This window comes from Rhinolophus hipposideros (genome assembly GCF_964194185.1).
Source record: "Rhinolophus hipposideros genome assembly, chromosome: 1".
In the NCBI taxonomy this organism is placed as follows: Eukaryota; Metazoa; Chordata; class Mammalia; order Chiroptera; family Rhinolophidae; genus Rhinolophus; species Rhinolophus hipposideros.
This window is the reverse complement of record NC_138047.1, coordinates 93,718,334-93,790,422: the sequence shown is the minus strand read 5'-3', so window position 1 is coordinate 93,790,422 and position 72,089 is coordinate 93,718,334. Positions and strand designations below refer to the sequence as shown.

At 44.7% G+C, this 72,089-nt stretch overlaps 1 protein-coding gene across 2 annotated transcripts; it reads left to right on the top strand.

Annotated features, from left to right (window-relative positions):
- The first annotated feature begins 36,012 nt into the window (after positions 1 to 36,012).
- Positions 36,013 to 49,651, top strand: SMIM20 (small integral membrane protein 20). Of its 2 annotated transcripts, XR_013993804.1 has the most exons (4): positions 36,013 to 36,545; positions 36,948 to 37,261; positions 46,247 to 46,303; positions 47,059 to 47,729. XR_013993804.1 is itself a non-coding variant. In XM_081056450.1 (3 exons), exons 1-3 carry the CDS (start codon positions 36,126 to 36,128, stop codon positions 47,094 to 47,096), a joined length of 204 nt encoding a protein of 67 aa, XP_080912576.1. In that variant the 5' UTR covers positions 36,013 to 36,125; the 3' UTR covers positions 47,097 to 49,651. The 2 variants fall into 2 exon arrangements, 1 of the variants encoding a protein (XP_080912576.1); XM_081056450.1 differs by lacking the exon at positions 36,948 to 37,261 and having other exon boundaries at positions 36,013 to 36,234; positions 47,059 to 49,651.
- Positions 49,652 to 72,089: the final 22,438 nt, after the last annotated feature.

The following is a 72,089-nucleotide window of genomic DNA, read 5'->3' as shown; positions in this document are numbered from 1 at the left end:
AGCTGAGCACCCCGGAGCAGGTGCCGTCAGGGGTCTAGAGCCTCCTCACTCAAACATAAATCTGCATCCTGCCCGGTGGGTATGGCTGCAAAAACTTCTCCTGCCGTCCTTGGGACCTGGGATGGGAGATGGGACATTTCAGGCTCAGTGAGCACAGAAAAACTATATACTGAGGGTCTGGGGAAGGAGGTTACCTGGTATGAAGGAGGTCAAGGGCATGTGTCCATAGGTGGAACGATATCTTTGGGTGAACGTGTTGAGAAGAACATGTGTGTGAAAAAGAAGTGGAGTGGAGAGAAGTTGGGTGTGAATGTGCAGATCCACATGGGGTGGAAAGTAAGAGCAAAGAGCACCAAGGGAGGGGATGTCAGTGTAAATAATTGAGGACAGACAGTGAGTGCACATGAGAGCTCTGGGAAGGCAGGTTGTGCCTGCAAGTCCTGACAATATGTTATAACTGTATCCTCAGCTGAAATCGTGGTGCTCAGGCGGGCATTAACATCAACGGAGGGCTTTTAGTCCATCAGTACTATATGATATCGAGTATAACAAAATGTAAAGATAGCTGTACCTGTATGGAGGCTTAGCAAGGCTCATGTAAAATTAAGAAAAGCATATAGAAGGGGAAGGCTCCTCTTAGTAGCTACCAGGGTCCTCTTAGTAGCTACTGATCTCTGCAGCTTTTCCTGAGATTTCTTTTTAAAGTTCTTACCAGGTATGTGGTGTATCAATTCATTTACTCCTCATGGCATCAGTAGCATTTTACAGATGAAGAAACTGAGTCGTTGGAAAGACCAGAGGTCCACGACCAGAAGGTGGCAGAGCCAGTTTGGACTCAGGCGTTTTGCTTAAGGACTGGAGCTCACACCACTACATTAAACTTGTGCTGTGAAGGGGTGGTGGAGACTCAAGCAGGTGTGCAGCATGTAGGGAAGGCACCCCTGGGTTTTAGACATATGTCTGTCAGTGCTTCGCCAGACACTGTGTGAGAACGTAGTTTGAGAACATAGATTGCCTGGGACACACCTGTCCAGGGCCCATTCCACCACTTTCTAGCTGGGTTACCTCGGGCAGGTCACTAATCCTTTTTGAAACTTAGTCTCCAGCTCTATAAAAATGGGGATAAGTTGCTGATCTTCCCATTTACATGGTGTCATGAAGGCCAGGTAAGGTAGCATAGGTAAGTGCATGGTAAATTATCAAGCCCTAGTCAAGAGTAAAGCATCATTTGTGTATTATTCACACTTGCTTGCTTACAAAAAAGGCCCACAAGGAAGGCTATATCCCTGATAAGACCACGAAAAATAGAAGGTTTATGAATACCCGCAGAAGCATATCTCCAAAGTAGAGCCCACCTATGAACCACATCTCCCATTATAACCCCAGGGGAGGCATTTCCTCTGGGGGAAGCCAGCTGCCGTGTGTGAACTGTGACCCAGCACTGTTGTGAAAGAGCCCAAGCTAGGCAGGTGCCAGACATGTGAATGAGCAAACCATCTTGAACATCTACCGTGTTTCCCCAAAAATAAGACCTAGTCGGACCATCAGCTCTAATGCGTCTTTTGGAGCAAAAATTAATATAAGACCCGGTCTTATTTTAATATAAGACCTGGTGTTTAATATAACATAATATAACATAATATAATACCGGGTCTAATATATAATATAATAAATATAACATAGTATAATACCGGGTATAATATAATATAATATAATATAATAAATACTGGATCTTATATTAATTTTTGCTCCAAAAGACGCATTAGAGCTGATTGTCTGGCTAGGTCTTATTTTCAGGGAAACATGGTAGCACAATTGAGCCTTCAGGTGATTCCATCCCCAGCCACCATCCAACTGAAGCTGCATGTGACTCCCCAAGCAAGACCTGCCCAGCTGAGTCCTGTTAGCTCATTGAACCATGAAAGATAAAAATAAATTGTTGTTTTGAGCCACTAAGTTTGGAGGTAGTTTGTTCACAGCAATAGATAACTAAAACAGTGCCCTAGGCTACTATTAACATTTTAACTCAACAATATAGTTAACTTTGAGCTTCCTAGCATCCAGAGTGAAAAGGGGAACAGGATGAATTATTTGCACTTATTTCCTTGAGGTACTATGGTTTACCTGAATGGATAGTTCATCTGACTCATCTCCTTGCAATTAAATCAGAGTGAAAATTAAACCATCTGCCTTCCATGAGAATTTCTCCTACCTTTACCAAAACTACAGTTGTGCAAATTCTACAACGTGGAATTTGCTGGAGCAAACCAAAGAATTGCCATTCTCACTAATGCCCCTTGTGTTTGCCCAAATCTTTCAGGCTGTGGCTCAAGCCCAATTTCTACTGTTTGGTTCTCAGGGCATCTTCTGCCTCCTGCCTCATTCCCATCCCAAATTATGTCACAAAAGGGCTTGGTGACTCTGGGGTCCTAAGCAGCCCAAACTAATGATTAAAATAGAAATGCTGAAAATAGTTGAAACTGAAGCAGATTGGATGATTTATTCAAACCTTCAGGAAAAATTACTATTCAGCCGAAATTGAAATTTAGACTTGCGGTTCCTAATCAAGTAGAATGCAATACTTCCCTGGCACTAACCCCTAAAAAGGGAAAGGAAAACAATACATAAAATATATGCATGGCTGTCCTTGCGTCCTTTAGAACCTGTGCCCTGGGAGATAAGGAACCATATCTGTCTTCTGAATAGTGCGATGTTTAACACCTTACTGGTGTTTATTAAAGCTTTTCTTCATTAAGTGACCTTCCAAGTCTACGATAATGAGACATAAACATGAGTGTGAACCAGTGATTTCCATTCTCTCCAGTGTGGCCTTGATGAATCAGTGTCACTTGCCTTCTGGTCCCATTCTAGGAGCTCTGCAATAGCACGTGGGTATCTGAGGTCACCTCCCTCACTTGGTACCTGAATTAGGTCCAGGCAACTCTGTGAAGGTAGTGAACTTTCACTTTTTGTGTCCTTGACCTCATTTTCTATACTCTTCCCCCTCATTTGTCTTCACACCCCTACATTGGGCTTCAGAGTCCTTGTGCTGAAATTCTGTAGGTAGCCTAATGGTTGGGAGAAAGGGACAGACTCAAATCCCAGCTGAGTTCCTTAGCCCTACATTTGCAGAAATACTTTCCAATCATCAAAACCTTTCACATCTGTGTTTCAGTTCATTGTCTCCACAGTTCTGTGGAGTAAGTTGTTATGGGTTGAATTGTATCCTAACTCCTGGCACCTGTGAATACGAGCTTATTTAAAGAGTCTTTGCTATGTAATCAAGTTAAGATGAGATCACAGGGTGGGTCCTAATCCAACCAATATGACTGGCGTTCTTATGAGAAGATGGAAATGTAAACATAGACATGCACCAAAGGGTGACAATGTGAAGACACAGAGGGCAGACAGCCATGTGAAGACTGAGCAGAGATTGGAGCTCTTCTGCCAAGAGCTAAGGAAAGCCTGGGGCTACTAGAAGCTGGAAGACACAAGGAGGAGTCCTTCTTTGTCAGTGCCTTACTGTTGGACTTCTATCTTCTAGAACTGTAAGACAATAAATTTCTGCTGTTTCAAACTACCCAGTTTAGAGAACTTTGTTCCAGCAGCCTTAGAAAACTAATAAATAGGTGTTGTCATTTTTCCTATACTTTAAAATCCAATGTTATTGGGTACCTACTGTGTACCAGCCTCTGTGCTGAATTCTGGAAATTGGACCCAAGGCTACAGGTTGATACAAAGCAGATCAAAGACCCTGAGCCTTCTGATGAATTTCCTTGCTCATTCCTTTGTGCCTCAGGCTCTCCCAGGCATCCCCCCACCTGTCACCACTGCCTGGTTTGTGCCCATTCCCACAGCTGTCTCACAGGTACACAATGCTGGCACTAGAAGTGACTTGGGAGGTCTCCTGATCCATCTCCCTGGTTTTCTAGGTGTGTGCCAGGTGAGGTTCAGAGGGGTCGTGCTACCAGTAGAAAGGCGGCAGTGAACTCCAACACTTCTCACTATGACTGTAATTAATTTATGTTATGAATAAATGCAACAAACAACAAATGTTTGTGGAATGAACACTAAATTATTAACGACTGGTAAAAAGAATGTGTTGTACCTCCCAGAGGTATTTGAACGTGAAACAATGCCTTAACCCAGAGAAGTAAGTTTCTGATAGTGAGATGGGGTGGGGGTGGGCAAAGCAAGGCAGGGAAATTTGGAGGTGAGGGCAGACTCTTTCCCTGACCCTTTATCTTACATCCCTGAAGCAACTCCTGTGTCTGCTCAGGATAGGACTGACTACCTTGGAAAATTCTGGAAGTGAGCCGAGGAAGAGCTGTCCTCTATACTTTGAGATGCCGTGCAGGGCTGGTGACCACTGCCTTTCTGGATTCAGAAGGAAGCACTGGCCTCATTATATGCGTGTACCACGACTGCTGTTTTAAACTCCAATACTGCTGAACAATTCAGAAATAGATCCATTATAGGTTTGCTTTAGCCCCAGGGCTTTAACAGAGGTCACTAGAAAACCCAAGATTGCACAGTAATTCAAATTCTTAAGAGAGAAAGAAAAAAATTCTCTTTGGCAACCCCTCTACCCACCCATCTCCCTTCCCCCAGCAGAACAGGGAGCGTCTCTTCATGTCTGTAGTGCTTTGGAATAAATAGCTCTTACACTGAACTTGAAATCTAAATTTTTCTTCAGCTATTAATTGATAAGAGCAGCTCATTTTCCTTCTCATGCTCTGAAGTAAGATTACAGTGTAAATAAACTGGGTCAGGTTTAGCAGGACGGACGTGAACTGTTCCCTAATTCCTCTTAATCTCTGGTAAAGGAATAACTAGCATTTGGATGTCAACATTCAATAAACAATGATGTCGCTTTTGCCAACGCCACCTACATTATTAGGCCATCTACATTTTGTTCCCTCAAAGACAGTTCACGGAAACTCCAAACCGTCTTGTTCAATTGCAGCCTTCTTATTTTGTTTTAGCCCACAAGTGAAGTCGAGGTGGTAGGAGGGATTTGATTTCATTTATATTAATTTTTACAGTAAAAGCATCTCTTGTTTGACTTGAAACAGAAGTCAGTTAACAAGGGTTTTCTCACCTACTGATCAGCCACAACGTGCACAGCATTTCATGAGCCGGGCTTCTCATTTTCACAGCGCACGAGAATCGTTATCTAATTATTAATCTCACCCTAGAGTTCTGAGGAGCTTAGGACGCCCGCTGAAGTTAATGACAGCTTTTACCTATAGATCTGGTGCTAAATCACTGTGTTTGATCCAGTGCCCACAATATGGTGGGCACTGATAGAAGTGACAGAAGGGAAAAAGAATTAAACAGAAGGAAATGAAGAAGAGGAAGGAGAAAGCACCAGAAAGGAGGAGGGGCGAGCAACCAAAACTAGATTGGAACTTCAAAACACCTCATTAGGAAAATGCGGCAGTTAAGAAAGAACTCACCAAGTAATCGGCTTCAACTTCAATTAATTATTCATTTACATATATTTATGTGGCACACTTTCTCTAGGGAACCCAATGCGCTCTACAAACATATTAAATAATTAATTCTCTCAAATCTGAGTGAAGTGGAGAGGCAGCAAATTGACTCCATAAAAGGCCAAGCAAGTTGGTAAGTGATGACTGAATGTCTCACTTTGGCGAGGTAATCCCATATGATATTCACCAGAGGCCACGTGGCAAAAGACCTCTTCCGTGGGCTAATAGGATACTATGGCAATCTATCCCGGCACCTTCCAGAGTAAGCAGTTTTTGTTTATATAGATAAGTGATGATAGGTGGATAAACAGACAGACAGGGAGACACATAAATAGATATGAATTACTATAGAAATCCAGTATATTTTGATGGAGGGTGTTATTAGAAGATAGTCGAATGGGGTACATTTTAAAAAAATACTGCCTTCAAGACAAAAATAAAAGTGAGGAAGTACTTCCAAGCAAGAACATCAATTACGGTATTAAATAAAATGAAACTACAAAGGTCAAACGCCAAGGACACCATGAAAAACAACCACCACAAGAACCTGTAACACAAATGGCTTAATATCTCTCCGGAAAGTATAAACGCATCCAAATCAGTGGCGGACAAAAACAAGCAAAGAACTTAAGAAATTTTAAACAAAGAAGTGAAAGTGGCAGCTGTTCAGATGCAGTGAAAATGGCTGCAGAGTAGGTAGGACAGCCTCATTGTCATCAGAAAATTCAAGCCGTCTTGGGCTAAGACTTCTTGGTCAATTATAGGAACAGACTTTTCTGTTCTCAGTGTATCTTAAAACGAGTGAATTGGAATCCACGCAGGTTTGGGGTGAGATCATGGTAATTAAAACCACATAATGCATTTGTTCTTGTACATATCGCCCGAAGACACATCACCAGCAACTAATGTTGAGATTTGGCCAACTTACCTACAGGAATTTTCAGTGTGGGAGAGGATGGTGATTAACAAGAAACCAGGTTTTCTTACCTTTTTAAAATGAAAGATAACCTTACCCCCAAGACCACTAGCAGGAAATTAAAATTAAAAAGGGCAGGGTGGTGAGTAGGAAGGTAAGAAACTTTTTTTAAAAAGCAAACAAAACCAGTCTATTGATTCCCAACTCCACCTGGAATCCTGACTGCTTTCAATTTTTATTTTTTATTTTTTTAAGAGAAGCAACTTGGTGTGTGGGATAGAATTGGTTCTCCACTAATTCCCAATCAAGGCTTTTGAGCAAGTTGTTTGATCCTACTGAGCTGCCTTATCCATTGAAAATGATGACAGCCACTCTCAGGATTGTTCTGAGGATTAAATGAAATTGTGGCTGGGGAAGTGCTTTGAGAACTACATAAATGTGGGGTTATTAGTGTCATTTTGGACAGGAATGAAAGCCCTACTGTTCTGGGCACCTACTTCTCAGTGTCAGGACTGAAAAACTCACAGGTCTCTTCCTCCCACCCTCTTTCATAAGACAAACATCCCATTCTCCTGCCACTGGAATGTTCTAAAATCATACTCCAGTTTCAAAGATGTTAGTCTCATGTTCTTACTTGCTTGCGCCCCTGGACTAACCCAAGTTTAGCTGGCTAATTTCAACATTAGTCAAGGATCATTCTTCAGTCTTACTATAAAAAGACCAATATTTTCCTGCCCAATCCTCCTGCTTCCAGCAGTACAGATGACAAAACAAAATACTCTATTCCTTCAGGGGCTGTAGATAAATTCTTCTTCCCCAAATTAAACATGCAAGCTCCCTGGGATGACTTCTGTTTAGAGCTTTCTGATATTCAGACCAACTAAGTTTTCTAACTCCAGTCACATTTTTAGTAGACATAAATTATACCTTCTAATCTAAAATATCAAAAGCTTTTTCAAATCATGTAAGCCACGGTATCATTAATATTTTAGGTGGTATTTTTATGATAATTTACATTATGAATCTGTCCCAGGATATTTGCTTATTCTAATATATATATATATTTCATATATATATATATATATATATATATATATATATATATATATACCGGGGGTGCCAAAAAAAACGTAAGCACATTTTAAGAAATGTTAACACTTTGGTCAACGTTGCTCAAGCAGTAGTTCGCCGTAATCAGAAGTATCTGGACGCTGCTGGAAACCACTTTGAGCACCTCTTGTAATTGCAGAAGTCAAACGTGACTTGTATTCGTCTTTTGTTATCGGTATATATTAATACAGTTTTTTCCTTTCTTAAAATGTGTATATATTTTTTTGGAGCTATGTATATATATATATATATATATATATATATAGTTTGAATCTATACATCACATAGAAAAACCAAACAACTATATATGTTAGAGTTTAAACTTATTTTGTATATATGTTAATATAATTTATATATTTTATATATACATAAGTTTAAACTTGTCTATTTCTAATCTCAACTCACCAGATTTCAGTTTAGGGTGACTAACAAGTACTTCCTTGACCTTTCTAAATCCTGCTTCTTCAATTATATGAAAGAAACATCTGCCTACCTAACCAATCTAACAATAAGAAATGGGCAAAACATTGGAAAAGCTCCAGTATCATCAAGGTGAGAAGTAACACTTCTCAAATGACAATGCTGGACCCCCCCAACTGTGATCTCATTAAGTCTCACAACTCTCAGACAGGGATTCAGTCACTGCTTTTATTTTTATTTTCAGAAAAAGAACAGTGGAGATGCAAGGAGATATTGCCAATTTTCAAGGTCACTCACGTACAGCATGGTAAGAGGCCAACAGCCAAACGTTGTCAGTCTTCTCTGTTGCAGCAGCCCCCACTGGATGGGAATGTCTGTCCCAGCAGAGGAGGTGAGGGGCATCTGATCCCTGTCAGAGAACTTCACTCTCTTGGGAAATATGACAAGGCTTTCCCGATTCCTTTAGATTGTGGTTGAGTATCCAAATGATTGTGTTTGGCTATTCATACCCTCCCTTTTCCCACCAAAGCTGAGATGGGGAGAAATATTTTAAATCTCCAAAGCACAGAAAGCTAACAACCAGTTCCTTCATTGTTCCTCTGCAAAGGAAGAAATGGTAACGCCACTTTTTCATTTCAAACTTAAAATTACAAAGTTGACTTGCAGAATCATAAGCTCAACTTTTCTCAATGAATAGAAAGGGAGTTGCCCCATAGTTGGGAGTTTCAAGGAAGGCTAGAGTGCAGTTATTTTCATATACATGCTGTGTGTCTAAATAGTTGGAAAAGTAAAACGGATCTTAGTTTGGAAAACCTCTAGTCACATTCTACAGAATATTTTTAAAAATTACATATAACAATCTTCCAATTATTGGCCATCCTTGTTTTTCTTTCGTAGAACCACCACTCCAGGTTTGTTAATTATGGATCAATTACAGTGGTTCCAAAGTGGGGGGAGGGATTTTGCCCCCCCCCCAGGGGACATTTGGCAATGTCTGGAGACATTTTTGGTTGTCACCACTGGTAGTGGGTGTGGTACTGGCATCTAATAGATAAAGGAGAGGAATGCTGACAAATATCATACACTGCACAGGAGAGTCCCCCAGAATAAAGAATGACCCGGCCCAAAATGTCACTAGCACCGAGACTGAGAAACCCTGCTCTACACAATCATAGCCAACATTCAGGAAACAGTGTCTTTCCCCTTCTTTCCTTCTCTCCCCTGTTTAGAATTCTGTCCCTCCAAGGATTATTGTGGTCTTAGTATGCTTGAATCAAAAATACTCTTTCAGATCTTTTGAATCTCTGAATGTTGAATATCCGGAGTACGAAAATCGCTAATACAAGGTAATGTATTATTAGCATTATAAATCGAGTCAAGAATGTTTATATTTTGAATGTGTCTACATTTAATCTTGGTTGTAAATTGATGCCCCAGCACACAGAGGCCACACGTTACCTTTCAGGGAAGAGATTATGTCAGTTGGTTGGGAGCCTTGTGTTCTATTAATGTTGAAACCAGGCTTCCTTGTCAGACTGTTACAGCTAAACACATTTGGATCCGCGAACAGCAAGCACCAGCTTCCTGCCCAAACGGCTCATTGTGCGCAGAGGAAACTGCGAATCTGGACCACTGGAGCGTGTCTCTCTGCCACCCCTGAGGACCCTCCCTATTATCCACTTAGGCCTGGGAGACCAGCCTGCCAGGCAGCTAACAGCTGTCGGGGGACACCTGTAATTGAGTCAAGCCGCCAACCAGGGGCTGGATAGAGGCAAGAACAAGAAATTCTAAAACTCTCTTCCTTTTATGTCTCTGAGTCCCACACCCATACTGCGAAATCGGATTCCTTCCTGTACTCCACCTCTTCTTCCCCTTGTATCAACTTTGCTCTTAAGATAAGGAGAAAGCTCCTGTAGGACCTATGAGGTCCTGCCCATACCCTTTGCTTTCCTTATTCCTGCCACATGCACCTTCATTTGCATCCATCCCCATGTAAGTCATACTGTCTCCCGCCACAGGGCCTTTGCACCAGCAGTTTTCATTTTCTTGACAGCATCTCTCCCCTCCCCCTACTTCACCTAGTTAACTCACCTGCTCATTTAACAGAGATCAGCCCAGTCTCATTTGCTCAAGAACACTTCCCAGATCTCCCTAAGTCAAATCCTTTTAATACACATTTCTATCATACCACGTTCTTCCTTCAGACCACTCACACTGATACAGTTTTACAATTTTTGTGTGTGATTATTTGAATGTCTGGCTAGGACACATCCTTGTACTCCAAGCACCAAGCATAACACTTGGCATGTCGTGGGTGCTGGGTTAGTATTTATTTCCTGATCATTTAATTAAACAAATGAACGAAAGAACAAGTGATTGAATAGATGAATGAATAAATTAAACTATCCTAATATCTAAAATCAGGAGCAAAGCCGTAGGTACAAAACTGTGTGTGTGCTTCAGTCCAGGTACCCATCTGGATTGTCAGCATTTGGTATTTAGATTATCAAAGGGAGCAGAAGAGAAAGCTTGCCTACAAAACATGCCACTGAGAAAAAACTGTATACCTCACTTAGAGCGTCATTAAGTTAGAGAACAACTCCCACACTCTGCTCTAAGACAAAACCAGCATCCAGATTCTCATTGCAAACTTGGCTGCACTAGAATTCTCTGTTCTTCTTTGCCCTGATCCTACCACGTCCTAATGTGCAATAACCACAGCTGTGCCATTTCTTTACTTTTTTTTTTTTTGCGAGGTTAACCTTCCTTCTTCTGTTGTATGTTGTGCTATACCCAAGAGGCCAACACTACCGTTTGAGATATTTAAATATGACTTTGAGCAATGAGTCTGCCTTAGATAAAAAAGCCTACAGTCACCACGATGAGCATGACTGCAATGTTTAAAATCCCTAAATAAAGAGATGTAGCACTTTCTGCATATTCATTGCTGAAATGAATATTATATATGATTCCTGATTTTGTAAGCATTCAAATAAGGCAGTAGAAGCTAATGTAGATTGACTTATTTTTATCAATGAAAACAACTTCCCTTGACCAAAGGAAGAATTGTTTCCTCTAGTAGAAACAGCAGTGTGTATGTACACAGAAGGTAGTCCTGTGTGTTGGTCTCTGAGCAAAGCTTTATCTTTATATATTATTGTGTCATTTTATGCACAGTCGCCAAGTGTCTTGTCAGTGACAGCCACTCATTAAATCACTTAAACTATCATATAAAAATAAAGATGGATTTTAAGCTACACTGAGCCAGTCAGTCGGTTAGCAAATACTCATTGCTCCCTGTGGGGGTCCCAAGAACTCTTGCAGGTGATCGAAGTGTATATTAAAGAAGTATATGGTCTGTTTCCTGGAAAGGGCTTAGAGAATAATCTAAGTGACAAATAGAGGAATGTGTAACCACAATAAGATTATTCAGAAAAATACTGTCTTGGCAAAATGGATTGAGGGTCAGCAGTGGATCCTCTGCACAGTCAGCCAAAATGACGCACGTGCTTTACCGGGCAGAGGAGAGGCGCTGTTCCATGAATATGAAATAGTTTGTTGAAAAGTTAGGTGGTCATGATTCTGCGTGAAGAACCTCTGAGAGATCAGCTTGGTTGATATACGGCTGAGCTACCCCAACTTGGGACACGTGATGTCACCGGACAAACTTGGTGAATCTTCCAGAAGCCTCATTTCCCCCTTTTGGCAAAAAAAAAAAAATGTGGGTAAACTCCACATTGATAAACATGGCTTGTGATTTATTTGTGCCAATAAAAATGTTTAACAGGACAGGAATATGTTGGAGTCTTGCAGGAACTGTTTGAGTTTTTCCCCAGATTGGTGTCCGCTCATGAATCCGTACATTCTGGGGGCCATTGCTCGACCATCAACACAACCAACTAATCAGTTCTGCCCTACCCATAAGGACATGGTGAGAGGTTCTGGAACTCTTGCAATCAATATACATGATATGTCCGTAGCAGTCTGCTGATCTCATAGTGGGGGGACTCTTGCAGAGAAAAAATGGAGTGTTGAGTCTGGTCAAACACTGGGGCTTGCCTGGTTCTTGGTGCTCACTGTCTTGATGCCTCCTTTCGATGTGATTCTCCACGCTGCTTCCCACTACTGGCTTGAAAGGTGCAATTGAATTTGGTTACTTAATAAAGGAAGAGGTGAGCAGTACAAAGTGTAATGAGGCCACTCTTCAAGGTTACCTGCGAAGTTTCTGGTTTTAATGGGAAAGACGGCAATGACTTTGGAGAACCAAAGAGTACGCTTTTTCTGTAAAGCAGCAAATCCTAAATAGTTTACTCCTTGAGGTTCATACAGTCTGTGTTGCATCTACTCAACTCTGCTTTGAAATCAACCAGCGTGGGAAAGCAGCCATAGGCAACACTGAGTGGAATGAGGTAGTGGTGCTCCAATAAAACTTTATTTACAAAAACAGGTGGCTGGCCCAATATGGCCCATGAACTGTAGTTTACAGGCCCCTGTTCTAGGGTACAGATACTGCCTGAGACTAAGCAAAGAACTTTAGGAAATGGATTAGTTTCCTGAGTCAGTGAGAAAAACCACAGCAACACCGTGTATCACACTTAACGTAAATCTCACTGAGAGGCTCTGCTCTGCAGATCAGAGACCATCAGAAGAGAATCCATCAAAAACACCAATCTGCTTGTGTCTTTCTCAGCCTGAAAATCTTTGGGTCTCAGATTCACACTGAGTCTGGCCCTGTCACCCTGCCTTCTTTCCCAGATCCAGCCTTTGTCACTGTCACGTACACCGCTCTGTCCAGCCATGCAGAGCTCTTTGCTGTTCCCTTATTAGCGATGCAGAGTCATGTCTCCAAACTTTTGCTCATGCTATTGCCCGGCTGAGAAGACTCCCCTTGCCGCTTTCCAACTCTGATTTATCCTTCAAGACACGGTTCAAATGTCTCTGCCTTGACATTTCCCCTGCACCCTTGAGTTAATTTCCCCTCTTCTCTGTTCCCATCACACTCTGTACCAAGACCAACATGTCATCAATACAACTTGAGAGCAATCCCTTCTAATTGATCTCTACTGGTTTAACCTTACCTTGTATAGTATTTTTAAAATCTGTTGGCTCCTTCCTCACTGGGTTGCTAACTCCTTTTAGACCAGGTTATGCTTTATGAACCTTCCTTCATCCTGGGGTTCGCCGCACTGAATCTGCCATGGACAGAATGCTGAGCACGTTTGCACAACTGTTTACCTCAGTGCAGAATCTCGTTGTGCTAGGGCCACTGGGGTTCTGTGGCATGATTCACAGTTTAGATTGCCTGCTATTTTTATAAGACACTTCCCGTGGCTTAGTAAGCACCTCTTCCTGACAAGGCACTTGGGAACTGTTCATAAAGGATGATATTAAAATCAAATCAGGTCCAGAGGTAAATATACCAGTCTCTCCTCCACCTACATTATATGCTCCCTTCAAGTCAGGAAAGATAATTGTTCTAGTTTATACAGCTGTTGTGTATTTATGACATGCACTTTCTCTTCGAAAGACATCTCATGAAAATCTCATTCTCGTAATAGATATGGGACCAAGTTGCATCATTTTTTATTTATTTATTTTTTTGTGCTTTGAATGGATTTCCTAGATCTTGTTGATTTGATCTCCAGTTCCATTTAGAACAACAAAGTGATCATTTATTCAGTGGAACCCTAGCAGCTCAAAGGGTGGCTGCAATTTTTCAAAATACCTCCTGGATGACCCCTCATAGGGTTAAATGCGGGAGAGAATAGGGCTAAAGAAATGACAGATGCCCCAAAGCCTATTGCTACATTGTTTGTCCAAGGAAAAGGAGTCAATGTTTGAGACAGAAGCACCATAAGCTGTTAGCTGAACCCTGCCATGTCATCAGGTTTTCCGCAGCACCCACTTTCCAGATGCTGCTCGCTCTGCAAATGAATGAGTAGGACACACAGGAGTGGGGTGAAGGGACAGGTGAGCAGTTGTACTCTGCCTCAGACTCCCTCACCCTGCCATGAGTCCTAGACCCAGGCTTTCCTGGAGTGGGCGGCCAGAGGCAGTGGGGTTATCTTTTTTTTTTTTTTTTAAAGATTTTATTGGGGAAGGGGAACAGGACTTTATTGGGGAACAGTGTGTACTTCCAGGACTTTTCCAGGTCAAGTTGTTGTCCTTTCAATCTTAATTGTGGAGGCCGCAGCTCAGCTCCAGGTCCAGTTGCCATTGCTAGTTGCAGGGAGCACAGCCCATCACCCCTTGCGGGAGTCGAACTGTCAACCTTGTGGTTGAGGTTGAAAGGATGCGCTCCAACCAACTGAGCCATCGGGAAGTCAGCGGCAGCTCAGCTCAAGGTGCCATGTTCAATCTTAGTTGCAGGGGATGGAGCCCACCATCCCTTGCGGGACTCGAGGAATTGAACCAGCAACCTTGTGGTTGAGAGCCCACTGGCCCATGTGGGAATCGAATTGGCAGCCTTCGGAGTTAGGAGCATGGAGCTCCAACCACCTGAGCCACCGGGCCGCCCGGGGTTATCTTTTTATAACTTGTGCTTTACAGACAAAGACGGGCCCCAAGGAAACCCAAAGCAAACATTCCAAAGACTGGGCACACCCAAAACCTCGATAAACCCTTTACCCCTCTAAAACTTCAGGCTCATGTTTTTCTCCTTATTTGCCCTAAGAATTCTTGAGAAAACATGAGGTCCACAGGAAGCTGCGCTGCTGTACAGGCTGACTCAGTCCTGCCCCCAATTAGGCAGCTGCATAGTCCCCACTGTGCGTTCATCGCGTCTCTTCTTCTCTGGCAGGGCTGCTCCTCGCTGAGAATCTGCCAACGATGTGTATCTCCTGGATCTCCACGTCAGCCCGACATGTACGCAGACCAGCTCCTCAAGGCTGGGGAGGCCGGGGTGCAGGAAAGCAGAAAAGGAAAAGTGGTAGGAAGTAATTTCTTTTAGGCTTGTCTGATTTCCTCTGGGCCCTGAGCATGTTAGGGCCTAAATAGCTAATCGAAGATTTTTACTTTCCCAGGTAGGTAGTAGGTAACGAGAGGCTGCTGCTTCCTTTGTTATTTTGAAACTTAGTTGGGAGAAATTTCTCTGTGCGTTCTCAGTTACGCTGAGCATTTTCCCTCTGCTTTTATGTCGAACTCTTCATGCTCAAGGCGACAGCCAGTGAACCTAATCAGATAATTCTGTGTACATTAATGTACATACTGGAGTTTTAGAAATACATATCCTTTAAGCTCCTTTGGAGTGTGTGTGTATGTAAATGTATATGTGTAAAGATATATTAGGTTGGTGCAAAAATAATTGCAGTTTAAAAATAATTGCGAAAACCACAATTACTTTTGCACCAACCTAATAGCATATGATGACAGAGATAACCCATTTCAAAAATAGCCTTGTTTCCTTTTCCCCGGACCCAGTAAACCTCCTGCGCCCTTCTACCCCAGAGCTTCAAAGATGCAAAAGGGCTCTGTTCCCACCCCTGTTCAGAGAAGGTAAACTTTTCAACTCCTCTTAGCAGAGGGAATCATTTATTCCCTAAGGGTAGGGCTGACTTCTGACTCCCCAAGGCTTCCGCCCCCATTGCTAATGACTCCCAACTCTACTCTTAGCTCCTGAGCCCAGACCCTGTTATCTGCCCTCCGCCTGGACGTCTTCACATATTTATTCACCAGGCATCTCCAATTCTACTTCTCCAAGCTGAGTCTCCCCTCTGTCCTACCCTCAGTCCACCATACCTGCTCTTCCTGCAGCACTGTGAATATGCCCAGTCATCTGAGCGAGAAATCCATTATCTCTGATCAGGAATTATTCTCTGGGAAAGGAGGCTTACCCCCAAGGTGCCCAGGCTTCAATGCAACACACATCAGCCAAGGAAGACTCCCCCTTGCTTGTCTGCACATCTGGGCAGTTTGTCCCCTCCATTCGCTCTCCCCTTGTCTTCATTCAGGCCCTCAGCTTCTTTTCCAGACCTCCCCAAATGCTGGGTGGAAGTGTGGTGCAGAGCGTGGGCCCAGGACAAGACTGCCTGGGTTCAAATCCTACCTCCAGCCTGGTTTAGCTCTGCGACCAGAGTCACGCCAGTTCATCATCTTTCTGTGCCTTGGTCTCCTTATCCTTAAATAAGAATGATAAGTTGTGGGCATTTAGAAAGAACAGGGATTGACAGGCTTGTCTTATAAAGGATGAGGTAGTAAATATTTCAGGTTTTATAGGTCAAGATGCAACATTAAGGCTCTTATAGAGGTAGTTCCATGACTAGAGAGAGAATACATTTCCACAAAATATTGCACTGACAAAGTTCAAAATATAATAATAATTGAGGATCTTCTTTTTTTTTTTTAACACAGATCTGCTAATGAGAACAATGGAATTCTCTTTTGGGGAAAGATAACATTTTGCTTAATTAAGGTTCAAAGTTAGTGTTCCTATCATCCAAATCTATTGCAAATGCTCATCTGTAAAAACCGTTCTTAGCTCATGGGCTGAAAATAAGAACAGGTGAAGCGGTGGGCTGGATTTGACTCACAGGCTGTAGTTTGTCCAGTCCAGGGAAAGAATACAAGAGATAGTACAAAGTGCTTAACACAGTAGGACTATTCAGAGGATGTTGGTGATTATAAATACTTCTTACCATCCTACCTACCTTCACCATTGGCTTCAGCCACATAAATATTTAGGGTTTCCTTAACCTGTCATCCCTCTGAGCTTTGCTCATGCTGTACTGTAAGCCTGCACCTCCGTAAGAATTCTTATCTTCCCTTCTCCCTTCTTCCATATCTTCCCATCCCCGAGAGAGTGACCCTTTATAGAGCCCCCATCTTTCTGCTGTAACATTTGATCATTAATTTCTTCCTCTTTAACTTATGAGTAGAAACTATGCATTACAATATCTAGTGCTGTGCCTGATCATGTTATGTGCTCAGTAAACATCAGCTGAATAAATAAATGAATCTTCTACATGCAAATGGCAGACTCAGCAGAAACCTTCCTTGATTGCCTTGGTTCCCTGGGAGCGCTTCCTTTTCTGAGTACCCAAAGCATTTGGTTTTCATTGATTTTCTTATAAGAGACACATTCTAGAATAATGGCTACGTGCCTTGGCTCTGAGTACGAATCCCCGCCCCATCACTTCCTAGCTTTGTGGCTATATACAAGTTATTTAATTCTGTGAGCCTCTGCTTCCTTGTTGGTAAATTGAGGATAATGATGGTACCCACCTCATACGTTGTTTGCGGATTTTAGATGAAATAAAGCTTATAAAGCACTCATCACAGTGAATACTCTGTGTTTGTGCCTTTGCTCACATTTATTGAGTAATGACTATGGTTTAATCCCTTTCATTAATGTGCTTATTCCCAAAATGACCCTGTGAGGTAGGTAGTATTGTTATCCCTATCTGACAGATGAAAAAACTGAGGCACCGAGAGATTCTATAACTTGCCTAAGGTCACTCAGCCAATGTGGCAGAGCCAAGATTCAAACCCAAGTAAGATTTCAGGCTCTGTGAGGGTCAGGCATGTGTTACAGAATTCTTTGTATCCTTCCTAGTTGCCAGCATAGCACTGCTCATGGTGATGCTCAGTACACATCTGCTAATTCATTTGCTCATCTCTCCTGCACCTTGATCCAGAGGAGGGATCCAAAGAATGTTTTAGAGAGATTTCCTCCTGTTCAGGCCTAATAGACCACTGTGTCTTAGAGAAGGGGACAGGAAAAGAAGCAGTAAAGGAGAGTAATGTAAGAAAGGAGTACAGGTGGCGTGTCTGGGGAGAATTTCACCTAATCAGAAGGCAACCGTGAATTTGAGTCTATCTTGGAGAACTTCTATTCCCAGCTGAGGACATCAACCCCACCATCAGTGAGCAGCTCTGAGGACACCAACCACCGCAGGCCAATTCCACTGATTGTCTGTAATGTGACTGCCCCTCTTAATCAATGTGATGTCATCCACTGATTTTGGAAAGTGAAGGATAGCAAAATTAATGATGGCTCAAGTGGGCTTCTAATGGCTACAGGCAGCTGAGGGCTGCAGGGCTGCAGAGCTGGCTGCATTTCAACAACGGGTGTGCAGGCATTTCTTTGCTAACAAGGATGCCTTAAGTCTTAATTACCCAGAACCAAAGCCTCACCTTACTGCTTGTCCCCTGGGAGCTCCCTGTGAAGTCAGAGAGAGCTTTGCCTGCAGTTCAGCCCAGTGAAAACTTGCCTGCAAATGTTTGCAAATTACTTTGAGAGCCTCTGATGGAAACCGGAGAGAATTATTTATTTTTAGAATGTTGCCATAGCCCTGTCCCTGCCTTGCCTGACACATACCTCCGTGTTCCTCAAATTCCACTCTCTTTAGCTCTGATTAATTCTGAATTGTGCACCTTTTTTTTCATGGTTGATGATTGCACCTCTTAGGTCTTGCCCTCAGCCTAACCGCTGGTTATGTCCTGTTGTTCTCACCCTTTACTTAGCAGCTCTCTCTACAAAGCCTAATGCATTTTCCATTAGAAGAACTGATCTGCCCTTTCCTTTCCAGCAGCGTTAATGCCCAATCTCCCTCATGTGGAGCGTGTGGAAAGCCCCCTACACTGCTCTTCCTTCCCTCTGCAAGTTGATGCTCTTGTTGCCCTGCCCAGGTCCCCCCTGACTGGCCACTGCTAACACTCATGGCTGCTCTCTTTCGGAGATTTGCCCTGGGAGAAAAGCATCAGGCATTTTCCCTGGAAGTGCCTGGTAGGTTTGCTTCCCCTCTTGGGCCAGTCCACAGTCAGGACTGCAATATAATGAAGCACAAGGCTGCCTTCCGCCCTCACCCCTATCCCCATGATCCAGAGCTCCCCAGGGGATTAGGCTGAAGCTAGACCACATCTCTACCTGCTTCCCTCACACCTTTACAGGTTTCACTTGAAAGCACTCCCTCATGACACTGCTTGCCCAAGAAGCCAGTCTCAGGCTCAGCTTCTTGGCAACCCAACCTAAGGCATCTGTAGGCCACATTCCCACTGCAAGCAGAATAGTCTTTAAAACCTCAGCCTGATCCTGTCACTTCCTGTCTTAAAGAATTCCATGCCTCCCATTGGCCAAACTCCATGGCATGGGTCTGAATCCCACAGACCTGGTGCTGCCTATCTCTCCTGCCTTACCTCTCATCATACCTTCCACTTCACCTCAGAGGTTCTTCCTCTACAGGCCCATCCAGACACCCTTCTATTGGGCCTGGGGCATCTGTAAGTACCCACAGCCCTCCGCACAGACTCCTACCATAAGTTTCATCATATGGGAACTGCCTGTCTCCTTGTCTTTGTTCCCCTCTGGACTGCAAACTCCTCTGGTATTCCCAAAGCCCAGCCATGCATCTGGTCCATACGAGACCTTCAATAATTATTTGTTGACTGCGATTAAATGAACCAGTGAGTTATTGAACTAGATATTTCATAAGTGTTTAATAATGGCAGCCAACTTCAAGTTAATATAACATACCAACCTTTGCCTATTTGTGGTTTATCAGAAGTTTCCCTTGATAGAATTCCCAGGAAATATGTTAAAAGAATGAAATGTTTTTAATATGCTATATCTATATGCAGTCTGGTTAGGGCATGTCTCACATCGATATATGAATGGGCCCCAGTGTCTCAGAAGGTTTCCATTTCTTTTGGACCCTTATCTTGGCAATCAAAGACTTGTCCCAGCCCCACAAGTCTCTGACTCTTGGCAATCCCCTGCTGAATTTTAAATCCCCTTGCCTCCCCCATGCCTGCTCCCAACAACATAATAAACAAATATGCAAAAAACAAAACAAAACAAAACCCCAAAACTGTGTGACTCCAAGTGCCAGAATAGCTCTGCTCACCTGAGGAAGAAACTCTTGACCAGCAATGAACCGTGCTTTAAAATCTGCCATTTTATTGCCGACTTTTCAGAAAAGCATCAGCCTGCGAAGAAGTTGCTCTTGAATGCAAACCTTGTGACTGCCAGAATCATCCAGTGTTCTAACTTGCCTAGTTCTCACGTTGGAATCGGGTGTGCTACTCAGGAGACGTGCATTAATTCTCGGCGTGAACACAGACTGAAACAGCAGCATTAACAAATTACCAGTGATGGATATGCAAATGGAGCAAGAACAAATATTAAAACAGCCCTATCTGTCTTTGCCCGCTACCTCGTCGTGTCCAAATTCATAGAAATATTAATCCTCCTGGCACGTTTAGCAATGGACTATGTAGTAAAACTAGCATATATGGTAACATTGTGAGGAGTCTAATAATTATCTCTTGTTAGCAAGATCAACTTACTGCAGTCTTTCACGGCAGGGACAGAAAAATATTTTGACTTGCTAGGCTAAGTGAAACATGGTGGCAGGATAAATTAGGGCATTTAAACTAATAATAATAAAGACACACAGCTATATTTCCCTTCTAAATATAATTGACAAAATTGACAGAAAACAGACACGATGGTAATAGAAGAATGCATTATGAATGGTTGGTGGAGACACAAAGGGCCAAACTTTCTTCCATTGCTTATGTTATTATAGCTAATATCTATTAGGCACCGACTGTGCATGGCACGACTCTTATCAGGGACAAGGATAATCATAAATTACTACCTGTCAGCCACGAGCGCAGTAACTTCATTATGTGACTAGGCAGCACTCTTATTAAGTCTTTGGAATCTATTAAAAGTCTCATTTTGAAACAATGAACCAAGAGGAACAAATTTATGAATTGTGGATCCCTGGTATTAACCCAAAGACTCAGTCTTGGAGAGAGAGAAAAAATTCTTAAGAAAAAAATTAATTTCTGCCAAGGAAAATCTAAGAACATACGTTCGCAGACCCAACCAGATGCCTCTGGCTGTGCTGTAACAGAAATGAGGCAAATATCTAATTTCACAGGAAAAAATTTATAGACTAGACTTTGAATCAGGCAGAGTGCAAAAACCTTCTCTGCTTGGTTCTCAATCAAACAACACAATAAATGACACTGTCCTCACACGTCCAAGATGCTCCTCTGATTTCTGGCTCTGATCAGCGTCCTATTGTGACCTTTACTGATGTATCCAGACATAACTCACCCTTTGCGTTTAGTTTAATTTGCTTAGTGAACCCACTAGATTGTTTGCAAAGTTGGCCATAATAAATCCTCACATCGTATATGCACATCTCTTTGCAATGCTACTTTGCACTACCTCCTGTCAAGTGATGGAGTCTACTCCTCCTTGCCTTGGATATAGGAAGGCTTTGTAACATGCCTTGGCCAAAGGAATGCGATGGAAGTGATGCTTTGGCAGCTTCTGAGCCTAGGCCTTAAAGGACCTTGCAGCTTCCACCTTCAACTTCTTAGAACACAGGGCCACCAGGTAAGGAATCCTGGGCTAGCCATCTTGAAGATGAGAACTTGAATGGAGAGAGAAGCCCAGCCAACCGCTAGTACCAATTGCAGGATGTGTGCGTGAGGCCATCTTGGACCATCTAGTTCCAATGCTATGAACTGAATGTTTGTGTTCCCCTGAAATTCACATGAAACTCTAAGGCCCCATGTGATGGTATTTGGAGGTGGGACTTTGGGAGGTAATTAGGTGATGAGTATGGAGCCCTCATGAATGAGACTCATGCCCTTATAAGAAGAGACACGAGAGAGATGATCTCTAACTAGGCTACGAGGAGACACGAGGAGAAGGTGTCCCTCTACCAACCAGGAAGAAGAGTCCTCACTGGAAGTCCAAGATTAAGCACCTTAATCGTGATTAAGATTAAAGTGCTTAATCTTGGACTTCCCAGCTTTCAGACTCGTGAGGAATAAGTTTATTTTGTTGAAGCAAAAGTCTATGGTATCTTTGTCATAGCAGCCTGAACTGAGTAAGACACACCGTCATATACCAGGTGACTCCGGAAGAGATCTATCAGAAGAACCATCCTGTTGAGCCCAGCACGAACTGCTGACCTTCAGGGTCATGAACAGATCAAATAGTTACAGTTTCAAGCCACTAAATTTCGAAGCAGTTTGTTACACAGCGATAGGTAACTACACAATAACAATGTGACAGACTTTAAAATTCTGTGCATTCTTTTAAAAGAGTGATTCTGCTGTAACTCATTGTTCAGAACAGCAGCTCCCAGGATTGTGTTCATTTGTAAAGCTAAGGAATTTCTTCTTAGTTCTTTCCCATCATCTCTTAAAGAAATTTGCACTGTTCAACCTTTCTTTGCCAAGGGAATAATGAAAATTGAATGCTCAGAAATGCTTGTTCAATGGTTGACTGGTAGTTTGTTTACAGTGCGGTGGATTGAAAGGCAGTTCCAGGCATTCTCTTCTGTCTGGGTGAGGCACTGCCAACCCTGCCACAACTGCAGCTCTGTTGCCAAGACTCTGAGGCCTAAGGGAGCGCCTCTGGTGACAGGGACCCTTGGATGGCACATTTGTCGTGGCCCTCCAGAGAAATAGAACCAATAAAGAACCAACTCTCTTTCTCTCTCTATATATATATACACATACACATATAGATAAATCTATCTATGTACAGATTCATATGTATGCCTATATATGTGTATATTGACAGATATACAGACAATAGATATAGATATATGGAAATAGAATATAGGTATAGAATAGCTATATCTGTCTATATACACATATATAGACATATATGTACCTACATATACATATAGAGAGATTTACATAGATATCTATCTCCTATCTATCTATCTATCTATCTATCTATCTATCTATCTATCTATCTATCATCTATCTTCTACTAACTATCTATCTAGAGAGAGAGAGAGGAGGGGAGAGAAAAACAAAATTTATTTTAAGGAATTGGCTCGCATGATCGTGGAGGCCTGAAATCCAGTCCAAAATCCTTCAGGAGAGGCTGGCAGATTCAGGGAAGGATTTCAGTTTCAGTCCAAAGGTAGTTTGCAGGCAGAATACCCTCTTTTTCTAGGGATGTCAGTCACCATTTAATGATAACATCTTTCTTTTTATTCAATGCTGAGTACTTCAGGTACATTTATCTCATCGACTCATTCTAACAACTCCTCTTACAGATAAGAGCCTGAGCTCAGAGAGGTTAACTGACCTTCCCAAAGTCACACAGCCAACTAGCATTCTAATCCAGGAAGTCTGACTCCAAAGCCCCAAATTCCAAATTCTTAACTATCCTACCTGATAAAAACATTCTAGGGACACCATGGCCCAAATTAAATCTCTGTACTTAAGCCAAACAGCAGGTCAGAAGCACCCACTCTGTTAGATGTTCTTAAAGGTACCTAAAAAGAGGTAAGATTGGGACCTTGGCCTTGAGGTGTTGTTGATGGTCTAGTTGACAGGAAGACACCCACTGGAGAATGATATAACTCACATTGTCCCCTTCTTTGGGAGTATGGGAAGTTTATCCACAGGGGAAGCTTTAGCTACTAGGAGCTTCACCATTTTTAATGAGTTGGCATTTTGTTCTTCAAACACATCAGCAGGTGGATGCATTTTATTAGACGAGTTCTGTCAGTGTTGAGAGAGAGTTGAAAACTAAAGAAGTTGAGCCAATGCTTAAAATGCTAGGCAGCGGGTCCAAATGGTAGCTAATCACTACCCTAGGCAAATCGCTGAATAATTCAGACTTTATTTCCTCTCATCTTGAGTCTTCTCCCACATCTGCTGCCTACCTGATTCGCAGGAACGGGTGGGGGTGAGGGCTGGTCAAATAAAAGTGCCGTCACATTTGGCAACAAGGGCCTTCACCATGTTATTAAGATAGTACATCAAGAAATGGCTTCAACATTAATCACAAAGAAGCAATCATGAGACCTGCATCCTGGAAACAGAACAGCCTTGGAATATAAAGGAAGGGAAACGCCCTGGTATTAGCTGTCTGCTGCCTTCAGGCACTTGCTTGTCCAAAGCAAATAGTGGGGCCCCAGGCAGCCACTGGGGCCAGAGTGTGTTCAGAGGGCAGGAAAAGGGAAAGTTGTCATATCGGATGGGTCCCGGTGCTGGCACGACAGAACCGTGGTCACTTCACACAGCTGCGGTGATGAAGGCAGGGAGCTGTGGCTAAGAGGAGCCCACCTGCGAGATGTGATGGATGGAGAAGGTGCGACTCTAGAGAGGTTTGTCCCAGGAGGACAGCTGGATGGGCCACAGGCAGAGCAATCCTAGGCAAGATTCAGATAAACATAGGTTCCCAGAAGCGGAACCCTAGACGACGCGATTCATTTCCTAGGGCTGCCATACCAAAGTACTAAAAACTCAAAACCAAGTGGCTCAAAATAACAGATATTTCTTGCCTCACAGTTCTGGAGTCTAGAAGTCCTAAATCAAGGTGTCAGCAGGGTTGGTTTCTTCTGGCAGCTCATAGGGAGAATCTGTTCCAGGCCTCTCTCCCAGCTGCTGGTGACAGCGGGCAATCCTTGTTGTTCCTTGGTTTATAGATGCACCACTCCAATCTCTGCTTCCATCTTTACACGGCATTTTCCCCTGTGTGTCTCTGGGTCTAAATTTCCTTCTTATGAGGACATCAGTCATATGGGATTGGGACCTAATGATCACGTCTTAATTTGATTACATCTGCAGAAACCCTAGTCCCAAAGAAGGTCACATCCACAGATACCAGGGGTGAGGGCTTCAAGATATCTTTTGGGGAATACAATTCAACCCACAGTAATGAATCTCATGGGGTCTCCCCCTCTGGACTGTGAAGAATGGGCACTGCCTTATCCATTTTGTATTGCCACTGCCTAGCACCACGCCAGGCAAAAAGCTCATGTCCAATCAGTGCTGGTGAATGCGTAAGTGATGGCCTTAGCCAGATCGGTGTGATAAGGGTTATTTGGCCCAAAATCTGAGTGCAAAATCCTGGCTGCATTCCTACCTGGGTGGTCTTTGGCAAGCCTTTTAGTTCCTCTAAGCCTCAATGTTCTCCTCTCTAAAATGGATATAATCAACATGCAGGATGGTGGCAAGAAGCCAAGAAGGCAGAGTATATAAAATGCCTAGGTGTTTAAAATAGTAGGTATATAAAATCGTAGGTATATAAAATCGTAGGTGTTCAGTAAATGGGTGGCATTACTTTTAAAGGCAATTCCTGACTTAATCCTATATTCTTCTCTCCATTACACATTTCTTTACATCACCTTCATTCCATCATATCAATTCTTTGGGACTTTCAGAAACCTAACACACCAGCTAATATAGCTGTGCTGGTCACAATGCTTTCAGTTGGCGGTGACAGAAACCCCATTCAAAATTCATTCATAAAAAGCAGGGTGGAGGGTGTTAGCTCATATAACACCCTATTGTAGGGGCTTTAGGCAGGGCTTAATCCAGAGGGCAAACAGTGCTATCAGGGATCATCTGTGTCGCAAGCAGGCCATTGGCCAGTAGCTACTAGCAGCCTGACTGAAATCCTCCTAGCCTAACAACCCCAGCGAAAAGACATGGCCTTTTCTGGTTGCAGCATCAGAAAAGATCCAAAGAAGACCCTACTTTGCTTCGTTTGGATCATGTCATCCGTACCAGTCACAATGGCCAAGAGCGTAGGCTACGGGGATTGGCCAGTTCTGGGTCATATGAATGGGGAAGGGCCGAGTGAGCCTCCTGTGGAATGGGTTCCCTACGGAAAAGAAGGTTCTGTTTCAGAAAGAGGTACTGGAGAGATTTAAGTGAGAAATGCCCCTGACCCTTGAAATTGCCCGTTGGCCAGAAAGACCAACGATAAGGCTAAAAAACGATCAGTTTTCTGCGAAAGTACTCAGTGAAATTTTTGAAAAAATAAAAACAGAAACCATAGTTACATAGACTAACATGTTGTTTCAACATAGTGGCATCAATTACTGCCAGGGATGAGGAGGGCTGGCGGGGGAGACACAGACTGAGAGGCCTACCAGCATTATCAGCTGTTAACAGGGGGATGTCTGCCTGCAAGAGAGACTGGAACATGGCCGGGTGAGGTAACTCGTTACGGCTCTAACCAGGTCCCACCAGGCCACGGAAATGGAGCAGGGTGGGGCACAGAGGAAGTTCTGTGGCAGCAGTGATGGTGAGCCCACATGTCCCGGTGCTAAGGACAACCCTGTCTAAATCCACTTAGGTTCACCTCACAGTGTGTGTCTGGACTTTTTTTTTTTTTTTTTAACTTATTGGTTTTATACTAGACTCTTCTGGCTTTATGAAAAATACCCCATAACTCAGGTTTAATTTCCCCGGGGAAGACAAATTTGAAATAACCATCAGATCCTTTTTTCACCTCTTTTTTGCTACCCTAAGCAAACTGGGAACTATTTCCCCCTGAGGGACGATAGTTCGGTCATTCACAGAATAATCATTTTAATGCTCTCTGCCTCTTTTTTTTAATTCTTTTTTTTAAAACTGTCCAACAGTGTTTGCATACAGCTCTCCTCATTCTATGTCTACATTTTTTTAATGAGTAAAAGAGATGACATGTCCATGTTTAGGGTTACGGTGAGGAGTAGATGCAAATGAAATGACTCACTGATGAAATTAGCAGGCACTTGTACAGTGCTTGACAATTTCTTTTACAATCTCATTTTACCATCACTCAACCACAAGAGGCATTATCCCCATTTTATAGATGAGGAAACTGAGGCCCAGTGAGGTGAATTCGCTCAGTAAGGTGCTACACATAGACCTGAACCCAAATAATAACAGCTGACGTTTCCCATTCTAAACACTTTGCATGCAGTGTCTCATCTAATCCTCTCAAAAAGTTTGTCAGGTAGGTTATGTTTATCATCCCCATTTCCAGATAGAGAAATGGAGGCTTAGAAGGTTAAATACACTGGTAAAGATTCAAACCCAGATCTATCTGACTGCAAAGCTGCATCTAAACGCAGAACTTGCCCCAGGCCTCACTTGGCTGTGAAAGTGCCAGATCAGGTGGGAAGATGAGAAGTGAGGGCTGGACCTTGGGCCACTGAGTGCAAAGGCCTTCGCCTGCCAAGCCAGCTCTGTGGATGAACTATTTCCAGATCTTGGGCATGCAGAAGTGCTGAGGCAACCTGGACAGAAGCCCACATGCTGAGAAGAAGGTGCCCAAATGACAAAATACCAGAATGAACGGCTGTCTGCTGGCCTCACCCACTGAAAACTTGGGAACCCCTATGACCACAAAGATGCTGTCGACAGAAAGAAATGTCTGGTAAGCAGAGACGTCCCAGCAGGTCCCACTGCAGCCAACAATGGTGGTGCGTGCCCATTCTCCCACACGGGGTGTGGACCAACGCAGATATGGGGGCAGGCAGCTGGCACACAGCTGATTCCCTCCCCAGAAGCAAAGGGCCACGCTGGCATCTCTCACCAGCTCTAAGCACCCTCCTTCAACCTCCTCTAAAAGACAAAGTGCTCACTTTTACATGTTAATCAACACCTTGACCATGGATGAGAAAGAAAAAAAAAAAAACTCCATTAATTAAAACCTCAAAAGATGCCAAAGGTAATAGCCTGCAGATGTTTTCTTGCTATGCTTATTCTATCGGGAGACCAGACACCAGCGACCGGTACAAGAGTCAAAGGTGCTATGATTAGGCCTGAGAGCATGGAGCTGGGATAAGTGGAATAAGGAAGATTTTTAATTTTCCTGAAATCCCAAGCTTTGAAGGAAATTAAATAATTAATGAGAAGTAAGGCTTTCCCTGCCTTCCCGAGAGAGGTTAATTTCCAAGTATCTTCCCTGTGCAATAGTGTCTTTTAAATGCCAGGAGAACAAAAGAAAAGAAAATCTCCAGTCATTCAACAAATACCTACCATGTGCCAAGTGCAGAGGGCGCCAAAAAAATGTATACACATTTGAAGAAAGGAAAAAACTATATTAAAATTGTAATATTCAACATCTATTGATAACAGAAGATGAATACAAGTCATATTTGACTTCTGCAATTACAAGAGGTGCTCAGAGTGGTTACCATCAGTGTCCAGACACTTCTGATTATGGCGAATTACTGCTTGAGCAACATTGACCAAAGTGTCCACTTGTATACATTTTTTGGCACCCCCAGTATTTTGGAAGGTGCTGGAGACACAGCGCAGAGGTAGATACATTTCCTGCGCTCATGATGCTTACAGTCCAGAGTGAGGGACCGTGATTAACATGTGAACAGGTAAGTTGAGGTACTGTAGAAAAGCAAGGGGATGGATGGAGAGTGAGGGGTGGGTGAGGGCTACCTTAGACTGTGTGGTCACCTGAGGCAGTGCCTCTTGAACAGATACCCGAATAACAAAGCCAGGCCAAGAACTAGACCCAGGGTATTTCAGGCAGAGGACACTGCAAGTGCAAAGGCCCAGAGGCCAGACCAGAGCTGACATGTTCAAGAACAAACAGGAAACTTGTATGGTGGGATCCATTAATGTGGGAGAACGGAGGACGAAGAGGTGGAAGAGGTAGGCAGGACAAATGATCTAGAACCTACTAAGAACATGGTAAGATGTTTGGATCTTATTCTAAGTGTTTGGGAAGATTTGGGAGTGTTTTAGCAACGGGTCATACTATCTGACTTCAATTTCTGAAAATTAGCCCTGGCTGCTGTATGGAGAATGGTTCTGGGGATGGGTAGCAGGGAGGAGAAGGGACAGAAATATTCAGTAGGACCAAGAGACCATATTAGATACTATTGCCTCTGATGTAGCCCAATGACATTTTTGATTGACCTTCCTACATAAGGACAGCAGTCAGTATTTTCAGAATGGATTTCTCTATTATTTGGCAGAGTTCTATCATTTTAGACTTTTTAGGGTCTTGAGGCAGTATTTTTATTAGCTGATCTACCCTTTTATCCTTCTAGGGGCTCAGAAGTGGACCTGAAACAAGGAGAAATAACTGTAAAGAATTAAGAATGTCAGCAGACCAGGCTGACCAATGAAATACTTTTGTCACCCCCCAAGGCACATATCGGCTGCATAATTGTGCCCTTGAAGCACTGAAGACACGTCTGCTCTGTAACGCCCTAAAATGTGGCTGCCACGCCAAGGGGATGTCCTTCGGGAATGGTGAGCATGTGGGCAGGGTATTGTCAGCCCTGGGATGTGGGGACTATAGGGAAGAAAGGCTAAAAACAAATCTGTGTCTCCATTTTTTGCCCCAACTGTTCCCTTTCTCATTGAGGAACTACTATGGTCTGAATGTTTGTATCCCCCTCAAATTCATTTGTTAAAATCCTACCCCTCAAAGTGATGGCATGAGGTGGTGGGGTTTTTGGGAGGTGCTTAAGTCATGAAGGTGGAGCCTTCACGACTGGCATCGGTACCTTTAGAAAAGGGCTCCAGAGAGATTCCTTTTCTACCATGTGAGGACACAGTGAGAAGGCACCAGCTGTAAACCAGAAAGAGGGCTCACACCCGACTATCCTGGCACCATACTCTTGGACTTCCCAGCTTCCAGAACTGAGAGAAATAAATGTTTGTTGTTTATAAACTACCCAGTAGTCTGTAGTATTTTGTTCTAGTAGCTTGAATTGACTAAGATAGGAATTGAGGCTGTTTTTCAGATGTTAGACTAGGATCTCACTGAGCCTTGACTTGGTCTTGTTCATAATGGGAAGTAAATCTAGATTCACTTCTAGCCGGGAGGAAGCAGGCAGAAATTCCAAGTTGTAGGTCCCTGGCCTGGGCGTATGGACTAGAACGGGAACCATAAATCTCCATCACTTCTCTTGGCAGATAGAAAATTGGAATTTTGGAGGAAAGTTTCACATCAGGCACACAGACTCAATAAATAGTCCCACTCCTTGCTGAGCTCCCGAATGCTCTGTGTTCCACCGGCCAGGCTGCAAAGGACGCTCAACACTGAACCTCTGGACCATGTGTCCCATGGAGCCATGTGGAGCACCAAGGACAACTTCGTGCCAGGATGGTGACAAGAGGCTCTCGGGGGAAAGTCATTCCAGAGAGAAGGAAAACTCAGCATGAGGACCCAGAGGCAAGCCAAGGCAGGCTGCATTTAGCACCTGGTAAACAGATCAGGGCTGCTGGAATGGAGCACTGGGAGAAATGGGATAAGAGGAAGAAAGCAAAGCTGACAGAGTTGCTCAGGGTCAAATTGTGGTGACTTTCGGGACAGGCTCACCTTGTTGCCAGGAAGGAAAATTCATTTCTGCTCTTCTGAGTTAATGGCTTTATGGGAAACAATGGGGCTCCATGGGTAAGGAAGATAGGAATCTGTGGAGAGAATGGAAGCCATGGAGTAGCTGGACTTTCAGGAGACACTGGAATTGGAAGATTGGTCAGGATTCTACAATGGCCCCCCAGCACACACACAGTAACATCCTAAGTCCTTCGTGGCCTGTGAGATGCTTTTGCCCCTGCTACCTCTCTACTTAATTTCCACTTATTCTCTCCTCCGCTTACTCCTGTCAGGCCACATCGAATGCTGTTCCTTGAAGAGCAAGAACGTTGTGGGGTCAGCACTTTTGCACTGTATCTGTGAGCTTGGCTTATTTTTTAAATCTGTTTATTATAAACTCCTCCCCCCCAACTAGAATGTAAGTTCCATGAGGCTAAGGACTTTGTTTAATGCTGAGACTAGCACCTGAAATATAGTGGGTGCTCAAGAAAAATGGTAGAAAACAACGCATGAATAAATGAGTCCCCAGAAGTCCTAGGCCTTAAGATATCTTGTTATTTCACAGCAGTAGAGATGTGGATCTTCATTTCAATTCTCCTCCATCATTCTCTGTTTCCTGTTATTCCCAGGCAGTTCTTTCCCCATCTACTCGCCGAGCTTTTCTCTCTCAGCTTCACTGACTCATCGCCATGGTTTACTCACAACTCCCTGCTTACTCATTGCCTCACCCTGTGCATCTGCCCAACTTCTGCTCCCCGTGCCAACCTCCCGACTCTCCCTGACTTTCCAGCAGAGATTCCAGAGGCAGAGACTCTTCCTGGGTCAGCCCATTCCCCATTGAGGCAGAGTTTGGACCTTTGCCTTTGTGCTGGGTCAGACGTCCATGCTGATCCCATCGGCGATGGCATGGGCACAGAGCGTGGCAATCTAGATGTAGAGATCTGTTCTTTCACTCAGCAGAGGCACACAGATGCAGCAAATGGCCTTCAAAGTCCTGCTGACTGAAGTCTGAGGTCAAGGTTGAGTTAATTCATACTTTAGGGAGACACGGAAGCTTCTGAGAAGAGTAGTGGTTGATTAGCTCTGTTTTCAGAAGACCACTTGGTCACCCCATGAATGAGACAGGTGATGATGGAAGAAGATGGCATGTGCAAGACAAGTTGGGAAGCAAGGCAGGGAGAGCTGAGGAAGCCTCCAACCGAGCCAGTGGCAGGAGCATGAAGAGGAGGAAGTAGGAGCAAGTGGGCCTTGTCCCTGAGATTTCTACCAGGGACCTGAGGCTGGAAATGCAGCAAAAAGGCTGGGCCTAGACCCCTAGCTGGAAGCCATACAGATGCTAGTTTAAACTGTGGGATACATAGTAGTATGGCAAGAGATAAGCCAAGACAGACATCTGGGGAACTCGCTTAGATGTAAAGAACATATCGAAGGAACAAAACTTGACAAATGTTCTAAATTGGAAATTCTTATACTAGGTACAAGAATAAGTGCTCTGACTAGGTACTCAGAGAGTCAGAGCACTCGGTAAAAACAAGGAATGATTTCCCCTATTTGTCTCTTATTCTCAAAAGTACAGGTTCAAAGGGTCCTGCATTAGATCCTGCTCTATTCCAAACCCCAAGTTTCTAGTGGGGCTGTTTTCCCACAGAAAGTACTGACACATCTTGGGAATACACAATATTCTAAAAATACATCAGCTGGGCTGCAGTGCCACAATTAGTGGAGCTGCTGTCCCATGAAACCCTCGTCACCATTTTGCTTAGATCAGAGAGTGGATTAACTTTGATGTCTGTCTGAAACCCGTGCAAGACACCACTGGTGGTCTGCTCCCTGCAAACATTCAATCTTCACATCCAAGGGAAGAAAGAGAAAGTGCGGGACAGGAGCCCAAACCAATTTTTTTCTCAGTGATTGAGATGAAAATATGCACCCTAGGACTCCTGACATATTTGATTTGCATCCTGTCTCCCCACCTCCCTGAGCTCTTTCTCCCTTTGCACAAATACCTTCCCCTAGACCCAAGCTTCCTTTGGATTTCACAAACATTAGCACAGCTATGAAGCCCCAAGCCCTTTGTCTATGCCATGTGGAAATTTCTGTATCTGGTGCATGCAACTAAAACTGACTCTAACTTCAGTCCACAGGGAGTTTACTGGAAGCTTATCGGTAGCTTGCAAGAATACAACTACTCGAGAATCAGACTGTAAGGGGGAACGATGGAAGCTCCAGGGTTATGGGCCAGTGGGAGATATGCAAAAATCTCATCAGAACATTAGCAATGAAAGAAATCTGCTGCACCTGTGTTGTCTGTCCTTATGTCACCATCTTTTCATTCTTATTTCTTGGACAAAGAGAACAACCGGACCTGGTTGGAATTGTACCCACACTCAGACAACATGAGCTCACCGACTCTGCAAGGCACTGTAGACTGACAGAAAGAGTAGGTCTCTGGAGCCAAACAGCCTGGATTTGAATCCTGGCTCTGCTACTTACTAGCCATGTGACCTTGAGCTACTCATTCTAGCCATGCCCTAACTTCCTCTACAAATGGAGAGATCCATTCATGGGTGTTCGTGAGTACTGAATGGGTAAACCCGTGATACTGGTTAGCACAGGGGATGCGTTCTACGGCCTTGATATTAATATTGATAGGAATACACAGGGCCCCTCGATTTACAGTCGAACCAAGAATGCCAAGATGAGAGGTCATTCTCTGAAAGGAATGAGGAGCTATTATCAGGGGAAGCTGAGTGGCCAAAAAACAATTATGATCTGTTGCCTCATCTTATCCTTCCACCAGACTGTAGATGCCTGAGGACAGCAGACTCGCCTGTTAATTCACTGCTGTATCCACCAGCACCTGAGAAATGACTGGCACATGGTACCTGGCTCAGGGAACCTTTGTTGCATAATGAATAAACGTCGACTGCTTCTTTTTTGTGTTCCCAATCAACAAGTCCAGTAACTTGCCCAGAGTAGGCACACAATAAGGATTTGCTGATTGAATTTATACATCAGTGGGATTCTCAGAAATGGGGAGAACACTGGGATCAAAATGATACACTTGTATTTGATAGGACTCAGTGGCAAGCAAGTGATAAGTAACCAGTTTTTGGTGTGACGATGCTAATAAGCTATGCAAATGGCATAGCTGGCCTTTGCCACTTGTATAGATTACTGGAATTGTCCAGATGATAGCCTAGCTGAAACATTTAGATCAGCATGAGGGAACAGGGAAACTACCAGTTCCTTGCCACATCATCTTGAAGAGGGTGGGTGGCTCATGTGCCCCACACTACCACTGCTGGTACCTTACTAGGACATTCCATTCCCTGGCACAATCCATACTGGCTTTCAGAGGCTCTGTGGGTGGGCTCAGCCAGCCATCCTGCCAATCTTGCTCATGGAGACAGCAAGATGTCATAGAGGAGCTCATTAGATTAGGAATCATGACAGCTAAACCCTGGTTCTGGCTCAGTGAATGGTGTGTGACCTTAAGAAAGTTCAGGTCTCTAGCTCTCAGTAATATGGTCTATAAAACAGGGTAATCCTTGGCTGGCAGCTCATGAAAGTGTTAAGCAAATGAAATTACACCCATGGTGATTTCACCTGGAACTTCGTCTGTTGTAAAAGACAGAACCCAACTCAAACTGGCCTCAGGGAAGAGGGCACTTTATTGGCTCATGATACTGAGAAGTCCAGGGTAGAACCCATTTTAGGCACACCTGGCTTTTCAGGGACTCAAACGTAATGTCATCATCTGATTTTCTCTCTTTCTCAGCTCTCCTTCTGCTGTCCTCATTCTCAGTCTCTACATGGTGGTCTCCAACAGCTTCAGAGTTTTATCCCCTCAAGTTCAAAACCATCTTTCCAGCAGCTGGGACAGATTATGGTTCGTTCAATGTGGGCCATGTGGCCAGAAGGGTACAGCTGTATTGGATGATCAAGTTTGGGCCCCGTGCTAATCACCCTCTGTGGTAAAGGAGTTAGGTCAGGGTTGGTTATGTTTAATTCTCGAAAATGGAAAAAAGTAAGGATTGGGGTGTGGGGAGAAGCCTCCACTTATCTCATGGATTGAGAATGAGAGAGGAGTGGTTTGCTAAAAGATATTTGGGGTACTATTAACAGAAAGAGAAAAGGATGCTGCTAAAATGACTAATGTGCATTACACCTGGGGATTTTTCTATCCCGTGACACAAAGCATGCATGATTTCATTCCCTCTTTGCTATGAAGTCTTCTGTCCTCACCTAACAAGCTCCTGCACGAGCCTGAGGCAGCTGCCTCACCCTACAATCATCTATCTTCCTCCTCTAAACTTCTGTAGCCTGCAGGACCACATCACTCACCGGCAGCATGGGGCCATTTGTTATCGTTTTATGTCTATGTCCTGTCTCATCACCCACGTGGCAGGATCCTGGAGAGCAAGGGTCAAGTCTTACTTATCTTTGTGTCCCCTGTAGCATTTTGCCTGGCGTTTGGGGCACGGCTGATAGTTCATAAATCTGCTGACAGATCGAACACCTGATTTATATGCTTCTGGAAGCACAGAGGTAGCTAAGCAGCTTGATTCAACTACAAAACTCCAATGAAAGAGGAAACCTGTGCTCTCCACACAATTCCTGAAAGATCGTAGATCTCTTCTGGACTAAATAATGCTGCTGGGGTCAAAATGAATATCTCCTCTGCTTCCCAGACTCCCGTTGCTGGTATCATTCTTACCTGTAAAGGATTGAGTGACGGCCCGAAGAATGTTAGTCTCAGTGGCCCACTACACCCTTGGCAGGTCCTATGTGGGCACAGGCCACCTGGAAGGATGGAGGATGTCAGTTATAGGAAGAGGAAGCAGGTGTCTGTCCTCAGTGGCCTCCGACCCCAGGCAATAAGGTGGAGCCCAAAAGGTCCCATCAGTGGGATTGGCCATTGGCTCTCTGCCCTGCGCTGATACTATTTTCTCCCCCATCCTCATTTACAACCCTGATATCCAGTAAAGAGAACAGGGAGAGAGGAGGGATGGAAAAACAGAGTCAGAAAAGGTCTTGTCACGCGGGGTCTCTGGTACCGCTCCCTACATAAGAACACAGGATATGGTGAAGCCAAAAAGGGACACCCACGGAGCCATAGATAGGGGAGTCATACCACTATATTCTCACTAGCGGCTGGGCAAGACGCATAAAGTAGAATCCACATGATCCGCAATCTGCCGTCCACTTCTCTGCCTGCCAACTGACCAACCAACGCAAACAGGGCAGTTAAATCACTGACTAATTGGCTAACTGGTTACAGCTGATGGCCAACCAGTCACAGCTGATGGCCACCTACTACCCCAGCCAGCACCTTTCCATGGGAGGCCGAGAGCCTAGAAACTGCCCTCCTGGCTCTGTCCCCACAGTCTTCTTGTAGCTTGGATGTTAAAACAGCACTCCTTGTAGACTAGTCTTGGTCCAGAAGACCCGGTGGCTCGGGATTCAAAATCCCCCTGCAGGCCACCCTGGGCCAGGAGATTTGCCCCTTTGTCTCTAATCCCCTCAAACCACCCTGGGGGAGGCCAAGTGACTTGTGCAAAGCCGGGCATCCAAGCCGGGGTCCCCTCACCTGTAAAATGGGCCGACTAGTAGGGGGATTAAATCTGCGAGCCACAGAGGATCCTGCTCGTGGTAGACCTTCGCTAAAATCAAATCAGTAGGGGAAGAACAGGAAAGGGTGGTTGCTAAAAGAGGGAATGGCAAAAGAGGTCAGAGAAGTGATGGATGTTGCAGCTGAGGTAGGAGCCAGAGGGCAGGGCAGCGGGCAGAACACCGTCCGCAGAATCCAGCGCAACCACAGCTCCACTCTCACACCACCTCTCGCACGCTCGGCGGTCACGACGCCCGGCGAGGGACAGCAGGGGAGGCGGTGCCCGGGCGCCAAGGCCCCGCCCCCACCCGGCCCCAGCTCCACCCAGTGCCCAATCCCCGCCTCTGGCTCCACCCCCCGCACATCGCCCCGCCCCGCTCCCGAGCCCAGCCCCCCAGGCCCGGAAGCGAAAGCTGCTCCGCCTCCTCCCCGCGGGGTCACGGCCTGGCCGGCGCGAGGCGGGATTCCGGGAGCGGGGCTCTCGGCGGGTCAGGCCGGTGCCCGGCGGGCGCCATGTCCCGGAACCTGCGGACCGCGCTCATTTTCGGCGGCTTCGTCTCCCTGGTCGGCGCCGCCTTCTACCCCATCTACTTCCGGCCCCTGATGCGGCCGGAGGAGTACCGTGAGTTACCTCTGACCCAGCGTGGCGATCCAGTCCTAGCAACTCACCCCGCGCCCCCGGTCATTCCCACGTGGGGACGTGGAAGGAGCTTGGCTCGGGAGTCAGGCTGCCCTGGGTTCGAATTCTGCTGTGTGCGGTTTTGTGTCCCAGGACAAGGGACTCAGCTTCTCGGACCCTCAGCATCCTCCCCCATGTGCATAACTTTCTGTATCTGAAAATAAAACCGCCCCGCCTCCCGGGAGACTCAGAAGTTGTAAGGAAAGCGGTCTGCACAGAGTGGGTCAGCCCTAAATACAGGTTCATAGTTGGAGGTAAAAACGTTCACTGAACGCCTGCCGTGTGTCACGTTAGGCATACCCCATGGGATCCTTTAGTGTCCACAACCTCACCTCGAGGGAGGCGCTACTGCCTGTTTTACAGGCGAGGAAACAGGCTCAGAGAGGTTGTGTAACATGCCCAAGGTCACACAGCCCGTGAGCGGCAAGGTAACTAGTACCACCCCGGAGTCTGCCTCCGGAGCTTTCGCGCACCGACACGGAATGGTGATGTTGGGGGGAGGCAGGTGGAACCCTAATCATCCGTGAGCTTCAAGTTCTTCTATTGGCAGCTTCGTTTCCACTCCCGGAGATGTCTTTCCGGCCAAAAATGTTTCAACGCTAAACTGTTCACCTGGGTTTTGAGTTTTTCCTCTCTTTTCTCTAATCTTTTTTCAGATTCCGCTGTCTTCATTTTAAGCTGGTTGCTCACATGACAATGGTGCATATCCTGGGAGTGATTTTCCTCCTTAATCGTTCAAGTCCTGTCATTCTAAAAGCCACACTCTCCTTCCTGGAGACTTACACCTCAGCAAGGATTAGCACTTTGATACATCTGAAGCCATCTGTCAGGGAGAAAATATTAGGCATTAGAGACTCATTTTGTTCTCCAGGAAACCTGAATCATCTTGAAGATGGAAGAGGGCCAACCCTGCCCCTTGAGAATATTAGCAGAGGCTGAAAGCTTGGTAATTTGAAGGCGAAAGCTCCGTGTAAGTGCTCTGCCCATTACAAATGCTACAACATTTGGTTTCTTGAGGCAGAGCATTTTAAATACACTCACATTTCCTTGTAGCTTCCTTTCAGTCAGCCAGGATTTAAATGGCCTCTGTGCATTCTGCCTTCCAGCCTATGCACTATGCATGGGGGGTAAACAAGGCTGGGTGAAGCCCTGCATAATCTTATCTCCAGCCTCTTTCCTTATTGGATCCCTGCGCCAGGCTCTTTTATGGTGGCCTCTAGAATTGCACTTGGGACAAGGAGGTCTGCTTTGGATACCACTAGAAAAGTTTCAGTTCTGAAGACTAGTGGAGTGGCTCTCAGCTGGTGGTGATTTTTGTGCCCCAGGGGACATTTGGTTCTATCTGGAGACATTCTTGCTTGTCACCACTGGGGGTAGGGTGGGGTGGTGTGAGTGTGCTACTGGCATGTAGAGGCTAGAGGTCAGGGATTCCGCTAGACTTTCTGCAATGCACAGGACAGACGACCCAGCCCAAAATGTGAATGATGGCAAAGTTGAGAGATCCTGGTCTAGATGAGATGATCAAGGTATGGGTTTCTGCCTTGTATCCCAACAATGACTTATAGGGATTCTCTAGAATCTATGGTTGTCTGAGTCGCTTGAGACAAATCAGGCCTTTTAAGCGAACATTTAGTGAGTGTGACCACAATGTCTGCATTTTAACTGGAAGACAGTCTACACCTGTCCACTTTCTGGGTTCAATTTTAATTAATTTGGCCAACTCTTATCTGAGAGTCATAACTGATTCTTTAAAAAGATAAGTAATACTAAACAGCTAGTATTTATTTAAAGTTTACTATATGTCTGGCACTTTTCCAAGCACTTCATACATATTAACCAATTTAGTTCTCATAGCAACCCTTTGGGCTAGCTACTGTGTGAGTATCACCCCGTTTTATGTATGGACACACCGGGGTATGGAACAGTGAAGTAAGTTGCACAAGGACCCACAGCCGATGAGCCACAGATCTGGGATTTGGACCAGTGCCGTTGTTCACTACACCATGGCACCCTACTGCCGCTCAAAGGGAGTGAGAAAAGGGAATAAAGCAGATGAGGGTCTAGATTAGGACCTTAAGTACTTCTCTGAGCTCAGCCTGTTTCCTCATCTGTAGCAGTGGAGTTTATAGGACTGAATTTACAGATTTTGGGGTGTATTTACTGAGATTACAGGTGTGGAAACACCTAGTATTGTCTTATTAGGCATCCCATAAAAAAACATTTTAAAAAACAAGGAGCCACAAGGGCAGGGATGTGAGACGAGGAGTTTTAAGCAGGTGGACAGACCCAGGGCTGGCTGGCCTGGCAGTAAAGTGGGGTGCAGGCAGGTGAGGTGTTCGTGACTGTGCTGGGAGGACGGGGTTGCAGTTCATTTCAGCACATCCAACTAGCGTTTATCGAGCTTTTCATATTTTTTTAAATTTTGAATTTTAGTAATTCCTGTGTACCTAACACTGTTAGGTGCCGGTGTACATGACCGACCAAGCAAGACAGCACTTTGCTCCGTCTCACTTCACCTTCGTCCAAACCACTTCCCCTGCCCACCCCTTGGACACTGAGCTGGTCTCCCTGTTTCCACCAGGCCCCACCTACTACCCATTCTCTACCAGCAGCCACAGTGGTCTTTCTGGTTATTTTGCTGATTTCTACCTTATTTGTATCTGTAGTCAAAGAATGTGGACTATATGATTTTGATTCTTTGATATTGGTGAAGCTTTGCTTTGTGGCTTAGTATAGGAAGCAGTTTTGGCGGTAAAAGGACAAACGAGTTCAATTTTTGCAAATGTTTTCTATGTGCTTGGAATGATTTACACAAGTTCTCTGGTTGTTGGGTACAGGGTCTATATATGTTGATCACAGATCAAGCTTCTTAATTCTGTTATTTAGATACCGTGTTTCCCCGAAAATAAGACCTAGCCAGACAATCAGCTCTAATGTGTCTTTGGGAGCAAACATTAATATAAGACCTGGTCTTATTTTACTATAAGACCTGGTCTATTATAATATGATACGATATAATACTGGGTCTTATATTAATTTTTGCTCCAAAAGATGCATTAGAGCTGATTGTCCGGGTAGGTCTTATTTTCAGGGAAACATGGTATGTTGAGGCCATGTTATTAGGTATGCACAATCTAGAATATTCTAGAGAATTGTTTCTAATTATCATTATAGAGGGGTCTTCTTTATCCCAAATATTCCTTCCCCTCTTTATTTTATCTGATATTATAGTTACCAGCTCTCTTTTGGTTAGTATTTTCCTGGTATATCTATCCTCTTATAGTCAGGCTTTCTTTGCCCTTACGCCTTATAACCACCCTCAGCTGGATTTTTAAATCCAATCTGATCATCTAACTATTGGATTGAGTTCATTTTCATTTATTATGTTTACTGATATATTTACATTTGTTTTCTCCATTTTATTTTTTGTTTTCTATTAGTTTATTTCTATACTTCGTTTTTGCTCCTTTTCTGCCTTCAAGCCTTCTTTATTTTTCTCCCTCTACTACGTAGTTTGAAAGTTTTACATTCTATGTTTGCTATTTTATGATGATTGTTTCAAGTTAGTCAATAGCTTTCCCCTCCTGTGAAACATACGCAGAGCCTAGAATGCCTTAGCCCGCCCCACACGTCTCCGGTATCACTTCAGTCCTGCTTGGTGTTTATTACTCCCTCAACCACCGTATTTTATACAGTCATTGGTGGTTTCTCTTTACTCACATTCTTCACTCAGCAGTCCTTGCATCTAACTCCTTTCTAGTTTCAGTTTTCTTCATTCTGAAATACATCTGTTACTATTTCTTTGGTGAGAATCTGTAACTGGGAGAATTCATTGTTTTTGTCAGAAAAAATATAGAACTCCGGGTCTTCTGCTGTGGCTGTTGAAAAGGTTATTGTCATGCCCTTTGTTCTTTGAATTTGATTATCTCACTTGATTAAAATACTTCAGTAACTCCCTGCTGTCCTCAGAGCCCAGCCAGTGGAGGGTCACTGACTTATTTCAATCTGGAGAATGAGGTGATGAGATTCACTCTCCAGACGTCACTGTCATATGAAGGAGGGGCTGGAAAGGTCAAGGCTGGAGGCAAGGCCAGGTGCAGGAAGGCTGTACTTCCTGTGGCCTCTGGAGGGTGGGGAGAGGTGACTAACCTGGACCGGAGTGATTGGTATGTGACTGGAAGAAGTACTGAATTTGGGAGCTGAATTTGGGGGTTGTGACTGATGAGTCAGATGGTAAGAGAGTGAGCGAGGGAGGAGAATGGCACTCAATTATCTGGCTCCAGCAGCTGAGGAGGTGAATGGTGGTCTTTGTCATTTCCTAAGAGACAAGAAGGAAGCAGTTTGGGGGGTGAGGGGACGAACTAGTTCACTTGGGGATGTACTGAGTTTTAGGTGTGGGGTTGTTCCCGGGGAGGTTTCCCATAGGCCGTGGGATACGCCAGTCTGGAGCTGCGATCCTGGATCTGAGCTGGAGCTGGACATGCAGTGTCATCAGCACTGGATGGGAATCAGAGTCAAGGGAGGTCAGGGCTCCCGGGCAGCATCGGGTTGGAAGAGACAAGTTGGCGGTGAACACTGTTTGAAGAGCAAGCAGTCAGGGGAAGGGGGGCCCTCAGGGGAGACCAAGAAGGGCAACCAGAGGGAGAGGATCAAAACAAGTCCCATGAAGACAACTCTTCATGGAAAAAAGCAGGGTTAGGTTTCTTGGAGGCAGGAAGATAAGAATGAAAATATCCATTACATTTATCAAACAAGGGTAAAGGTCATAGGTCGTTTTGTTAAGAACGCTTTCAGCGGTTTGGTAGTGGGCAGAAAGCAGATTGCAGTGGATTGAAGAGTAAATAGTGTATTAAATTGACCAAAGCTATACGGGGAGGAGAAGGACAAAGTATTCGCAGCACATCACGAAGTGTAGGGGGAGTCTCGTTTTAATTTTGGCCTAGAGAGCTGGGAGAGCCAGGAGAGTCTGTAGGCAAAGAAAGACGCTGGAGAGAGACCATCCGTCGAGTGGGAGGTGGCGTGAGATCTTGAGATCAGGTGGAGAAGAGAGGCTTGGACACAAGGCAGGACACCTGTTCCGCCAGCTCAGGAGGACGGGCAGGTATGGCTGCAGCTACAGTAGGTCTGATGTTGGGACGTTGTGGTGGTTCCAGGTGATGACTTCTGTTCTCTTTCTAGTGTAGAAGCCCTGTCGTCTGTGAGTGAGAGGCACAACCACTGGCCAGCCCTCCCTCCTTGAAACCCTCTTTTCCCTGGTCTTCTGTGACCAGCCCCTTCTCCAGTCTTCCTGGCTTTGCTCTTTGGCTCCTGCCTTTCAGCCACTCCCCTTAGCCTCTCTTGTTGGGACTTCCTCTTCTGACCATCCCTCACACATTTGTATTCCCCAGGATTCTGGGAAGACCTAGAAGCCCACAGTTCTCGGAAGAGCAGGGCAAACACTCAGGCCTTGAGAAGTGGCTGGCAAGGGAGGAGCCAAGGCCACGCAGGGCTCGAGCGCCACGTCAGTGGGCCATTCAGCTGGGCCAGCCTGACTCATGCTGGCCAGTCTGGGTGTCGGGACAGGTAGGTTCCAGGGCCTCTCTGGAATAAGCCACAAGTCAGCAGAAAAGAGGAAGGCTGCTTAGGTAAAATAAAGCCAAAGGGATCGTCCCTGCTTTAAAACCAGGTGAGCCCCTCTCACGAGATTCCTCATTGGCTTTCATGTTGACATACAGTGTGATCCTCAGCTCTTGTCCTAACTCAGCCAGATTCAACTCAGCGCTGCATAAAGTACAAGGTCAGTTCTACACGTGCTGTCTCGGTACCGAAATGGGCACTCACTGGGGAGATGGCAGTTGGCATTGGTGGTCAGTGATCCCAGACCGGAAGTGTGGAGACCACTGTGCTTTTGGAAGGAATCCTCGATGCTGCTTTTAGCTCTCACCCTGTTGGCACAGCAGGGCTTATCTGAAGAGCCCACGTGCAGGGATGAGTACAGGTGCTGTACTTGAAGCCTAATCTGGTTTTGTATCGGAAAACTAGACAGTGGTCCTGACTATGGCCTTTTAAAAACAACATGCGTTTTAGGCCAATCTGTGAAATGAGACCGAATAAGATCATTTTCTGTGATCCTGTTCATTTTTAACTTTAATTAGATGTTCAGACGCATAAAAATCATAGTTTTGCCAGAAATCCTGTGCTCCTTTAAGTCCTCATTTAGGTGACTTGTCCGAGGTCCTTTAGCATATTAATTGTTGGATGGACACTAGACCCCGAGCTCCCCAACTTTATCTGTTGCTTAATCTTACCTGACAGCAAGGAGTGTTTAATGGCAAAACGAAAGGTTCTGTGGAAGAGCGGTGAGGACCTCTCCTACGTCTCGGTTTTGTGTTTTGCTGCTCCTTGCTGCTCCCAACTAAGTATATTGTAGAGTCTGGATAGGGTTACAAGAAATCGCTTGATATGGAAATGATTCTTATCAGAAGGGCATTTTCCCCGTTCCATGCCAGGTGCTTAGAATATGCTTTTTATTCCTTTCACCATAGAGTCCAATAAGATGCACAGACAGACTAATGTCTTATTTTCTGACTGGCGTTACATAGCTTCCTGGATTCAACTAGACTCTGGTGAGGTAACACAAGTGTTTACAGGATTGGGAGGAGCCAGTGCTTCCTGTGGCTCTTTGGTCGCCCTCAGCTGCCAGTTCCCACTGGCCACCACTGCGTGTCTGGTTCTGGGTTACGCCGGTGCACACCTAGATGGTGTGTGTGTCTAGGCAACAGCCCCAAATGGGAGCACTGAGAAAGTATTTTTGAAATTTTACTTTTGCTACTTTTAAAAAGCCACTTTGAAGTAATTAACGTGGAACAGTCACAATGTTGTTAGACATTCTTATACTTGTTTTGCAGTTGTGTATTTTTATTATTAAAAAAAAGAAACAAACCAACAGAAGAGACATAAGAATTGTGTAATAAATCCCTGTATACCTTCACCTAGATTTACCAGTCAACCTTTTGCTGCATTTGCTTTCTCCCCTATATGTAAAATGTAACATATCTGTACATACCTGCATATATAGATACATATATGTATATATAATTATACATACATATAATAGAATTATGACTGTTGTCTTGCTGAACCGTTTAAGGGTAAGGTGAGGACATTGTCAGCTTGCATTCCTAAACACTTCAACACGTGTTTCCTGAGAATAGGGACATTCTCTTACATAATCACAATGCAATTATCCAATCCAGGAACTTTAACGTCCATACAATGCTGTTATCTAATATCCAGTCTATATTTTAATGTTGCCATTTGTACAATTACTGAGGTTGCAGGTTGCTTTTATTTTGACTGTTTATTGGCAGGAGGAGATGGGGGCGGGGAGTCCTGAGGTCATTTTCTACACCTGGACGATAATGGACGTAAATATAAAGATGTGTTTTCATTTTCAAAGACTTAATTATATTAGGTGGATTCTTTTACTAGCACGCAAAAATCTGCTGGTCTGCATGCAGTACCAGTTTAATAATATCCCTTGGCCCTTTGACTGGAGATAAAGATCCTCAATTAAAACTACAAATCACACCACTGCCTTAGCACCAGGGGGCAGAGTCGGGCTTGCTGAGACACGGGAATGGGGACTTTTCTAACCAGCATTGCAAAGCACCAGGCCCAGTGCCGCATATTTGCGTTTGAATCATTTTGCTCCTGATAGCAACATGCTTACTACTGAAAAGTCAGTAATTAGCTTCTCCTGATCTGTTGGTAGTCACACGCCCGATGTCCTTTTCCTGAGGTTTAGAAACAGCAAATTTGCTATTTCTCTCATGATTAGAAAATAGAAACCTCACTGTCAACCTCATCAAGATGCACTTGCTAAATCCCGAGGGACCAGTTTGTTTTCCTTTTAGCATATTCCGCATTCACAAACAGTGTCTTTGTGTCATATCATGAATTTATGTAAGACTGCTTTGGCCTTAGAATATTTATAAAACATTAATGGATTAAAGAACCAGGGGACGTAGACAGGATGCTAATACCGGTTATCACTTGATAGGAACTGGTTCAGCAAATCGGTTTAAATTGCCTATCCAAGCCAAAAAAAAAAAAAAAAAAAGTGATGCATAAGGACAAGGATTATAAGAGATTATGGCCTATTTAAAATAAATCCTCAGCCTCTCTCCAACATCATTAGCAATTAGCAAGAAAGTGTGAAGACGGGGACTCCTTTCTCTTCACTGGGTTCTCCATTGTCATATAAGAGGTTCAAACCAATTAAGTATTCTGTCCTTGCCACAAGAAGTCAACTTCCTTTGGTGTTTGGCCATCTGCCCGCTGTGGCTTTGCAGTGCCTGCCTCTGTAGAATGTGTTCAGTACACCAGGGTGTCTGATTTTCTTACATCCCTAGGTCTAGAACGCTTTCTGGCAATCAGCTATTTTTTTTTTTTAAAAAAAAAAAAGCTCTTCCCTCTTCTATAATACTGGAGAATGGACCTCTTAGGAGTGGAAAATTATCTCTCTGTCCCTGGCACAATCAGTGATTGGCGTTTCCTAAGAGCATGTTTGAGACACATCCATACTTTGAGACTTCGTGCTCATGGTGTGTTGTAGGGCTCCATTCTCCAGGACTTGAACGTCTTAGGAAATGAGATCACCTTTTGTGTTGAGTTCTTTGAGAAAGCCCGACACCCTAGCGGCTCCGTGATCATCTACTCTAGATGGAAAAGGACTTGGGTGTATCTCGGTCCCGGGGATCTTGGTTGCAGTTCACCTGTGGCTTTTCAGAGGGGCCCAGTGAGAGCTGTTGTCTGTAATGAGCTTCATTATGCTCTGTCTTCTCTCTGTCTCTCTTAGAATTGGCTATCGAGATTCGCATAATCCCTATTGCTCAATGTTTTATTTGCCAAAGCAAAACTTAGCATTGATGAAAGTATCAGGTAGGTCACTTAGGATTGACTTTCTGTCACTTTGCTGGAGAAGCAAATTCAATGAATATTCGATTTGGCAAAACCCTATTTCTTGTATCTTTATGCGTGTGTACTTTATGAGAAGCCAGAGGCCAGAATAAAGCAAACGGCCTAAGATTAAATAAGAGCTAAATGTGGATTTAAAGAAACACTGTCAGCCTGATTAAAACAAAGGTCGGATTGCAACATTTAATTACTATAATTTAGTAGTAAACATCCTTTGGCTGCAAGTCCTTCTCCTGAAAAGCCGCCATTTGTTTGTCAAGATACTTAAAATAATAAGTCTTTGTTTTCACAGGCCTTAGGTTTATTCTAAATCACTTAGAAAGATGTGTCAGAGTGCTTGAAGCCCACAGACATAAAATGCTCAATTTCTCTTGGCCCTTGCCTATTGGACATCTCCAAAGAGATCTGCTAGAGATCCGCTAAGCTGCTGTAGCTAAAGCACGCTTTTTAATTGGCACAGCACCTGCAATCAATTAGGGAAACTTCAATTACCCAAACCAAAGCCACCCACCCAAAGATTAATTTTCTGCTCTATTTCCTATCAAAAACATAGCATATTTAGCTCTGGGCCTTGTCCTTCAGTGGAATACATTTTAGACATGTAAACTACATCATTTTCTTGTTAATTGTACTTGTCCCTTCAATTCAGCAGCTTTCCCCTCTTAATATCACGCCCACCAGTTCTATCAAAATTGTTCTTTTTCTGTTGTTTTGTTGCCTTTTCAAAAATGCTGAGCTCACACAGAAAAGATGTTAGTTGGGAGCTTTTCTTTTGAAGTATGGCTTTCTTTCTTTTACTGCAAGTACCCAGTCTTTTTGTTACAGGATCTAACTTCCAAACCTAAAAGCTTTGAGTAATGGTGTCACTGAATTTAATAGCACTCACATATATATTGGTGTCTAATTGTCTCCTGTCATTGCCCCATGTAAAATCAAAGATTGCCACCACCACTGCCCTCCCCCCTTGCTAAATAGTCATTTCTGTTGTGTTTCTCAGAGAAGGAACAAGCCATAAATCGAGCTGGTATTGTTCAAGAAGATGTACAGCCACCAGGTAAACTTAAAAACCAAAACAAAGTCTCATTTGTACTGTTGTGTGTGGGGGGAGGCATGTCTGCTTTTCAATGGGAGAAATCGTTTCAGTTTAGAGGCTAGATTGTGATTGTGCTATTTATTTCACAACAGTTGCCACTTTATAGGTGCCACCCCAAGATTTCATTTTAATATTTTACTCCAGAATACTTTTTGCAAGTTTGCACGTTCCTCTTTTGCACTTGATAAGTGGGCACAAAACTATAACATGCAATTCAATATGTAGTGTGAATAGCTGTTTTGCAGACTTATTTACAAGCACCCATTTAAACACTACCCTCATGGGAAAATACTATTTACTTGTGAGCTATTTTAATTGATGTGGGATTCTGCTTTATACAAAAGCTCCAAAGTTCCCTTTATGGCTGGATGGTTAGTTACGTTGAGATGATCCAAGTTGGCTGAGAATGAGAGGTTTCCAGCTTATTAACCCAAAATCTTGTAATCTGTGGCAACATTCTTTTTTATTGAGTTGTTTTTTAACACGGCCAGATACATATCTTCCTGTTGAGGGGCAATTTCTGAGCCATTTAAAAGTCTGTCCTGGCTGCCATGGCTTCAGCCATTCCATTCCAGGGCGCCGGCAGCTTGCCCCTGCTGTCACACTGCATGTCAATGGCACGACTCAAGGTGATGTCATTTTGTTTGTTAGGGGTTGAGGGAAATGGTAGGAAGTTTAAAAATGAATCCTGTTTTCATTCATGTTTCTTTCTGTAGGGTTGAAAGTGTGGTCTGATCCATTTGGCAGGAAATGAGAAGGCTGTCACCGACTCAGATCGTAAAAGACATCTTCATGCTTCCGATTCTGCAGCAGGTTCAATAAATCACGTTGCCATTGAACAATGGCTGGAGAAGAAAACTAATAATACCATAAACGAGTACTGTGCACACAGATTAGTATTTCCCTTCCTAAGTATCGAAAGAACCCTGGAACAAATCACCATTAGGAAGGTTATAACGATTTGGTGTACTTTCTAGAAATGAAGCCATCTCACCCAGCTGTGTTTGGAGATTTTCTTATTATTCAGTCTCTATTACCTACCCAACTGTGCCGTGATATGAATATAAGCAACCAGGAGACTTGGGAAGATCCTAGTCTGTTTTTCCATCTTCCAAATAGGAAATTTCAGTGAAAAATCACCATGCTGAGCAGCCTCATAGGGCTTGTTGAAAATGTTAAAGTTCATAAAATGCTTCAAGGACAAGGCTCATTGTAATCTTTAAGAAAAACAGTTTAGCTGAACTACTGTCTCCTCAAAGGTTGCTGCATGTTGGAAATAAGTAAATATGAAGCAAGTCAAACTAAATGGGAATGCATGCATAGTAGAAATCAATGTTGAATTAACAGAAGTGAAAATGTGTGTATTAAAGTGAGTTCTTTTTACTTCACAACAGTGTAAGTTTTTTGTAAATGCTTTCTTATAAACTCATTAGATTATACCAAGAAGTACTATTCAACCAGACTATATTTGACTAGATATTTGACTGTGTGGTGTTTGTCAGCATATATACAAGTAAAAATTTTAAAGGTAAATAGCAGATTTGTTGAGACAAACATTTATTGAATGGAATTCTCTACCAGGTGCCTCACCAGGTGCTGCAGAGACGAGAGTGAGAATACGTATTTCTCTCTCTAGTGCTCTGTCTGGCCCCTAATTTTTTTATTTTTAAATTACAGTAAACATACAATATTATGCTAGTTTCAGGTATACAACGTTGTGATTAGATATTTAATTTACAAAGTGTTCATCCCCGATAAGTCTAGTACCCACCTGGCACTATACATAGTTATTACAATATTATTGACTATATTCCCCATGTTGTACTTTACATCCCCTTGACTGTTTTGTAAATACCAATTTGAACTTTTTAATCCCCCTTTTTCACCCATCCCTCTAACTCCATTTCCATCTGGCAACCATCGAAATGTTCTTTGTATCTATGAGTTTGTTTCTGTTTTGTTTGTTTATCTTGTTTTTTAGATTCCACATATAAGTGAAATCATGGTATTTGTCTTTCTCTGTTTGGCTTATTTCAATTAGCATAATACCCTCTAGGTCCATCCACGTTATTGCAGATGGTAAGATTTCATACTTTTTTTGGCTGAGTAATATTCCATTGTATATATGCACAACTTCTTTATCCATTCATCTATTGATCGACACTGGTTGCTTCCATATCTTGGCTATTGTAAATAATGCTGCAGTGAACATATGAATGCATATGTCTTTTCAAATTACTGTTTTGAGTTTCTTTGGATAAATAACCAGAAGTGGAATTACTGGGCCCTTCTTTGTCTCTTGTTACACAGCCTTTGTTTTAAAGTCCATTTTGTCTGATATAAGTGTTGCTACCTCAGTTTTTTTTGTTTTGTTTTCATTTTCATGAAATAATTTTTTTCTATCCCTTTCAGGCTGTGTGTGTCTTTCGATCTTATGTGAGTCTCTTGTAGGGACATATGCAAAAGTCTTGTTTTCTTTTTTTCCCCTTCTGCCTCCAACCCCCACCCCACTCCTGCTCAAGCCGTTGTTTCTCAGTCTAGTTGTGTAGGACAGCTCCCTGGCCCATGCTGGTGTTATGAGCCTTGCGCTCCTCGCCCTGCTCCCCCTCTTCGGCAGTTGGTCACCGGTCATCGGTAGGCCTCATACATAAGCTCTTGCCGGCTGCCAGCCACTCACGACAGCACACAGCAGCCCGCAGCAGCCCATGGCAGCTTAGGCCAACCTCCGGCTGCTCAAAGCAGCCCAGCTTCAGGGAGAGCCATTGTTCACCCATTGTTCACAATCTTAGCTGTAGAGGGCGCAGCTCACTGGCCCATGTGGGAATTGAACTGGCGACCTCGGCTTAGGAGTACTGCGCTCCAAACACCCGAGCCACCGGGCCAGCCCCTACTCTTGTTTTCTTAATCATTCAGCCACCCTGTGTCTTTTGATTGGAGCATTTAATCCATTTACATTGAAAGTAATTGTTGATAGATATGTAGTTATTGCCATTTTATTCATATTTTTTTATCTTTTCCTTCTTAAAGAAGTCCCTTTAACATTTCTTATAATCTGGTTTGGAGGTGATGAACTCCTTGAGCTTTTCCTTCTCTGGGAACTGTTCTTCTTTAGATGGGCTGCCTGATGACTTAATTTTATTACCGTGAACTGGGAGTTTGCTTAACAGACAACTGGCACAGTTATGTAATTACTGTCAAAAAGAAATAGGATTGTTCCAAAACCAAAGGCGTCACTTTTGGTAGGCATTCCCTAACATTTAATCGACTGATCGTTAACAACCCAATAAAAGAAGGTGATTCATTCGGGGTACATTTGACCACTGTTTTTCTTGGAGGGGTACCAGGAAGTTGTGTAACTTAAAGTCAGATGTCCTGTGGGTCCTTAATTGAGATTTCCTTATGACTGAGGCCGGCGTGTGTACCGTCTGCTTTGGCGGCTATCCAGGCTGAAAGGACTGTGAGTGTCATCAAGGAGAACTCCGGTGCCCCCACTGCCTGTTTGTCAGATGCAGCGGACTCAGTGTGGTCTCCTGAGTGGGCTCTTGGTCCTGGCCTTGACCCCGAACCTTGCTGCATCTCTTTGCGGAGATAAAGGGGCCCTCTGTTCTGCTCCGCTGCCTTGCTGTACATAGAAGGATCCTTCTGAACGTTGTCAAGAGATGTACCGTCAGACTCTGCTGCACACACTTGACAAAAGCCGGTTGTAAGAGATGCTGCTGATGAGAGCTGCCTGAGGGCCCTGGGGTTTATCCATCCCAGGTGCGCCACCAGGGAAGCTCTCAACATAGGGGATCTCAGTCAAATACACTTAGGAAACACAGAGTTAACATTACATTTCTTTGCTTCCGATTTGATGATTTCCAAGGGAGGCATAACATTTCCCAAATGTATTTGATCACAAATCATTTTTCATGGATTCTCTTATGGGACTAGGGACCAACAATATGCTTTTGGGGAAATCTTCCTCTAGACCGGTGATTCTCCAATTGTTTGGTCCCAGGACCCTCTAACACTCTTTAGATTTTTTGAGAATTCCAAAGTGTTTCTCTTTATGTGGATTATAGCTATAGATACTGTATTAGTAATTCAAATTTTTAAAAATATTTATTTAAGAATATCAGTAACAAAACTACTAGGTTAGTATGACATTTTTGTATGAAAAATATTTTCCAAGACAAAAAAATAATTTGCAAATTTCTTTAGTGTTCGGCTTAGTAGAAGATAGCTAGGTTCTCACATTAGCTTCTCCGTTTGATCTTGTCATGTGGCCTTTGGAAAACTCCACTGTACACGCTCTTGAGAAAGTGAGAGTTAAAAAAGACCAAAAAAGCTCTAGTTTTAGTATTGTAGAAATAGTTTTGACAGTGCTGAGCCCCTGAAAAGGTCTCAGAGACCCCTAGAGTTTCTTGGAACACACTTTGTGTCGGGGTTTTTTTCCCCCCTTGGAGTTAGTCAGACATTTTGAGAAATGTGTATCTGGTTTCATAAGTTTCCTCAAAGATTACTTGTAGGGAACTGTGCTTTGGCATGTCCATATTGCAGGAGATTATAAAGAAAGGGGAACAACTGATGATATTTCTTACTGTCGTTACTGAAATGACGTCGGATCCTTTATTTTCGATGTCAAACTATATCCAGTTTAAGGAAGACTTGGGTTGACATTTTTTAAGTCTCAGAACCAGAAATAGCCACACTGCTGAAGAGTTTGTACATTTATCCTGTGAAAAATGATTTATATCACTTGTTTTCCTCTTTGTATTGGCTGATAGGAAGCTCAACCACATTTGTTGTCCAGCTTTTTTAAAAGTACCTAAGACTCTGTGAAATGTATTTGGACCATTGTATTTACTTCATCCTTTTCCCCTGACCTTCATATTATTTGCTTTGTCACTTCAGCTTTCTATCTTCTATTGTATGTTAGACCCCTTGTTTTAAAATGAGTCAGGGCATAAACAGTATTTATTCACTTCAAAGACCACTTATAATCTAGTAAGGAAACGGCAGTAAATTCACAAAATAATATGGACTATTAAAAATGCCTTTAAAAAGATTCAGAGTATCTACTAATGCTGGAGATGTGCAAAGCCTGTGTCCCCACAGTTCTACTCCTCGTTACTAATTTGGCAGGAATGCATCCATAAGTTCACCAGAAGACATGTGCTAGCCTGTTCACAGCAGGCACGGGAATTACTCAACTGCCCATCTATGGTACAATGAAGAAATGAACGACGAGAGTCTCATGATGGGATACGATACAGCCATGAAAATGAGCAATACAGTGAATCTCCCAAACAATGCTGAATGAGCGCAGCCAGTTGCAAAAGTAATGCTTTTTAGATTCCATTTAGTTAACGAATAAAAACGGTAAACTAAGCCACATAGAAGTCAGGATAGTGCTCCTCTTAGGAAAGGGTAGGAGTAGTCAGGGGCCCAGGGGGTCTGGAAGGGGCCCAGGGGGTCTTCAATGTGCTGCTATATTCAGCTTGATCTGGGCACAGGGTACATCGGTGTATTGAGTTTCTGGATATTCACTGAGCTGCACACATTCATGTGCTTCTCTAAATGTATGTCATAGCTTCATTTTAAAAAGAGGTGTAAAGACCGGCTTTAAAAGAAAAAGTTCTATGTGACTGTGTGGCGTCAGGAAACTTTCCCGAGAACACTGTTGTTCTGTGGGAGGAGCCTGGGTTTAGAGAGGGATGGCAAAGCTTCCCCTGTAGGGTTGTTGGGGAAATTAGGAATCCCGTATGTAAGGTGTCTAGCAAACATCTGGACCGTGGCAGGGGCCAGATTAATGAGATAGCTGATTATTATTAATGATAGCTGATAATGATTATCCTTGATGGAGTAGATGACATTTGAACAGAGCTATGAAAAATGTCTGGGATTCAGACACGCAGTGAGTGACAAAGGTATGAAGCCAGCCAAGCTAAGCAGGTGTTTGAGCGATGGTTTGGCTCGGATGCAGGTGTGGCTGGAGACCTGAACCATGGGCTTTGCCTGTCCTGTGTGCACCTCTGTCCTGGGCTTGGCATGGGGCAGGCACTCAGACCGTGTTTGGATGGATCCAATAATCGATCGAAAGCGCTAGTGAGGGAACAAATGAAGGGAATGGTAGTTTGGACCATGTGGTGGGCAAGTCAAGCTGGGAAGTTTTACTTAATTTAGAGACAGGAAGTATTGTATGCAGGCAGTGATCTGAAAACTTTAAAAACGCAGCCTGAGCACTCTCCCCCGAGCAGTGTGAGGCTGTGTTACCTGTCCAAGTAAGAACAGAAACAAAGAATAAGCATTTGAAAAGTTAACAGCAGTTCCACAGAGTACTTTGTATCTTTTGAATCTGATTTAAAACAAAATTGAGCTTGCATTTTGTACTTTTTGCATTTTTAAATTTCTAATAAAATTAATTTTATCGCATTGTACAGGTCCGTAATGGATTGGGTGTTAGAAACATCTGGGCTTCGCGCCAGGTAGTTTGAAAAGCACTGACCTGGAGGCCGGATCTGAGCGTGTGTTCTCGGCCCACGTCAGTCCCAGGCTCAGCAGTCCTGCGTGCTCGGCCAAGCCTGGGTGGGACGCCGGGGATGGGTGTTTCACTCCTAGACTTCACCTCGCACCTGCTGAGTGCAGGAGGCCTTGTGCAGTTTGTTCTGCCTGTTGGTGACAAAATACACAGCTCGTTAGCAACCCCTGCGCGTGGGAAGATAGGGGGAGCACCACCAGGGAGCCTGCTGTGCTCTTCCTGTGAACATATGCCTCAAGAGGGCGCCCAGTAACTCTGCAGCTCTCTTCCCTGCAGCAGGGGTTCTCAGCCAGCCAGCGGCAGCTAGGTCACCCTGCCCGCGACAGGAGCTCCCTGGATCTCCCATCACTCCTCGCTGAGACTGCTAGGTGATGTTTCCCAAACTCTGGTCATCTGAACATATTGGAGTTTGCCCCTTATAAGAGTTGGGGAACAGTCTGCAGCAGTCTCTTCTTCCTGGGGTTCTCTCTGTAACTATATATGATTAAAATAAAATGCAAAAAAAGGGGGGGGGGGTGCTTTGTCCAGACCATTTTGGTTGTGAGTGACAGAAAACCCAACCCCAAATGGCACAAAAAGGGAAGTCAGTCATGTAATTGAAAATTCCAGAATCACAATCATTTTATGTTGTCATAATCACTTTTAAAAATGTGAAAGTCATGGGACACAATCATTTGTGATTGTAAAAAGTAATTATACCCAGAGCCCTCAAGGAAGAGTCCTGCTGGATAGCGTAGATAGTTACAGGTTTTACCTCTCCTATTGGGAATTAGCTGCTCTCTTTGCCCAACATCTTACTGCCTCTCATGGGAATATTCACTCCCATCACTCTCCCTTTCTGTCTTCCTGCCTTTGGTGGAGCTCACCTCACCCCATGATCTAGGAATAGGCATGTCATCCAAGTTTGGCCAATCAGAACATGCAAACTCCTGGCCACAGGGAGTTTGGATTCAAGATGGGTATGTGACCCAAACCAAACTAATCAGGCTTAGCCAGAGTTAATTTTGCCCGTTGATGTGTGTGGTCAGACGGAAGAGCATCTCCTTTTCACCAGATTTGGAGCTATTGGCAGCTGTCTTGCCACCATGAGGGCAGAGCTAGTCTGAGACTAACACCCTCACAGAAGGAAGACGAGATAGAAGTCAGGTCCTGAAAATGTTCATACCTCCTAGATTCACTTGTGTCTAAAGCAAGGATATCTCTGGATTAAGAAATTATGTTAATAAATTCACTTTTTGTACCAATTTAGGTTGGGTTTTTTTCATGTGCCACCAAGAGTCTTGATAAGGACCTCATTTTATATTTTAATAATTTTTCTGATGTGTATTCCATATGTCATTTCACCTTAAATAAAGGGTGTGCAACATAATTCATCCCCTCTTTATGATTTGGGCTTATTGTGAAGTTGTGTCTAAACACTAAGGTCAGTGTTTACCTGCTGTGCTTATGAGATTTTTGACTTCTCTGTTTTTCTTATCTCTACCCTCCCTCACAGCTGCAAGGATCAGGCGAGGGCTTCATCTCAGATATGCTGCTTCTTGTCTCTGGTGAGATTGGAAAGCAGTTAGCCAAAATTCTGGAATCTGGCATCAAATGAAAGTAAACCCTTTCATGTGGATTGAGCGGCTCTGGTATGGATAAATTGCAAGGGCTTTGTGACATTTTGGCTGCCCGGAGGGGTGGTTTTTTTTTTTTGTTTTTTTTGGTATGTATTTGCTTTCTGCATTGTTCTAGATAGATGAGGTTTCCTGCTGTTTCTGTTGGTTGAGACTTTTACTCTAACAGGATTTTCACACGAAAGAATTGTGCAACGTGAGCAAATGTGCTAGGGTTGAAATGTCTTATTACTTAGAAAAGTTATTCAGTTTCCTTCAAAGAAGGAACAGTAACCCACAACAGTATTCAGAACCTCAAGCTGACCTTTAGCTTGTTTTTCCTTTTCTAAAATAGCCCCTTTATTTTTCAACCTCTAATAGTATACGCTGACTCGCAAAGGGAGAGAACAAAAGCCAGCATGCTTGTATCAGAGGGAGCAGTTTACTTAAGGCTGATGTGGAATCAATTTCGGCAAATGTGAGTCGCCAGCTTCTGAACTGCCCTGCTAAGTGTATGTGCCCTGGAATACAGCAGAGCCATTTAAGCCTCATAAATGAGATGCTGGACTGTTGGGTAAACATGCGTAGGGCATGCAGCTTGCTGCCCTGACTGAGCTGAGTGAAAACCCAAAGGGGCACACTCCTCTGAGAAGCTCAAATGAAGACAGTTATGTTCAGACAAAATATAACCGATGTCTGGTTTTGAAGTCACTCGGAAAAGGGTGATTGATCTTGCAGAATAAGCAAAATCTGCTTTCTAAAATGGCTATTTTTAAATTTTTATTTATGCTCCCCCTCCCTGTGGATTCACATTACAGGCATAAAATACCCAAACACAAAGCTATTGTTTGTTTTGTTTTCATCAAGAAAGCAAGGACTTGGTTTTTTGCTGGTCCCCGCTTTGGAAAGTTTGGTCTGTGGCTCTGGGGAACAGGTGAGGGGTGGACGGAGAAGCTCCGAAGGGTCACTCCTGTTTCTTCACTAACTAAACATGTGACTGCTCAGTCCATTTTTGCTCTTCATTAACTTTGCACCAGCTCTTGCCAAACAGAGTGGTTTGCAGTCATGCTGAGGGTAATTGCCGTGAGTGGGTGTCAGAGATCTTGGTACAGCCAGACCCCTAGGCCCTGGCCTCTTGGATGTGTTTCCAGTAAAGGGGTGGGAAGTGAGGGCAGTTGCTTCTCTAGTCTCTAGGATGCCTAACACAAGTATACAAACACCGTAGGTGTCATGCCTGAATTATGTCCCCTCAAAATTCGTTTGTGGAAGTCCTAACGCCCCACACCTCAGAATGTGACTCTTTGGAGACGGGGTCTTTAGAGAGGTGATTAAAATAAAATCAGGAGAGTAGGGTGGACTCTCATCCAATGTAACTGGCATCCTTCTAAGAAAAGGAACTTAAGACACAGACATGCACACGGGGAAGACCATGGGGAGACGCGGGAAGAAGACAGCCATCTCTAAGCCAAGAAGAGAAACCTCAGAAGAAGCTAACCTTGCCAATAAACTTGATCTTGGGCCTCTAGCCTCCAGAACTGTGAGAAAATAAATTTCTGTTGTTTAAGCCACCCAGCCTGTGGTGCTTCATTCCAGCAGCCCCAGCCAACTAATATAGTAGTTGCACTGTAAACATCTGCTGAATGTTGTTCTATCATCTTTTGTGAATATTTCTCTAAAACAAAATCTCTTTGTGCTGCTATAGAATCATGGCCTTAGCTTGAGGCTGAATTTTCTCCTCGATTTACTCTGCCTGCCTTCCCATATTGCTCATGCACATGACCCTCCAGTGCAGCCCAGCTAATCCACCCAGGGCCCTTGAAATACCCTTAGTGCCTTCTCTGCCCTTCTCCACCCTTCTACCCGTCTTCAGTCCTGTGGAATACCCTCTTTTCTTCTCTTCACCTGCCTAAAGTCTACAGTTATTTCCAGACCTGTCTTAAATGTGTACCCACCTCCAAGGCTTCCCTGACCTTGCCGTTGGAGGGCATTACTTTTCCCTTTGGCTTCTTACTGTTTCACACCACGCATCTTCAAGGGGCACGGCTACCTTGCATGGTGATTTTTATCACCAGCAGGTGACAACTCTCCCACCTTTAGCTCAGGCCAAGATCCCTGGCATCGTTCTCTCTCTCTCACCTGACAGTCAATGGACAGGAAACCAATGGACTCGACCATCCCAATAACTCCAGACACTGACCCTTGCCATCCCTTCCAGTTACCACCATGTCTAAGCCACTTCTGCTCTTGTCGGGATTACGACAACAACCTCCTAACAGAACTCGGCTTCTATCCTTGTCACCTGTGGTAGGCAGAATTCTAAGATGGCCCTGAAGACTCCCCTCCTCTGAGTGTGTGCAGGACTTATAAATGTGAAGGATGTCACCCCATGACTAGGAGGGATACCTTGGTTGGTCCTTACCTAATCAGGTGAGCCCTTCAGAGGGACTGGGTCCTTCCTAGAGGATGAAATTTGAGGTGTAAAGAGACATTTTCTGGCTTTGAAGAATCAGCCATGTTGTTAACTGTCTGTGGAGGGGGCCATGTGGCAAGGACCTGAGAGTGGCCTCTAGGAGCTAAGAGCCGTGCCTAGCCGAGATCTGGCAAGAAAATGGGATCTCTGTCCTGCAACCACGAGGATCTGAATTCTGCAAACAGCCAGTGAGCATGGGGAGAGGGCCCTGAGCCTCAGATGAGATCGGATCCCCAGCTGACACCTTGATTTTCAGCCTAGGGAGACCCTGAGCAGAGGACCCAGCTAACCCACACCCGGACCACTGACCCAGGAAACTAAGACAGTATGTTTGTGTTTTTAGCGGCTAAGTTTGTGGTGATCAGTTATGCAGCGTGGATAACTGATAGACCTCACTTCAGGCTGTTCTCCACGCACTGGTCAGAGTGATCCTGTTAGAACACAAGGCAGGCATGGCCCTCTTTCCCTCAGAAGCCTCCAGTGTCTCCTTTGTCCTTGCAATAAAAGCCAAAGGCCCAGGCCATCCTCTGTGATCTGACCTCTGACCTTATGTCCTCTTACTTTCTCTCCTGTTATCTCTGTTCCAGGCGGAATGGCCTATCCACTATTCATGGAATGCATCGGGCCTGCTCATGTTTCCACCTCAAGGAGATACCCCTACTTCGAATTTTCTCCCACAGATTTCCCCAGGGCTGCTTCCATGCCCTCCTTCAGAGCTTTGCTCAGAGAGGGTCCCCTAATCTCCACACCAAACCGGGCACTCCCAAACCTTTTTACCCTCCTCTAGCACTGTATAGTCTACATATTTATTGTGAATATTATTCAGTAACACTGTGTATAACGCACTTATTTTTCATGTATATTTCCTTTTTGTCCTGTTGGAATATACACTCCACAAAAGTGGAAATGCGTGTCCCTTTGTTCACTGATGTATGCAAGCACCTAGAACAGTGCCCGGCAATCAACACTTGTGGAATGAATGGATATTTGTTGTGACTTTAACAGTGAGGTGCTTTCTATTTAGCCTCTCTGGAAAGCTGTTGATGTCCCACTGACAACACCTCTAACTACCCTAGAGGTCACTTACAGACAGTTCCCAACAAGCAGATGCCTCCTGGGTGTCTGACGTGCACTCATGGTGCGAGGTAGAGGGAATTACCCCAGGGAGCAGCCCCCAACCAGTGGGGGATGGGAGTTGGTAGAGAAACATGCCAGCTTTCTTGGCCCTCCATGGACTGAGCCCCAGTCGTGCACATCAGCAGTCTACTCAGTAACACCCCGTAACTGGCTTTTTACTTCACCCTGTCCCACTTGCCCCTCTCACATCACATCCCAAATAAATGACATCTCCCTACATCCTTGTTTCAGGGACTGACTCAGTGTAGGTTCCTTTAGGTTAAAGGCAGACCCTGAAACAAGGATGTCATTTGAAGTATTGTGGTTGCAAGCCACCTTCTTCAAAACAAGCTTTGGGATTAACCAGTAGATGAAACCTCAAGGATTTACCCCTGAGGAAGATACAGGATTCACCCCCTTAAGAATTTTGGAACCAGAGGACGATAGCGAGCTTTTATCCCAGTGGATCTCAAGACTCTTTGGGGTGGGTTATGGATGGAGTTCAATCAAGGTAAAAGGGGAGATCTAAGAACTACTCTCAATTTCTGCTAGCCCGAGAGAAACCATCCATTTATCAATGACAAAACCATGTAGGCTAAAAGTTAACATTCATTTTGGGGGGCTACAGGCATCTCTCCTTTTTATGGCATATTATTCTGATCAAATGTATTATATAATAGTTATGGATCTATGGTTTATTTTTACATAGAGGAGGGACAACTTATTAATTCATCAAAGTCACTGATGTTTGAAGAAATCTAAGTAGAGGCTTTAGGTGTAAGGACAGTTGGAAACCACTCAACTAATCCAGCCTCTTCATTTTACACAAGAGGCATCTGATGCTAGTAAAGGCAAAGGGGGTGAAGGGCCAGAGCCAGAACCTGGGCCCCCCAGTTCCACACTTTTGTCACTTCACACAGGAAGGGGATGGCATACTTTGGAGAATCTGTAATTGTTTCATTGGGAGAATATTTAGCTAGAACCAAAATTTTCCTTAAAAAGCACAGTGAGTGAATTTCACCCATTAGAAGGTAACTTAGCTGCAACAATAAATGGCTGAATATTTACACCACCAGATGAGTTTCCCTGTGGGAAAGAGCTGCATGGTATATGAAATATAATACTACGGACACAGTCACTCATTCCAGAAGCACTGTGGTATAATTACATGCGTGGCATGGTGCCTAGCACACAGTAGGCTCTTAGTGCCTAACTCTTTGACCTTGAACAAGTGACATGACCCCCTCCAGACCTCTTTCTCCTAATGTGTCAAACATGGGGAGGGGGCGTTCATAAGTTTCAAGTGGGAAGACCTGGTTTTCAGTCTTAACTTTGTCATGGGATCCTGGGTAAGTCACTCCGTCCTCTAAGTTTCAGTTTCCAACACCTGTAAACAGAGAATTGATGATAAGCTAAGATGCCTTTTAGCTCAAGAATTCTGAGTCTGATGGCCTAGATGTCCCCACACACCCCTTTCCAGCTCTTGCAATCTCTGATTTTATTGGATTTGGAATTGATTTGTTTCTGAGATTGATTTTTTTTTTTTTGATAGGTCAGGCTAATCCCAAGCAAGCGGCTCAGAGATGAGCAAAGAAGTGTCATGTAGACAAATATGAGTGAGGGCAACCACAGCAGGGGGTGTTCCAAAACCTGTTTTCTTTCAGCCAAAGGTGATCCTTGGGCAATTACTCTCATCCGTGTGATAGCAGTGCAGGAAAGGAGAACCAGTGGCCTTGCTCTGACAGACCCAGGAAAGGTTATGAGCAAGAGGGTTGTTAAAATATAGATCTCCTCAAAGCCTCGTTCTTAGAGTTCTCTGGAAAAGAGCAGATTGTATCAGGCAGTGTCTTTTTCCTGACCAAAATCTTCCTGGAACTCTGAGCAGGATGTCATGTCACCACTCTGACCTGGCCTCTCTCAAGGTGGGTGCTCCCGGGGCAGAAACCACGCAAGTAGGTTTTTGAAAGAACACTGCATACAGTAAATCCTGCATTAGGATTTATTTCTTGATCTGGTTTACAATATTTCTGTGTGTGTGTGTGTGTGTGTGTGTGTGTGTGTGTGTGTCTATGAGGGTATGTAGTAAAGCAATGCGACTGATTTCTGTTGTAATCAGAATTTTACAAGTTATATGCCCAAATGACCAGGCACCTTGGACAGCCAGGTACCAGTGATGTCACCCTGGGGAAATAATTTTTAGAATTCCTCTCTCGGGCTTGCTTTCTGATTCAAAGTTACAGTCTTTGGAATTTCCTTAACGAAAGAGAAATGAGGTCTTTAGGACTGAACCTGAGTTGCAGAAATAGTCTTAAGTCTTTCAGAGCAAGACTTGTGGATAAGGTCAGCTCACTGGCTCTTTAAAAACAGGCAGAAGAATTCTTCCTGATAAATGTGGAAGGAATGAGATAATTAGAAAATCATCACTTCGTAACTCCTAGGGAAGTAATTGATTCACCATGATCATCAACGGATGAACTCATTAGGTGAAAGATGAGTAGGGAACACTTGACCCTGGAGGGATCAGGCTGTCATTACCTAAACAATGACCGATCTTAGTGTTACTGAAAGTAAGACGTGGTGTGTCTCCCGAGGTGAAACAATGTGCAGCTCACAGCACCACCAGGATGTGTTCCTGCCACAAATGCCAGTTGTGCCCCTAGAGCTAACTTCCATTTACAGGAATCATGGAGGGATAGAAGAACAAGTAAAATGGCTTCAATGGCACCACCTAGAAAGCAGAGAAACAAATTCAGAATGTGGGTCATTTTACAGGACAACTGACCTAATTTCTACAAGTTAATGGTGTGAAATAAAGATGGCGGTCGGAGTATTCAAGATTAAAAGAGAATAATAATAAAAAAAAAAGATTAGAAGAGAATGAAGAGACATAACAACCAAATGTAATATATGGATCTTTTTGAACAAACTAACTATAAAAGGGACACTTTTGAGACCATTAGGGAATTTGCTTATGGGCTAGGCATACGAGTAGGACAATATCAGAGATTTACTGTTGATTTAGTTAGGTGCAGTCATGCTTTGTGGTTGTGTGGAAACAGTGTTGACATGTTTTAGAACTGCATATGGAAGAATGTAGAGGTGAAATCACCTGATGCCCTGGGTTTGCGTTGGGAGACATCAGCCAAGAAAAAAGAGCAAAGAGAACTTTTACATGAAAAAAGATAAAGTCAGTGTCACACTCTTGATACTCGTTGCATCTGGGTGATGAGTATATGGGGCTCTGTTGTACTAGTGTCCCTATTTTTGTTTGAAACTTTAAAAAACAGACAATGAGTGGGGAAGTGGTGGTGACTTTTAAAAGCTGGTCATTCTGAAGATGGGTGTCAGATAACAGGCTCTCTATGGTCCCTTTCATGTCAGTTAATAAATATATTTCTCCACAAGGGAAAGAGGAGAAGAATAAGGAGAGGAAAGGAGGAGAACATATTTGGGGCTGTAATGATCTCCGGGATATATTTTTAGTGATAAAGCAAGAAACAGAAGAATGGGCTTAGGACGCTACCATTTGGGTAAAAACAAAAGGGGGTGAGGGCAGGGGATACATCTACCTTCCTCAGGAAGGACACAAAAGAAATCAGGGTTGCTTTAGAGAAGAGAAACTGGTGACTGGGCCAGGGTAGAAGAGAAATTCACTGGCACACCATATACCCTGTTAAACTTTTTGAATTTTAGACAATATGCATGTAATTACCTATTTTAAAATTATAATTTTAAAGAAAAACAACCAAAAAAAAAAAGAGCCATGCATTTATTCCTCTCTTTTAAGCAGCCTATGTCTAGTCTGTAGCAGGTCTTGAACCTTGAAGGATTTTAGGTTTGTGGGCTATTCACCTCAGTCATACCTCTCTTCTTCAGGAACCAGCTCCAAAGACCTCTGTGGCTGGGGCTGACTGTTCTAACGCATGCGAGAATCTATCCTCTAACCTGTGGGTTGGAATGAGGATTGTAGGATAGATGTTAAAAGCAAGAACCAGACTGCCTGGGTTCAAATCCAAGTGCTACCATTCAGAGCTGTGTCATCTTAGGCAATTACTTCTCCTGTTTCTTTATTGGAAACGGATGCTTGGCACAAAGGTGCTATTTTCAGAGGTGTGGGCAGAGTTAAGGTAACTAATAAAGGACGATGAAGCACCCAGGGGCCAGCAACAGCAGGACACCAGAGGGCCTAGGGGAAGAAGTGGAATGTGATGAGCTCTGTGGGGAATGAGACCACCGTCCCCATCCAATAGCTGCAGAAGCAGTTGCTGCCAAACCAAGGTCCAGCCGGGAGAGAGTGGAAGTAAGAGCACCTGCTCGCTCCCTCTCCTCCACTTCCTGATTTCCTGGGGGAACTTCCCATTCCTGCTGGTGATTTCCCAGTGCTCATTTGCCACTGACTAAAGTCCAAGAGCAGAGGAATCCAGCAGGTCCCAGTTCTCAGAAGCACAGAGTATAGACCTGGAGGGGTAAGTACAGAATTAACAGCACTGCACCCCCCCCTTCCCACAAAGACGGGTCTTCCTGGGGCTACAGGGTAACGTCACAACAACAATGTATGTTCCCTGAGCCCCACCAACTGGGAAAGAAAGACATAGCAGTTGGTGCTCACCCCATATTTTACGTGCTTCCTACAGTCAGCTTGGGGCCACACTACCTCCAGCCAATGCATTGGGAGCAGAGATGACACGTGTCACTTACTGGCCCAAGAGGTTAGGAGCCAGTATGCCTCCTCCACCCCTCTCTTCCTCTCACAGAGTGACTCAGGACGTTGGAGACCACAATTGCAAGACAGTGCAGCATGGAGATGGAGGAGGAATGCTCAGACTGCATCAGATTTCACCTAAGGGAGAAGAAACCCTTTATTAGGTTTCTCTGAGATTTGGGGATGTACCTGTGGTAGCAGCAGAGCCTATCATATCCTGACTAATGTAGGAGATGAGCCAGCCTGGAAATGCCTTAGGTAGTGCAGGAAAAGTCCCTGCTCAGACTTGGAAATACGTTAGAAATAGTTTAAAAGAAAAAAATCACCTCATGCACTTCCATCCCTGGGGACGGTTGGAAGGTGACTCTGTTTCCTAAGGGTCCTAACTGTGTCATCTCAGTGAGTGGGTGTCATGGAAGGAGAGGCAGGGAGTGGGGAGATTAGACTAAAGGTGAAATGGGGGTGGTGAGCCTCTGAGGCAAGAGGGGAGAGAGGGTTGAAGGAAGAGATGGAAGGGGCATTTCCACAGCCCGGCAAAGGCTCTAATTAGAAATGATGCATTTCAGCAGTGGAGCATTTTTTTCTTTTGAGGAGCTGGGGTGCTGAAGTATTATACCCTTTGAAGATCTGTTTGTGTTGTGAACATCAAAGGGAAAGGAGGGTCCCTTTCTGAAATTTAAATATAAGGTGTTCCCTTTCAATGGCTTGCGGGGCTTTTAAATGAATAGCTAGAACATCACAGGACTCACAGAGGAAGCAGCAGCCCAGAGGGGTGAGCTGGGCCCAGAGCGAGCTCGCCCTGGGGCAAGCACAAGGGATAGGCTCCCACCCTGGGCTGGTGGTAGGCAGAAGGATAGCTTGGCCCACGTCAGGTCAGAGCCCAGAGTCCAGGGGGCCAGGGGTGGGGCTCCAGGCCCTGGAAACCCAACACAAGAGAGATGAGTACCCAGAGATGGAAGCTGGTCAGCAGAGGACCTGCCAACTCAGTCAGTCGTGGCCTGGACCTTGGGGCTGAGGTCTTGGGTGGGGACCTCACAGGACCAGACATGGGTAACAAGAGATGGCCGAGGCACAGAAAGTGAGGTGAGGCTGAGACAAGACACCCAGGAGAGGAAAAGTTTCAACTGAGTGTGAGAGCTGGGTTAGATCCTGTCTGGGAGGATGTGAGCTTAAGCTGGCAGGGCCCCCAGTCTCCTAACTCAAACCCAGGAGCCTTCACTCTACCATGTGTTACATCCTTTCATTTCCCATTCCCACTGCTAACTGCCTCGCTCTTTTCTAAGTTCTCAGTTCAAATCCCTGAAGAGGGAATCTGATGGCCCAGCTCACCTTTAATGCGTGGGGGACCGGCCAGCGCATGGATTGGATGTACTAGGGTCAGCTAAACCGTGGCTGGTCCCATCAGCTGTGCTGAGGGTGGGAGATGAGACAGGAAGGTGCCAGAAGATTTATTTAATGGCCAACCTGGAGGACAGGGTTGTGGCAGTTTTAGCTCCTCCCCCATTCTTTTCTAAGGACAATTGATGTTTCCTTGAGTTTATTTTATTTTATTTTTTTTTCCTTGAGTTTATTTTAGATGTAACTTCCACTGCTCCTTCCCAATCAGATTGTCCTGCTTAGTCTCTCCAATGTGGAAATGCTGAAGCCTCTGTGGGTCTGTATAAATTAAGACATGGCCACCAAGGAAGTGGTCCCTCAGTCAGACTGTGGGCAAGACTTTCCCTGGGGAAAGGCTGTGGATATGAGGCCAATTATGTGTTTTTTGACAGGGTTACTGCCTCAAGCTTTCTGTGGAAAAAAATATTTTCTTTTTTTAATGGTTACAGAAGATTTAAAAATATGGAAAGCACAACGGAATAAAATAAAAACCACAGGAAATCCCAACACTCAGAGATAATCACTCCTTATATTTTAGGGCCTTTCTCTGTGTGTGTGTGTGTGTGTGTGTGTGTGTGTGTGTGTGTGTCTACATTTAGAGGGAAATATTTCTTCCCTATAATAAGAGCATTGTCCTACATATGCTGCTTTTTATAACCTGCTTTTTTCACCTTATCACCGAACATTTTTACGTGCCATTAAATATGCTTCTACGGCCTCTTTTTAGTATCAGCTCAGCCTTTAGATGTGGGGCTTCCTGCCCTGCTGAGCTGCCTTTGCAACCCTCCCCTCCCCAGGACACTCAGTTGTGAAAGCTACCGATTTACAGGTGATTCTAATGAGCTCATCTTGCTTCCCGATACAAAATTTCAGCTAATCTTATGAGACAGCTGCCAAGTGGGGCCTGGGCTGCCTATCCTGGCAGGAGCTTTCGGAACAGCCCCCAGACTCTGGGGAAATCACCAGTCAGCTTTCTACATCTTCCTCATTCCCCACATGCTCTCTGCAAAGCCAGCTCAGGACACCGTCTTAAACCCAAATCATCAGAAAATCAGACCTTCCGCAGGAGACTGCTCCAGGCCCTCGGAGTTAGAAATGAGGAACCAGGCCATGAGAGGGGGAAGTTCCAGGCCAGGCTGGGCCAGAACTAGGTGGCAAGGTGAGGATTCAAGCTTGTGCCCCTTGGCCAAGCCCAGTCTCCTCTGGCCATCACTTCTCCCACCCTTCCATCCCGCAGAGTGAGGTCTCCAGGGCATTCCTGAGCTCCAATCAGAGCTTGCCCATTTAAAGCCCCAGCCCAAGGATCAACCTTGGGGGATGTGGCTGCCCCTCTCCTCCTGGATCCAGCCTGGGTTTCACATCCCTGGGTGTGGTGTGGTTAGAACAGCTGCCTCTCTGGCTCTCTGCAGTGGCCCTGCCTTGGGGCTTCATAAACATTCCAGCAACAACAGGCCTCCCAGTCTCTAGGGCCTAGCTGGTGAAGTGTCTGGGTTCTGGAGGAGCAAATCTGAGACAGCAACTTTGCAGACTGTCACTAAGCCACAAAGCCACTAAACCACTAAGCCCGGCCTCCAGGCTCTCTGAGTCATGGAGCAGATTGCATTGGTTGGAGCAGCCCCAGGAATCCGGGACATCCTTGCCCTTCCAGCTGCACTGTCATTCAGAGATGCCCTCAGGGCCATACCCCCAGGAGTCTCTGGTTACCAGGGCAACCTGGGGGAGGCTTTGCCCCTGCTCCATTAGAGGAGTCGCAGCCGAGAGGGTACCTTAGGGATGGTTCTTCCAGGGGAAAGCCAGCTCACAGTGTGAAATGGAAGATTAGCCCAGCGCCCCCTCTGCTGGTCTTAGGAGTCTTGGGCTCTGTGGGGGCCTTACATTTAAGCAGCATGAATGGAATTCCAAGGTCTTATTTCCCCTCTTTCCTGCGACTGAGCCCCAGCCTCAGGGATCCCCCAGGCCCAGGGCTAAGCAGAGCTGGGGCTGACGAGTTGCTCTTCTCATTCTGGCAGCTGCAAGGTGTTTCCTTCCTATCCCCACATTTGCTTTGGAGCCGCAGGCCACTTTCCCTGGTTGTCTAGCTGGTGTCTTTCTTCCAGGGGGAACCATTTGGTAGGATGAGCTTCCTCCAAGCACAGAGCCCTGAAGCTCTTTTACTGTACCTCACAGAACACACTGCCTTGTTTCATCTTCAAGCCATTTGCTTCTCCTGCAGACTTTTTTTTATGTGACACCCAGGACCAAAAATTTCCCGGTGGTCATCGTGTTTGCTGAGAACTAACCCAGTTTTCTTCTCTTCTTAGAGACAAGAGATGCAAGACAATGACGGACCCCGGGGAAACGAGGAGTGGGCAAACTCTCCAGTTTCATTCACAAGAATAGATCATTTTTGACTTCTTTAATGAGTGAAGCAAAGCCCTATACCCAATGAATCTTTCACTCAAGATCTCCTCTCTCAGAAAGCCCACTTCTCTCACAACCCACTTCCAGGCTAGGAAACCAGAATTCTTACTCTACAATCATCATGACCACTTGATTTCTACTCTGCCAGACAGTATTCAGGTTCACCACTGCAAGCAGACCAATGTGAAGTGCTACCATCTTCATGGGGAAAGGAAAGCGAGGCCCCCAAAGAAGAGAGCACGCCCCTCCTGACAGGCCTGGTGCGTGGGTTCCGGGCCGGGCCACAGCCCTGAGCTCCATTGCCAAGCAGGAAGAATTGGAGGGGAGGGTGGAGACCAAGGGATGGGGAGTGGATGGGTGACTGAGGAGAACAGAGGAGGGTGCACCGGACGAGCCAGCCCCAGACTCACCAATTCTGTTGCATGCAAGGGCAGAGGGGGCCAGAGTGAGAATCAGCCCCGTCTAGCTGCGCTTCTACATGAAGGCCAGAGGCCAGTGGTGCCAATATTCCAGGCAGGACCAGCTACATAATGTGTGGGGTCCCACGCAAAATGAAATGTTGGGGCCCCTCATTCAGAAATTATGAAGAACTTCAAGACGGAGACTGCAGAGCATTGAAGCAAGGTGGGACCCCAAGCAAGAGCACAGGCTACATGGCCGTGGGGTCACCTGGATTCCACAGCTGGGACTCATGTTTTGATGGGTCCCTGGGCTGACTGAGATGCAGTTTACTGAGATTAAAAATGAACTGGGGGAGGGACGTGAGAAGGGATGAACATTACGATAAGAGCTAATTATTGAGCACCTTCTATTCATCAGGCTCTCGTTTTACTAAGTGCCTTCTGTATGTTATCTCGTCAATCTTATGACAGTTGTATGGGTAGGTATCCCCATGCTCCTCCTCCGCCTCATCCTCATCATTGTCATCTCCCCCATGAGGATACTGAGGAACTGAACAGCTAAATCACGTGACCAGCGTGACCCTCAGGCAGTTAACTGACAGGCTGAGTCATCTGCTCAAGGGCATAAAGCTCCTAAGGGGGAGAGGTGGGATTTGAACACAGGCCCAGGGTCCAGGGCCATAGGACCGTACGGCCTGTCTGTAAGCAGAGCACGTCGGAGACAAGGGAAGCTCCCGACATGGAACCACCTTACTGTAGCAAAGAATGTTCTAACAGGTATTCAGAGAGGCATGGGCTGGACACATGTGAACAAAGCGATAGGGCTCTTCCTACAGGGAGACACAGCTCTGCTGGAGACTTGGAATAAATAACAGGAGTGCTAACTTCTCGGTAGTTACGATGAGTCAGGCACAAAACCATGCATCTTAGGAGCCTAGGATGTTAGCACCTGTTCCCGTTATACAGAGAAGGAGAGAAGCCTATGGTCACAGAGCTTGGAGCCGGCACTCCCCAGAATCAAAGAGAGGGGACTTGAACCCAGCTTCATCTGCCTCCAAAGCCCTTGCTTCCAACAGCCGCACACATGAGCTGATGGTTAAGGTCCGTCCCACCCCCAAGACATATCATTCTAAATCGCCATGAGGAAATGAGACCGCACCCAGCCATGCAATGCCATTTTAGCCTGTGCTGATATTTTTACAGAGAGCTTGCAGACTGCTGGGGGCCGCCAGAATCTGTTCCCATCTTGAATCAGTCCTCGGGAATGTTGGCCCAAACCCTGGCCAGAATGTTCTGATTCTTTCTCCCTCGCATTTTACAGTCCAAGTTTCATCGAAGAGCTAGGGAAGGCCCATGCTTCAGAGTTCATCTGTATTCCAACAGACGGCTTCATGAGTGCTGGCGTGATGTCCAGAACAGCTCGGGAACTCTGATTTTCCTCTGAGTCGGGAAGTCTGGGGCAGCCCTGGTATTCAGATTGAACCCCAAGATACCCCTCTGGAGTCATAGGGCTGAAGGCACAGTCTGAACGTGCCCTGGTTTAGGATTCAAATCGGGTCTTCTCCAGCTTTCTCTACTTCAAAACCAGGCCCCCAGGATTTGATCATCTGGCCCCAGAGCTACAGGCATCGGCAGATTCTTAAGGATCTGATCCTAAAAAACAGATGCCAGGACACCGAGCCCTGGTTGCCATCTAGATACTCAGCTCTTCCAGAGATGTCTCATGTCACCTGTATTAGCTTCCCGTGGTTGCTTTAACAAAGTACAACCAACTGGGTGGCTTAAAACAACAGAAATTTATTTTCTCACAGCTCTGGGGGCCAGAAGCCCAAAATCAAGTCGTCCACAGGGTCATGCTCTGCCGGAGAATCTGTTCCAGGTGCTTCTGTTAGCTTCTGGGTGCCGGAAATCCTTGGTGTGCCTTGGCTTCTAGACACATCACTTCAATCTGTCTTATGGTCACGTGGGGTTCATCCTGTTTGTCTGTATGTCCCTTTTCTTCTTATACCAACACCAATCATATTGTATGAGGGTCCACCCTAATTGAATATGCCCTCATTTTAACTTAATTACCTCTGCAAAGATCCTATTTCCAAATACAGTCGTATATACAGGTTCCGGACTTAGCACTTCAACATACCTTTTTCTGGTGACAGAATTCAACATCTCCAGGGCCTCAGCCAGTGTCTGTACTGCTAGGGACGTTTCTGTGCCATTTCCTGGGCAGGGCCTTTGTCGATCATGTAATCCTCACCTCCACCCTAGGAAGTGGGTTCTATTAATATCCCCAGTTTACAGACGAGAAAATAGAGGGTCAGAGAGGTTAATTAAGCAGCTTGCTGAACGTCACACACAGCTCCCAAGGGCAGACCTCAGATCTATGCCTACCGTTCTCAGCACGTGCAGCGAGCAGGAGAGAAGGAAGGTTGAGCCCTGGGGTCAAAAGCGCTGGACCTCGTTGAAAACCAGGTGCTCTGAAACAACCCTGCAGTGCTCCAAAAGGATGTCCTGGCTTCAGATTCACCTCAGTTCATTTCTCTGAAACCCAGTTTCTTCGTCTATCAGAAGCTGCCCCACCCATCTCGGAGAACAGCTGGGGGCATCAGCACCGAGACTTGTGCAGGGCCCTCTGGAGCCTCATACAAAGGCTCTGGGATCGTCCGTCCACCTGGCCATTGCTTCCTTCAAGTCTTTCCTTGAATGCCACTCACTATATTAGAAAGAGCTTCCCTGATCACAGTATCTAAATTAGTGCCATCACCCTCACACCTGCTTTATCGCTTTACCCAAATTTCTGACTACTTGACAATGTAAACTCCAAGAGGGCAAAGCCTTTGTCTCTTGCATTCCCTGCTGCAGCCCCAATGCCTATAACAGTGCCTGGCACACATTAGTACCTGCCCCACTAATGCCTGTCAACAGAATAAATGCATAACTGAATGTAAGGGAGCCGTTCACAGTAAGCTGATTGGAGTGGAGGAAGAAGGGTTTTGCTGCTAGAACCTACGCTCCATGAAAGCAGGAAATCATGGCCATTTCATTCATTGCTATATTGCCAGTGTCTGGCACAAAACATAACTCTCAATCAATATCTGTCAAATGAATGGATGAGCAAAAAGGCTGCTGGACAGACAGAAACAACACTGTCTCCTGCTCTGGGAAGTGAGAAGCACAGGACGGCTATGGTTGGACCCAGTTGGACCTTCCAGGATTTTGGAAGCTGGGGGAAAGGAAGAGGAGTCTTCTAGCTCAGAGAGGCAGAGGATGGGCTGTGTGAGCAGCGGAAGGAGGGTTGGCAATGAGCAAGGCCTGTTTGCAAAGTCAGGAGACCTGCCTGATTTGGTGTCGATACTACAGAAGCGCATTGGTTACATCTGATTATGAATTACTTAAATGCCGAGGAAGTGAAACGATATTTTCTTCCCGGCTATGTGCACCAGGGATTTCACTAATGAACAATTTTAGGTGTGGAATGATGAGAGCTCTCCGAGTTTCTCTTGTTCTCCCCGACCCCCTTGTATCATCAAGGATCTCAGGCTCCAGCAAGGCCAGGGCCTGTCTTGAAATAACTTCTTTTCAGGCAATTAAACCACATCTGATTTTATAAGTCCGAATGTGTCAGAGGATCCTGTTACCTCCATCAGTGGGCCTGGAAGCCAACGTTTTCTCATCAAAACTAACGGGTTTGTAAGAGGAGCCGCCATCTGGGTGATAAAGCAGACATGTTGTCTCCTGGCTCCTCGGGGCTGATGGCTTCAGCCTGACTCTCTGGGGGTACCGGATTTCAGGGATGCTAGCATTCCTTTAATGCAGGTCAACCCCTCTCATTTCATTTCAGAAAGAAGCCACCTAAAAGTCAAAACCGCCCCAGGAGAAGCAACATACTGGTTTAAATTAATACTAACGTGCAAATGACTAAGCTCAGACCTTTGGTCCCTTGAGGGCAGATTTCAAAAAGCAATAAGAGGAGAGGTGGTGTGGAGAAAGAGAGCGAACTTTGTACAAAGCCAGTTCTTTTACTTACTACCCATTGGACTTTGAACAAGTGAATTAACCTCTCATCTGTAATAACACCAGAGCCCTGCTTCGGCTCCACTGAGCTGCCTGCAGTGCCCTGCTGTGCCGGTCCCCACCCCCACCCCTGTGCCATTTCTCAGGGGCCTTTTGGTCTGGAAAGTTCCTCTCCCTGTTTTCTACCTGACTCCTCATGTTTCTGCTTTCCTGGATGTCTTCCTAGGGTTGGATGGCCAACTCTGTGCTCACATAGTAAAGTCGACTGGTCACCCGCCTTACTCCACCACACACACACACACACACACACACACACACACACACACACCAGACAGGGAGAACCTGGAGGGCAGGAGCCATTTCTTATTCTCTTCTGGTTACCATTAAGGAATCAGTACAGCAGCTGTCTCTTCAATAATTGAGAATTACTTCTGCTAAGAAAAATTTTCCAAAATCTGGAAATAAAGCAAGAAAATGACTGCATCCCCTTTCCATGCCATGCAGGGGCATTCAGGGCTCATCAAGGATTATTTATTTCTTTAGGAAAACCTACCTATGCTTGACTTTGCTGTTTACTGTTGGATACAGTGTGGCTGCTGTGTGGTACTTGTTAACTAGCAGATTTTTGCCCCATAGAGATGGAGGTGATTTCTTCCTGGTAGAAAAGATAACCTATGGCTTTATTGCCCTGCAAAACATTAACCAGTTTTGTACCTAACATAGAAATCTTCTTCTAACATTCTTTTACTTTCTTTTTTTTGACATCTTGCAGGAATTTTAAGAGGCCTTGTAAAAGCAGCCCCCCATTGTCATGTTTTTTAAGAGCTAAGCATTGTGTTAAATTTAAATGTCGCTGCCAACTTATAAAGCAGATCTATATTTTATCAGTGAAGAATCTAAGGCTCTGAGAGGCTTGGTAGCTGGGCAAAGCCAGGGACACACACTGTGTACCAGGAAGTGTACCTACCCTCTGGTGTAATCCTCGGGACACCCTTATGACACCTGTATCACAGTCCCTATTCCTTTTATTAGAAAACTGAGGTTCAGTTACTTGCCCAAGGTATCACCGTTGCTACATGGCTAAGTCAGGATTAGAAACCTGACACTTCCCGACCACTCTACGCTTTTTCTTCAATGGCCAAGTGATTTAGC

Bases quoted from the DNA above. Each gene is read 5' to 3' on its own strand.
- SMIM20 (XM_081056450.1), top strand. From the start codon at position 36,126: ATGTCCCGGAACCTGCGGACCGCGCTCATTTTCGGCGGCTTCGTCTCC. The intron at 36,235-46,246 runs GTGAGTTACCTC...TGTGTTTCTCAG, and splicing joins GATGCGGCCGGAGGAGTACC to AGAAGGAACAAGCCATAAAT. The intron at 46,304-47,058 runs GTAAACTTAAAA...TTCTTTCTGTAG, and splicing joins AGAAGATGTACAGCCACCAG to GGTTGAAAGTGTGGTCTGAT.